Raw genomic sequence first — 72,089 nt, 5'->3', positions numbered from 1 at the left:
GTTGAATTTCTCAAATGTCAGAAGGTTATAAGAAGAATATTGCAGATCAGATGCAGCTTTTTATTTTGGTATGGAGACATAAATATATCTGAAATAAAAATAAATAGTTTCTAAGTTAGGAATAGGAAAAAAGCAGATAAGATAAATGTTCCATACTAGGTATATACATTTGAGACAGCGCTTTGGAATTATTAAATGCATGCAGAGAAGTAACAAAGCTATAGAAACTTAACATGGGTTGATTTATGAGGCCAATACATACAGCGTTTAACAACATCCAATGCGGTCATGCAGTAATCTGGGCTACAGTGATATACACATCTTTTGTCAGAATGTGTACAGTGCTCTTCACAACTTTAATCGAGAAGTGTAGGTAAAATAGTACAAAAGGAAACTTTTGAACTAGCACTGACTCAATAAATTGGCTGCTTTTTGAATCAAAGAAATCAAATTAAAGATCATATTTTGAATTTAAGCATGGTATGCATATTATGAGCATCTTTACAATAAGCATCTTTTTATGCACATTTAAAGTGATTTTTTTATTGTATCTGCTTTATTTTCTAAAAAAAAAAAAAAAAAATATATATATATATATATATATATATATATATATATATATATATATACTTGTTTCCCGCCTTTCTAGGCTAGTATAGTCCACTTTTCAGGTTAGTGCTGAATTCAGGGCTGTGTTACAGATCTCTGTGTTTGCCTATACCTTACTTGGATAGAAGAAAGTTTCTCTGTTCACCTGTCAGAGAGGGGAGCTTTGAGCAGCCTATCTGTCCCTGGAGGAGTGGTTTCAGGTCAGAAAGTAGTAGTTTATTGGTGATTTTGGGCTAATTTCTATCTCTTTCATTTCCCTGCTATAAAAACCACATTTGCCTGGTTTTGCGCGCCAGGCAGCGCCAGTTAGCTAGGGTATAACTATTTCCGGCTTCACAAAGTCTCCTCTTCAATTTTTCCCTTGGAACTAGACAATCTTTCAACTTAAGCACTCAAGCCATTCATTTCTCAGCCCGGCACTAGCTCAAAACTCATAGCAAGCACTTATAAACCCTAGCACTACAGAACGACAAGGCTCTCTATTCAACCTTACCAGCCATTCAGTAAAACAGTTTACCGTACCTATCCAGGCATGTCCAAAGGGCAGTTTCAGGTGTACTCTCCAGTCCAACTGGTAAATCTGGGCATTTGGAGGCAATGTAACAACTGCCTCATGTACACAGACAACCCTCTCCTCCTACCACCAAACACTAATACATGCGAGAGATGCAATTATACAGCCAAACTGGAGGCTAACCTCTCTCAACCCAAGACTGGATCAGACAGTCAAGAGGAGAAGGGGAAATACTGGCATCACACCACCAGTCTCACATAGACCCATTAAACCAGCACCAGTAAAAAAAAACAATGTAAATACACAAAAACATACTTGGAGGCTCTAAAGAAAAATCTGCAAAAGCAACAGAACCCTCCAAAGCAGACATCCAAGCAACCTCCACCCCCCCCCCAACACAAACCATGAAACACATACTTCACAAAACTAGTGTGCCACTCAATCACAGCCCTCAAGCCAAAATAACATATCCAACATACTAGTAATAGGTGACTCTATAGTCAAGCACACTGACATCCCACTCACTAGGCTGAATAAGGAGAAGGTTACTGTTAGCTGCCTGTCAGGTGCCAAGATCTGCCACATAACACAAGTACTCAGGTCACTCCAGAACAAGTACAAATATGACTCTGTCATTGTCCATGTTGGTGTGAATGACCTGAGCCGTACCTTCCTGGACTACATGAAAAGAGACATGGAAGAGCTCTCTGATCACATAGCCCAGACTGGTATGACCCTGACCCTGAGTAGCATCCTGCCATCACCAAGAATGATACCACGGTATAAAGAAAAAAATATCAATTTCAACAATTGGCTAAGTTTCTGGTGTCATTCAAAGAGGATCCAGTGCCTGTCTGCCTGGGATGACATGCTCGACAGGCCACGCTGCTTCGCTAGAGATGGCTTGCACTTGTCACCCTTGGGCTTTTGAATGCTAGCCAAGGCTCTTGCCACCCCCATATTGCCTTTTTTATGCAAGGCTCAAAAGACAAACCCACCACCATAAATAGCACAAGTAACAAAAATCTGAGGGTAATACTACTCAATGCCAGAAGTCTAAACCTCAAAAATGCACGCACTCGAGGCACTACACAGTATGGAGAAAATTAATATATGTGCAGTAACAGAAACCTGATTTAAGGCCCAGAGAGCACCCCAGCACCACAGGCCACATTTCAGCCACAGAACCCAGACTGAAATACAAAAGGGGGGAGTATCCATATTCATCAAGGATACCCACACCTCCAGGTTAGTGGCACAGCACAATGCTTCAGAGATTATTCACGGGCAACTAACAAAGGTCAAAACTGCAATTCAAATTGTAGCTTGCTACAGATCACCCACCATGTCCCAGGACCCCCATTCTGCATTTTTGGAAACACTGGGTAACATAAAGGTCCTACTAAACACCCCAATATTGGGTGATTTCAACTAGCCAAACATTAACTGGGAGAACTACTCAAGTACTAACTCCCTTGCCCAACATTTCCTAGAATTTATAAACTCAAATGCTCTGGAACAACTGGTCAACACTCCCAGCAGGGGTGACAACATATTGGACCTGGTCATCACCAACATGGGCGACCAGTGTTCCACACCGGAGGTCAACCCCTTGCTGGTTAGATCTGACCATAAACAAATCACTTTGGATATCCACATTCCGCCCCCACAAGGAAACCACTGTGAAAAACTTTTCAAAAGCAAACTTCATTTTACTCAAAACGGAGGTGGAAAGTTTCAAAGACCCCATGCTAAGGGATAACACTGTCCAAGCTGCAAAATCCTTTACTAATGCATTCTATGGGCACCTACAAGAATGCATGGATCATGCTATCCCAAGCAAAACCAAGACTCACTCCTCCAAGAAAACCAGTCTGGTGGATCCCTGCCATAAACAACCTATACAATAGAATGAGGAAACTAGTACAGAAATAAGTAAAATCCCAAGAAGGAAAGACATCCCTGATCAGTATCAGCAAGAAACTATGATCCCTCATAAAAATCACCCAAGGCGAGCTTTGAAAGGAAACTTGCCAAGGACTCCAAAGATAACCACAAGGCATTCTTTAGCTATGTCAAGAATCTAAGCATCAATGCTCAGATCTGCTCATTGTTAGTGCAGAATGGAACAAAATACACTGAACCAGCTGATATTGCCAACATCCTGGCAGACAGGTTCAGTGCAAACTTCACCCCACTCGCACCCCCAAAAGGGCCTATAACCATACCAGAAGAATGTAGAGCCCCTGAAATCGCAGACAGGTTAAAATAGCCCTCTCCAAAGCCAAAAACACAGCATCAATGGGACCGGACAGTGTCCCAGGCTGCGTCGTACACAAGCTCAAAGACGAATTAACCCCTCACCTAAACACACTGTTCAAACTCAGCCTCTCCAAAGGCTACATACCCATAGAGTGGTGCACAACAACAGTTATTCCACTCCGCAAAGGTGGAGCCACAACAGACCACGGGAACTATCGCCCTATTTGCCTGATTAGATTGGTCTGCAAGGCTATGGAGTGCATCATCATGGAACTCATTAACAGAGACATTGGGAACCTCCAAACACTGAACCCTACCAAGTTCAGCTTTGTTAAGGGCAGATCGTGCCTCCTAAACCTGATGGACTTCTTTGAGACAGTTACCAAGGCTATAGATGAGGGAAAGGTGGTACACACAGCCTACCTAGACCTTGCAAAGGCCTTCAACACCATTCCCCATTCTGGTATTATAGACAAGCTTACCAGCCTGAACATAAACCCCTATGTCACAAGATGGGTTGCCAATTGGCTCATGGACAGAGCCCAGATGGTGAGAGTTACGGGAGCTAGGTCTGACTCTAAACCGGTTACAAGTGGCGTTCCCCAGTGCTCAGTCCTAGGACCTCTCCTGTTCAACATATACTTCTCAGAGGTACAGACAAGCACAGGAGGACTATGGCTGACCAAGTTCACAGATGACTGCAAACTAGGGGCGATAATTGACTCACTGGCTGACACAGACATCCTCCAAAAAGTTCTCACTGAGACAGATACCTGGTGTCAAAACCATGGCCTCAAGCTAAATGCTAAAAAGTGCATAGTTATTCCCTTTGGAAATAACAAATTACCCACAAACTACCACATAGGTGGTAGTCCCCTAAATACAGAAAACGTAATAAGGGATCTGGGGACCCAAGTAGATAGTAATCTTTCCTTTGATAATCACATTGCCAAAGTGTTTAGAAAATCCTTCTATGTGGCCCACCTAATCACAAAAGGGTTTGCATCCAGATCAAAAGAGGTCACTGTGCCCCTCTACTCATCACACCCATCATAGAGTACAATGCCCCATTTGGGATGTACCTTACAAGACACCTGAAACAGCTGGAAAGACCACAGAAGTACCTCACTAAGAGGATCACTGGCCTCAAACAGATGTCCTATGCAGCTCGACTGAAGAAACCCCAGCTGTACTCGGTTGCATACCGCCTGCTAAGAGGTGATCTCTGCCTGACATACAAGGCCATGTCCAACCCAGAATTGATGGACATGCTCCACCTAAAGAAAACCTTACCCCCTCGAGCCACACACTCTAGGGATCTAAACCTCACCACAACAATAAATAGGGCATGCTGGAGGGATAGATTCCTGTCCGAGAAACTTCCCATGCTTTGGAACAAGATTCCAATCTACATTAGGCAGAGCTCCTCACTAGCACTCTTGAAGAGAAACCTTGACGAGTAGATGGGAAACAGAAAGTTTACCCCGGGGATCATTTCAGTGGCTTTGCTGGACAGAGGCACAGGGAACTAATCTAAGGGGGTGGTGAAAGCCAACACATTCTGGCTAGGCTTATAAATGCCTTCAGGCAGATAGCCTAGTACCTATCTATGAACCTATAAACCTATGATCTGTTCAGTAAGAGATGCAAATCTCAGTTGGTTTCCAAGAAAAAAGATTGGAATTATGAAAATCACATAGTTGAAAACTTGCTTCAAATCTTGCAATAGTTACACTTAAAATGTTTTGTTAGCATCTATATATTTAGTGGTTGATGCAACATTACATTTTCTGTTCTATAAAGGAAGGGATTCTGAAACCACTAACTAGTAGTATATCAGCTGAATTTTGCAATGGTTCTGTATACAAAAAAGCTAAAGAGCATATTCTTTCTCCACATACTTAAACATGGCTGATATATACACCACACAGAGTTGAAGAGAAAGACTGAAGTTTGCTTCTGTTATATTTCATCAATTTATTCAAATATAGTTCTAAGCACTTCTTACTGCCAGAAAGTGCTGGTAAAATACAACTAGAAATGTTTGAAAGAGTACCGACTCCTGAATAAAATGACTGCAGGTATGCATATTATGATATGCTGAGTAACATACAAATCTCAATTGGTTTACAAGTGAAAAATATGACTTATTAAAGTAAGACGGCTGAATGCTTGCTTCTAATCTTGTAATAGTTACACTTAAATGTTTTATTGGCATTTATATATTTAGTGGTTGATGCAGCATTAAATTTTATATTCTGTAAAGTAAGTGATTCTGAAAACTCTAACTGTACTATATTAGCTGAATTTTGCAATGGATCAGTATACAAAAAAAGCCAAACAACATATTTTGTTACCTCATATTTTTAAATACTGATAGAAATATCACACAAAGTTTAAGAGTAAATTGAATTTTGCTTCTGTTACATGTCATCAATCCATTCATATCAGGTTGGCTCTTCTTACTGTCAGATAGCATTCCCTTATTAACCACAGTTTTTTATATCTGTGTGTGTGTGTGTGTGTGTGTGTGTGTGTGTGTGTGTGTGTGTGTGTGTGTGTGTGTGTGTGTGTGTGTGTGTGTGTGTGTGTGTGTGTGTGTGTGTGTGTGTGTGTGTACACGTGGATCTACTTTAAAACAACAAATTATCATAACGTCGACTTGCAAAACGTCGAGACAAAAAACACAAAACTTTACATTAATGAACATTCACATCATCATATGTTTTCACACTTGGCCAACAGTATATAAAAAAACAAATCTAAGCAAATAAAACCCACTCAAGTGGGGGGTTTTGCCCCCCACATTCCCTAACTAAATATACCAACTCCGAGTTCACACTGTAGTGGAGAAAAGGGCAAAGTTCACTATGTTGGCCAACTGCCTCCTTTTGTGGTGAAAACTTACAATGATTTGAACGTTCGTTAATATAAAGTTTTGTGGTTTTTGTCTCGACATTCAGCAAGTCAACATTATGGTAATGCTGTATTTTAATGTAGACCCATATATATATATATATATATATATATATATATATATATATATATATATATATATATATATATATCAATGGGTCCCCTTCACACATGGTCGACTTTTCCTAAAGTCGACTTTCATATGGCCGAGACCATATGATTGACTTTTGAAAAGCCGACCATGGGGAACCGCTATCTCCGGACAGTGCGGAATGGGAAAATTCCCCACTTCCACACTGTAGTGCGATCTCGGAGTTGGTATATTTATGTTACAGGGGTGTGGGGGGCAGAGCCCCCAGGGGAGGGGGTGCAGGGGGGGCAGAGCCCCCTGCTAACAATTTAAGGTAAGTGTTTGTTGTGTGTTTATGTTTACTTTACATAGTCGGCATTCTGAAAGTCGATCATATGGTCTCAGCCATATGAAAGTCGACTTTCTGAAATGTTGACCATGTAAAGTAGACCCATATATATTTATATATATATATATATATATATATATATATATATATATATATATATATAAGACAACACACCGAGTGCACAAAACATCTAGGAGTGCATGGAACGAGAGTACAATCCGCTACAAGTGATCCAGAAGTGCTGGATCATTTGTAGTGGATTTTATATATATATATATATATATATATATATATATATATATATATATATATATATATATATATATATATATACATACATACATATATATATATATATATATATATATATATATATATATATATATATATATATATATATATATATATATATATACATAAATATATATATATATATATATAGAGAGAGAGAGAGAGATAGAAATATAGATATATATAAATATATACACATATATACATATATACTGTGCTTTGTGATTGCTTATACAACCTCATATAATTGACTCCCTGTTAGTAGCTTTACATAATATGGTCATTACATAATTTCCAGATGTTTTATATCACTTTTCTTGAGAAGTATTTATAGTCTCAAGGCACACTCACCATGATTGCATGCATATATCAAGTTATCAGCTGTCCATTTCCCATTATGATAGGTATGACTATCATTAAGATTAAAGGATCTTGCCAACAGATTATTTTATAGTGGCACACTACTTGTTCAATCTTCTGATCGTTTGCATGATTTTATTTTTATTTTTATTTTATTTATTTATATTTTTTGCTTGAGACTCTGAATATCTCTCTGCTTTGTTATAAAATGGATACCCAAGAAGGTGCTTGTGATCTACTGTAGCATTATTTATATTTTTTACACCTTCCTAGACAACATTTCCTTGCCTCTGTATCCCAAGCAGCATAGAGCAATATCTCATAGCTCATTCCAAAAAACTGTAATGAATAGAAACCTAGTAACCTTGAGAGCATATATACCATTTAATTCTTATTAAAGTGGTTATGAAAGTAGGGATATCTGTTAGTATAACACTTTTTTGGTATAATGGTGGAAGGTAATAGTCATGGTAACAGCACCAGTAAAGGGCCAGAGAATAGTAGAGACAATGAACAGAAAAGCAATGTGTTTTGAACACAGCATCTGGAATCAGGTCTGAACAGTTTCATTATCACAGAACTAGAAAAATAAGATATGATTACATCTTTGTTTACTTCAGAGAAGTGTGGAAGGTGTCAGAGGAAATGATCAGTAAAATATTTCTAAGAACATTCTATTATGGCTAAGAAGAAAAAGTAATCTCTAACTACCAAGTTCTGATGTTTTAAATGCACGCCTCGTAACTGAGTGTTTTGCATAGAATGCTAGCCTCAATGATACTGACTAATTAATAGTACTAGGAATACTCAGAAATATGGTTATTTCTAAATCTGTCGAGAGCAAAAGTTTGTAACCTTTTCCATATTTCTGTCAATGAAATATTAAACAGACACTCTAATTTTTATACAACCATATGAAAGATTTCCTATGGGAGGTGTATTTCTCTATGCTGGAATACATAGATAGACTGCATTCTCTATCAGAAATGTGTCAGAAAAAAATATGTTTATCATATAGTACAAAGCCAGGAATTTAAGTGCTACAACTATGAATACTTGCACACCATCTTTGATAGAAAATATTTCATATCTTTATCTTGCCTGGACATGAAACATGAATAAAAACAAGCAAAGAATAGAACTGGGGAACCTCTTCCTTTGGTGCAACAATACTACCTGCTGTGCCACTGCGCCACCTACATGTAAATATATATATATATATATATATATATATATATATATATATATATATATATATATATATATATATATATATATATATGTGTGTGTGTGTGTGTGTGTGTATATATATTAATTTTTTTTTTGTAATCATGCTAGTTTGAGGTCATTCCTTCTCTGACAGTTTCCTAGGTGTTCCATTTCTGGCTTGGGTAGTTTGGATTTCATTGTTTTAAGGTTTATAAGGTCATATGTGTATACTAGGCTAATGACCACTAGGGCTTTTATAAGCCTAGTCATGCAATCCAAATGTGTCCCACAAGTTATATAGTTTAGACATTTATATAAATGGTGATCATTGGTTATGACTTGATTTACTGACAGCACCTGTCCATCAGAGACATATGCACCTGACTAGGGTGAATTCATATTTCCCATCCAATAGTTACTTTTAAATAGGGTTAAGGAGGATTTTTGTTTTTCATGGATGGAAAGCTTATTCCAGAGAATGAGAATTCTCTGAGAAACATATATGTGTCTCCAACATGTCCTGTTTATGTCACAAGCAAAATTTAGGTTGTTAGCTCTAGTAGCTCTAATGCTGTTTGTTTTGTGGATGTGCTAAAGGTTCATCAGAGCAGGGTCCAGGGATGCCTTGTATTCTAGGCGTAGATCGCCTCTGAGTGGTCTTTTGGAGATCAAGTATAGAGATAAGACTTTGAGGCAATTTTCACAGGACATTGTGTTTATGCCCTATATTCTTTTTCTAAGGAACATTTGCAGATGTTTGAGTTGCTGCATGTGTCTGGTCAGGTACACACTGAAGGGGGTATTATACATAATGAGAGGTCTGATGAGGGCTTAGTATAGTGGTACAATGATTTCCTGGACCTCAATGCTATGCCCTTACTTAATTTATAAGCAATATAGAAGGATTTTCTCACTACCTTGGACACATATTTGTCAAAAACCAAGTTATTGTCTACATGTGTTTCCAGATCCCTGACTAGTGGTTCAGCTCTTAGGTGTGTTATATTGTTGATGTAGTTTCCTGTAGTAGTCAACTGCCCAAAAGGTGCTATAATGCATTTTCTGACATTGTGTTTTAAGCCATGGTTTTGGTACCAAGATGTTTGTGACTTGGGGGGATTCTTTGACTGCTCCCAGTTTGGAATCATCTGAAAACTTGGTCAGGTAAAAGTCCTTTGAGATTGGCCTTGACATCCAAGGAGTAGATGCCAAAGAGGTGTGGGACCAGCATGGAGCCGTGATGGACTCCATTGGTGATAGCCTCTTTGTGGAGCTGGGTCCTACCTCTGAGCCATTTTGCTATCCAGGATATTATATAGGGGTTTATGTCTAATTCTGTAAGTTTTTAACAATGCCTATGTGGGAAATTATATCAAATGCTTTAGCCAGGTCGAGGTAATGTAGTTTTTGGGCTCAGTTAATGGTCCACCTTATGAAGAGGTATGACAGTTGCAGCTCTCCATTTTCATGACATGAAGCCTGTTTAGAAACTATAGTTAATTAGTAACTCCAGTGCCCCTGATAGGTCATATTTTATAATATTCATTAGGAATTCCATCACATTATCAGGGGCACACTGAGACTGTGTTCTTGGCCTTGCAAGTGCAGCTAGGTCATACTGTCTTTTTATAGTTGGAGGAGTTATGTTTGACGGTATTTCTTGGGGGATGGCTAGGAGTGAGTGGGTAATAAAGCTAAAAATGAATATGTCAGCCACAGATTCACTATATCACCCAGCTCATTGAATGTGGCACCGTTAACCACCACTTCGGCACATTGTTGTGGGGTGCCTTTGAAGTTTCTGACATAGCTGAAGAACAACTTATGGTTATCTTTACCTGGAAGGCTATCTTGACCTCAAAATTGATTTTATTGGGCTTAATCTGACTTCTTAGTTGCCTGCTTAAATAGATGAGAGCATTCTTATCTTTAAGGACTTACATTTCCTAATTTTAGCCATGATTTTTTATCCTTTTATTGTATAATGTGTTTAATTTGGGATGCCACATTCATGCATCTATGTGATTTGCAGATTAGGCTTAGTTACAGCAAAAAAGTAGCATTAATCATCTAGGCCTCAATATCTTTCTTCCTAACAGTGTTATCTATTTTTTATTTCTGTTGTGTCCACTGTCCACTAGAATCTGGCACTTTTGATATTAAGATCCAGCTGCTGTGTGAGGTCATGTGATTGTCTTATGTTAGAATAATCAGGCACTTAATTTTTTTTCAGCTGTACAGTTAGGAGAGCCTTTTAGTTAGTGAGTTTCACTTGACTAAACATTTACTAGCAGTAATTTATGTTTTTGTGTATCTAACAAGCTATTAATTGGATAGGTACTAATTAAATTGTTTATGTAGTCAGAGCATGCAGAAAAGAGCTTCTTTCCCAACCATAACGTGCTCCATCCCACAACATATTCAATTTGTGTATCCCTTTATTTGAATCATGGCTATTGTTGAATTGCATAACATTTAATAAATCATCCTGATAAATTTCCTGTATAGATACAAAAGCAGTGTTCATCCACTGACATTGTAGCCCTACCTAACCACAGTCTCTTGTATATTATATTCAGTTTGTTGCCCTCTGCTGGCCTTCTGGTGGTGGTAGGTGACAGATATCACAATTATTACTCCTCTTTTCATTAGCTTGATCAGTTACATCACTGTATTCAGAATGTCATTGTGGCCTGTGTCTATAAACTCCTATTTTTGTTTTTAACAATGCTAACTTCTTGAACTGTATATATTTCTTTCCCTATTTAGAATGAAATCAGAAATTCTTGCTATTGAGCAGTCTGATCCTGTTTGCCATGGGAGAGTCTGGTAATTATTGTAACCCTGGATCAATAAACAGCAGTTATGTAGTAAGGAAAGTACATCCTGCTCATGTGAGTTTTTGTCATAAGTTCAAGGACAATGAGTTCCTTGAAGTTGAAAAAATGTAGATGCAATTACAGGATATACATACAAAGCCTAAGCTGCTGTATCATAGTCAATCCCTTTCACTGAGCTAGAGTGATCTGAAAGTCACTGCACACATAAACACACGCGCACACACACATACACACACACACACACACACACACACACACACACACACACACACACACACACACACACACACACACACGCGCGCACACACACACACACACACACACACACACACACACACACACACACACACACATATATGTATAGTTAGTATGCCTTTAATTCCCCATTCATAGTACCTAAATAGAAATGACATTTGTGGTGTTTCTACCACCCGGAACAATAGGAAGCATGTATGAAACCATGGTTTCACAAAAAGGCAGCAAAGTACTGATAATTGAAGGCTATGTGCACCATCTGGAAAGAAAAAGCACTGGAAAGAATTACTGGTGCAGTAAATGGAAATCGACATTGGAGTGTAAAGGTAGGTTAGTCAAAATATCTGTACCTATCGGAGAACAGCTGCAGAAAACATTACCCTACGATCATACTGGCTATTCTTCAGAGGTGGAGAAATATAGTATGTGTGCTGAATTAAAACATAGAGCTGCTGCATCCAGGGATGCATCCTGTTTGCTGGTAGAGGAAGCACTAGCTTCCACATCCATGAATATTGTACCAGACCTGACCACTAGATGTGCTTTATTGCAACAAGTGGGAAGTGTGCTTAGGAAACTTACAGCTACATCAACAAATCCATCTTTGGTAATATGCACACTAAATGTGCAGGACCCCATTAAAACTGGTGCATTTGTAGAAAAAAAAAGTAGTGGACATTACTGGTGAACATGTGGTGATAGTGTTTAGCACTATCAACAATTTATTTGATATAAGCTGTGCCACCATCTGGCTGATGGATGGCATGTTCTTTTACAAGGGAGTTATCTGCAGGCAGCTTTACAGTATACATGGCCTGGTGCGCTATGGGGGATGCAGTAAATCAGTGCCTTTACTGAACTAACTGATGAGCAAAAAGTCTCTACGGGCATATAACTACATGTGGGATTATGTATTTGTTTTTTTTGGCAGAGCAGGGATTTGAAACCACACTTAAATACATTCTGTGCAACTTTGAAATAGCCGCTATGAAAAGTATACAAAATAATATTAATGGAGTAAAGGCTAAGGGCTGTCTTTTCCACTTCTGGAGGAATGTGTGGCAAAAGGTGCAACAGCTAGGAGTGGAACATCTGCATAATACCAATATGCCTTTCCAAATAGCTGTGAAGTCTTTGATTGTTTTAGCCTTCTGTTGGAGGGTGAGGTATTGCAGGCATACCAGGAACTGAAGGAAACATTCCCTCCAGAAGGGAAAGAGTTGATTAAATATTTTGGTGACTGGTACGTGGTTGGATATGAAAGGAAGTTTTCCACAAGGGCCATATCGATCTACAGGTTTCTACCCTTATTCCCAATCTCCTTTTGGAACATTCATGATTTAAACACACTATTCTTGCCTCATACACAAAATTCAGCAGAGGTGTGCGCCGTCGGCTCAAATGTTTACTTGGTTCCAAGGCAACCCACCTTATAATCCTGATGAGAGCACTGGCTCAGGAGCAGGATAAGATGGAGGAATTAAGGCACCTCCTTGCAAGTGGGTGTCCACCTTCTCCTAAATGTAGGCTGGTGTGGAGACATACACAATTTGAAAGACTTCTGGCTATTAGAGAAACATACAGCACCATCAACTTCTTAAAGGCCATAGCTAGGGTCCTGCAAAAGTAAGTTCGCAATCCTTTCTAATGTTTTTATACAAATTGGAAAACTCACTGGGTTGTATGCACCTGTACATATTAAGGCACTAATTCACTTTTTGGGACTTCACAATGGTGTAGGATGGAAAAAATAAAAAACATCAATGCCGCATACATTATTTTTGATATTTTGAGTTTTGGACAAGTAGTATTCAACATTTTTCACATTCAGCTTTGTGGGTTTTCATGTTTGTATTTCAAAATACTGAAATTGGAAATTTCACTATTTCGAGATTACAAAGTGGACACACACACACACACACACACACACACACACATATATATATATATATATATATATATATATATATATATATATATATATATATATATTGTATTTTTTGAACTCGGATAAGTTGGCCTTCACATCCTGAGGATCAGAATGTATAATTTTACATTCCTCATCTACCCATCCATTCATCCATCCATCCCATCCAACCATCCATCCGCAACCTCTTTTCCTATTTTTGTGCATACTTTATGCAAATGCCATAGTGATTATTAGGCAGTATACAAAATAATTACAAGACACTTATCTTTAATCACCTATTGTTTTCGCTGGAAAAAAAAAAAACAGATAAAATTGGTAACACAGTCTTGAATGTAGCCATAACCTTTTTATGTCATCAGTCCTTCGCTCACTCTTATGGCACTTTTCTCTCTGATGCTGCAAATACAAACTTAATTAATAATTCCACAACCACCTTAAGTGTTCCTGCCTTGTTAGAGGCAAGATGAGACAGTGTCCTTTCTGATATCTCCAATAACTTTTTATGTAAGTGTCACTTTCTATGAGATATATTATTCTGATACGTTTTGCCAATATGCCATATAACATTCTTTTAAAAAACAGACAAATGAAGCTCCAACCAATTTTAATGTTAGTTTTTTAACCCAGTTCAATAATTTGGCACCACAGGTTAGGAAGATATTGATCAATAATTGGGCTTTATTTTGTAACAGTAGGAATTTGCAATTAGCTTTGGGTTCTAAGCCTGTTATTGTTTATAAAAAAGGACCGTCACTTAAAAATCTATTTGAATCAGGTACCACTAATTATAGGCCAAATAGGGGTATGTTTAAATGTGGATGGTGTAGGTATTGTAAGTACATAAGGACAGGCTCTATTTTTGAGATCAAGGGACAAAAATATTATTGTAAAGAGAAATATAACTGTGAAACTTCGGGAGTGGTATACTTGGCTTCCTGCAAATTTTGTTCTGTTTTCTATTTAGGGAAAACAGAACGTCAATTGAAACAGCGAATATATGAACACATATACGCTATCTCTAAGGGTACAACTACAAATGCGTTAGCTAAGCATATTATTGAATTCCCCGATCACAGCTTTTGGTTTAATGTTGTTCAAAAGGTACATTTAAACCCTAGGGGTGGTGCATGGCATCTTAGATTGGAAGAGCAGGAGCTCCTGTGGCAATTTAAAACCGAAGCATATGTTTATCCATGCATAAATGAAATGTGTTCTGTGAAGTGTTTGTTGAAATTGAGGGCTTTAGAGCGATAAATGAAGTAATATTATTAATTCAATATAATATTTTAACTAATAATATTTGATTTATTGTTTGTTTTAGATTATGGTATATTTGATTTTTAATTATGTGTGTATTTTTTATGTATTTTTTAAGGTTTATGGTCCTTTAAATATTTGATTGTTTAATTAATTAATTAACAATGTATCGTTGGGTATGAGTATAAATGCAACATTATTTTTTGTAATGACCGTCTGAAGAAGTGCATTGATTGTTTATGCATGAAAGCGCTAACAGATTAAAACACATTTTCCAGTGACTGGCGTGATTTGTTGGAGCTTCATTTGTCTGTTTTTTACAAGTCTGGCTTTTTTCTTCATATAACATTCTTTGTCTTTTCATCTCTAGAACTTTTAGTAGTATTATTAAACTGTTTTGAGCTTTTTTCTGATTATACTTATATTGCATCATCTAATGTCCAGTTATGTTGTTCTCTATATTTTAAATCTGAAGCTCTTCTTCTAACTTCTCTAGTTTAAAATTTAAAATAAATTGCATTATCTGTATGATTACCGGTACTTTATTAACAAGACAATGACTTCAGTTAGCGCTTTTGTCTCCCTTCACTCTCATCATATGATAAAATAGTGTTGACTCTAAAGCTATAAAAAGTATTATTAGTAGAAATTTGGGTATTTTCAAAGCTAATAATGAAATTATTAAAATGATATGTACAAGGCCCAGGTTTGTACAAAAGAGAGCTAAAAATTATAAAGATTTATTTCAGAGTAAACTAAATAGAAAAATACAAGTTGAATGTAAAAAAGGAATGAATAAGTGTTTCATCTGTAAGATGCAATTATTTGTATATTGACTCTAGTGAAACTGAAGTGGGAAACTATTTGGTCAGAATACCAGGAAGCTTTTCATGTAAGAGTAAAAAATATAGTTTATTTATTAATGTGCATGGATTCTCATGCTTTTTATGTGGGAAGAACTACCAGGGAGCTCAACAGAAGAATTTATAAGCATAAGTATGCTATTGCCAATGGAGATTTAAAGAATGCTATGTAAAAACACTATAAAGAAAGTAAATGCAAAGTTAACTTTAAATGTTTAGTATTAGAGGCATTGAGTAACACCAAAAATATGAACTGGGATGGCTAGAGTACTGTTGGCAAGTTAAACTAAATGCATGTTTTTCCCCTGGTCTCAATAATAAAGAGGAATTTTTTATGTACTTAAAAAGAAAAGGGTTAAAACACTGACTTTGTTAGAATTTTTGTAGAAGTTTTATTTTTCTTTAATTTAGCCTATTTTATCACGTGACTAGGCTTTTTCTTTAATTTAGCCTATTTTATCATGTGACTAGGCTTCTTAACTTAGATTGGATGTTGTTGGGTGATGTATCCCAAGAATGGGTGTTTAATGTATGTAATGAACAATTAATTTTTGTCTGAAGAAGTCTCTGAGAGTGAAGGGAGATGAAAGTGCTAACTGAAGTCATTGTCTTGTTAATAAAGTACCGGTAATCCTACAGGTACTGCAATTTAATTTTTATTCTGTTTTCTGACAGTTATTTGCTTTTACTGTGCTGCTTTTTGCTAACTTCTGTAGTTTCTAACATTGCCATTACATTGCTGTTGTCAGATGGCAGAAGCTGACAATAAGCCTATGTATTTTTTGTTTTTTGGGAAGGGTCCCACACTGTAGATGACCACCACCTTCTACAGTGATTTCCTATATATCTCCATCCACACTGTCCAGTGATGGCTGGATTTAGTTACCTCAGCAGGGTGTAAATAGACTGGGGTATTTATAGCTAAGGAGACAAACTTCCTTGCCCAATACTACAAGCTTGGCCAGTTGGTAAGTGGATCAGGAACATATAGAAGAGGAAGAAAGGTAAAATGAGAGCAATCACTCACTTGTATCACATTGCTTGCACTTGCAAGTCTTTCCAATATGTGTCTCTAAGAGCCTGTGCATAGCCAGAATGTGTTGTACAGGAAACTTTTAATGGGCATAGAACAGTTCTGTCACTGACTTTGGTCCATCACAGCCCCAGCTCCTGGTAAAAGTCCATTATGCATGCCTTCTCCCTTTCTACTTGGAATTCAGTGTACATTGTGTACGTGGGTATTTGTCCACACTCCTCACTCCTAACAGGGGTGAATATCCACAGTTTGTCTTCTACCCTACCCAGCTGTAACATGTGACTGGGGCATTAATTATACTTTAGTCTTATGGATGATAGTCAGGGCTTTATTCCTCTAGGACCATAGAGAGGGTTAGGTACCCTAGCATGCTAGGGAGAGAAAGGAGGTAGAATGCCACAGCTATGTACCCTAGCATTTTACCTCCTTCATATCCCTATCTTCTCAATTAGTCTCTTCCACCTCACCCATGCCACCATTAATGCTTCTGTGGATTCTGTTAGTGCAGTCTCCACCACCTCTTCTAGTAATCCATTCCACTGATCCAAAACCTTTATTGTAAAAAAAACTATCAATACTCATATGTCTTTCACATCCTCTGATTGTCTACAATTATATTCTTTCTTAGCTTCCCATCTGCAGTCTCTCATTCCTCAGCATATTTTTTTCACCCTAATACAACTCCTGTTCTTCCTTCTTCAAATCCGTTCTTCCACACTCAATTTATTTGTTTGCAGCATGTTCTGCTTTATTTCATTTTGTACCAGAACAGTCCAATGACAATGATGAAGTAGTATTGGTTGATTAAAGGAATTTGTTCCAGTCAATAAAAATGTAGCTTTACAGGGTACTTTGCAATTGAAGTTTTATCTGACTTCATCTGACTTGGGACTCCATTGTAAAGGGGAATAAATCATTCCAGTCAGATTCCCTGTTTTCCAAACGTAGGCTCTCATATTAAACACTCAATACTCTGTGGTAAAAAAAAAAAAAAAGCAACATAAATTAAGGTAAAACTAGATGCATTACTCCCATTATTTGTAAACTGGGTACTGAGTTTGAAAAAACAGCAAATTCAGTTTAGCGTGGGATATTTCATAAATGAGACACAACCTTTACCATATGGTTAAACAATGATGTGAAACAGAAGACTGGCCAAAGGTGAACTGTTTACAGGTCAATGACCATCCTTTTTGCTGACTATAATGTGATAATAAATTGCAATTATTCTACTAGGGAATAATCTAGTGATTTATCAAGTAACTGACTAAGGACACTTGTGGCTTACACAGATCAATTCACACTGCACTGGCCAGTTAATTGCTGTGGTGTTACTTGATATGATACATATGGACATGGGCAGATGCTACTGAGTTGTCATGTCCAGATGAGAAATTAAAATAACCCTTTGCAGATCATGCCCTGTCCCACCCTTTTCTCTATTACTCAGTCTGGATCTAATGGCTTTCAGGACATATGTATTATGCTTACTATGTTCCAGTCTTGTGATATGTCCAGCTACATTTAATGACTGGTTTTGCTTATAAACTATATTAACTTTCTTCACATTTCAGACTCATAAAAGTATGCTCATTTTACAACATGAAGCTGTGCACAACATAAAATAATTAATAAAGTTTGTTTGAAATGATAATGTTGCAGATCCAGTCAAGTTTGCTGTTGCCTTCAGTGAGATAGATGTCCCTCTGTGCTTTTCCTTTTAGGCATGGCCAATAGCCTGAGGTCAGAATTAAAACCTGCCTGCACATTTTGTCTATGACGTGAAGACATAAAACATTATGCCACCCCGCAGGCATGATGGCCAAAAGCTTGAACAATAGCTTTTGCTATATATGTGCATTCCCTAACATTTGTATTATGAAGGTTATTGCAGGAACATATCAGGAAAAGGTGACTCACATGTCTCAGGCCATTCTGCCTGTCATATAACTGTGTTTGTAACAGTAGCATGTCTCAGGCCATGCTGTCTGTCACACACCTGTGTTTGTAACAGTAACATGTCTCACGCCATGCTGCTGTCATACAACTGTGTTTGTAACAATAACATGTCTCAGGCAATGCTGCCTGTCATACACCTGTGTTTGTAACAATAACATGTCTCAGGCAATGCTGCCTGTTATACACCAGTGTTTGTAACAGGAACATGTCTCAGGCCATGCTGCCTGTTATGCACCTGTGTTTGTAAAAGTAACATGTCTCAGGCCTACTGCCTGTCTTACACCTGTGTTTGTAACAGTAACATGTCCCAGGCCATGCTGCCTGTCTTACACCAGTGTTTGTAACAGTAACATGTCTCAGGCCATGCTGCCTGTCATAGACCTGTGTTTGTAACAGTAACATGTCTCAGGCCATGCTGCTGTAATACACCTGTGTTTGTAACAGTAACATGTCTCGGGCCTACTGCCTCTCATACACCTCTATTTGTAACAGTAACATGTCTCAGGTCAAGCTGCCTGTCATACAGCAGTGCTTATAACAGTAACATGTCTCAAGCCGTGCTGCTTGTAATACAACTGCATTTATAACAGTAACATTTCTCAGGCCATGCTGCCTATCTCACACCTGTGTTTATAACAGTAACATGTCTCAGGCCATGCTGCCTGTCATGCACCTGTGTTTATACATCCCACAACTACTACATCTCTACCAGTTTCACATGCTGCACTCTATGCTCTTTAAACCCTCCTACTGTCCATCTATATCTCTCCTTGTCTCTATCTACTCCCCATCTCGATCCCTCCGCACCTCTAATCAACAATTGCTTGATATTTACCACCCAAATAAGTCAGTAGGTAAGCTACTCTACAAACACTCTGTGGCCCAAGCCTGGAACAAGCTTCCCCTGAACATACGCTCAATCTCTCACACCCCACTATTTAAAAAGAAACTTAAGACACATTTATTCAATTTCAGAACCTGCCCCTGCTATGACCCTACATAGATCTCTCCTCCCCCCACATTGGAATCACTCTCAGTTGATCCTACTCAAACTCTGCATTCTCCCTAACTAGTACAGTAACATGGAATTGTCCTGAAGAAAAAAAAAATGTCTTTCTTTCTTTTAAGATCTTCATGTTGTTTGTTTGTCTTTCGGCTTTTCCCGGTTAGGGGTCGTCACAGCATAACTCTGGTCTGCTAATGATTGGCAGTAGATTTTCACGAATGCTGAGGTGCCAGCTTGATGTTCAACCTTCAATGCAGGCACACCCATTTACGCACTGTGCTGTTGTTTATTTGTTGCTAGTGTTTGTTTCTATTGTTTGCTGTATCTGTTTGCTACTGTAATCATTTATTGTACTCTCTGGAGCTTTTCTCCTCGGGTCTCCACTGAAAATGGGACAAAATCCCAGTTGGACTAACCCAGTTAACAAACGTCAATAAATAAGTAAATAAAATACAATTATAACAGCAATATGTCTCTGGCCATGCTGCCTGTCATACACCCGTCTTTGTAACAGTAACATGTCTAAGGTCATGCTGCCTGTCATACACCTCTGTTTGTAACAGTAACATGTCTCAGGCCATGATGCCTGTGTTACACCTGTGTTTGTAACTGTAACATGTCTCTGGTCATGCTGCCTGTCATATACCTCTATTTGTAACAGTAACATGTCTCAGGCCATGCTGCCTGTCATACACCTGTGTTAGGACAGTAATATGTCTCAGGCCATGCTGACTGTCATACATCTGTGTTTGTAACAGTAATATGTCTCAGGTCATGCTGCCTGTCATACACCTGTGTTTGTAACAGTAAGATGCTTCAGGACATGTTGCCTGTCATGAACCTGTTTTTGTCATAGTAACATGTTTCAGGCCATGTTGCTTGTTTTATACCTCTATTTGTAACAGTAACATGTCTCAGGCCATGCTGCCTGTCATACACCTGTGTTTGTAACAGTAACTTGTTTCAGGCCATACTGCCTGTCATACACCTGTGTTTGTAACAGTGGCATGTCTCAGGCCATGCTACCTGTCATATACCTGTGTTTGTAACAATAAGATGCTTCAAGCCATGTTGCCTGTCATGAACCTGTTTTTGTCATAGTAACATGTTTCAGGCAATGTTGCTTGTTTTATACCTCTATTTGTAACAGTAACATGTCTCAGGCCATGCTGCCTGTCATACACCTGTGTTTGTAAGAGTAACTTGTTTCAGGCCATGCTGCCTGTCATACACCTGTGTTTGTAACAGTCACATGTCTCAGGCCATGCTACCTGTCATACACCTGTGTTTGTAACAGTAACGTCTCAGGCCATGCTACCTGTCATACACCTGTGTTTGTAACAGTAACTTGTTTCGGGCCATACTGCGTGTCATACACCTGTGTTTGTAACAGTGACATGTCTCAGGCCATGCTACCTGTCATACACCTGTGTTTGTAACAGTAACTTGTTTCGGGCCATACTGCGTGTCATACACCTGTGTTTGTAACAGTGACATGTCTCAGGCCATGCTACCTGTCATACACCTGTGTTTGTAACAGTAGCATTTCTCAGGCCATGCTACTTGCCTTACACCTGTGTTTGTAATAGTAACATGTTTCAGGCCATGCTGCCTGTCTTACACCTCTGTTTGTAACAGTAACATGTCTCAGGCCATGCTGCTTGTCATAGACTTGTCTTTGCAACAGTAACATGTCTCAGGCGATGCCTGTCAAAACATAAAAAACAAAAGCAGAGAGTGCTGTTATGTGTACTGAAACTTCCCTGTGCAGATGGTACTTCATCAATCTTCAAAGAATGGCCTTGGAAGTGCATGCCTGAATCATTGTGGGTAGCTGATTCCAAGGGACAAAGGCCTTATCAGATACTTAATGCTGGGTCATGGTACAGTCAACAGGTTCATATTAGATAACCTGAGATGTCAACACCACTATCGCCATTATTTAGGCAAGACATGTGTAATGAATACAGTAGCTGTGAAAGCATACCTATCAAAGACTGGAAATCAGTGCCAATTGAACGAGTGTTATTAAATGACCACTGCAAGGCATCCCTTTGCAGAATCTTTCTGCTGAAGTATGCACCCACTGCCATAGGATCAGCTCCTCTTCTACTAATGCTCATAGAGCAGAGTCTGCAGTCACTACATCTGTCCTTGATATTGCCGGAGCTGTGCTACAAAGCTCTAGACCTTCAAGTTTACTGAGAATTGTGCCAGTGTTTAATGTAAACATATTTATTGTGAAGACCCTTGCTGAGTATTACCTTTAATGTTTCAAATATATGCCTGTTCTGTGATTAAATGTCTCTGTGAAATTATCCCTGCACTCAAAAGACCTTTATCTAAGTTGGCCACTGTCTCCTTTTCCTTGACCAGTAGACTACACTGCATACATCAGTTATTTAGGCTCAGGAAATGACAGACAATTTGTTTTACTTGCATTTCTTTGCTAATTGCTTTGTTCTGGACTATAAACAGATTGATCTCAGTTGAAAATTGACTTGAGGGTGGAAAATTAGGTGCAATAACCCTCTCTAAAACAGTATGAATAATTCCCCAATATACTAAAATCCATCTGGGGAGATATGCACCCTAATCCTGACCCTGCTTGTCACAATGAACATAAAGATAAATCTCTCCCATACACTTCTGTAACCCAATAACAGCAAATCCCAAACTCTGGAGATCTAATTTTTGCTGTTATAAATGTTAGAAGTATAAGAAATAAAACTACCGAACTACATGCCTGGATTGCTCAACATAAACTTGATGTTCTCACTGTAAGTGAAATGTGGCTTAAACCTAGCATAATCAACTCTGGAGTTATACCTCTTGTCTATAATATCATGCATAATGACCATATAAAGAGGACAGGTAATGGTATTGCTTAAAAATTTACCATTACCTACCACACCTCACCTTACAGCAAATCAACACCAAAATTCAGTTCAGCAGAGCTTCGTATTACTTTCCTCAAAATAAACAATTATTTATTTATTTATTTGACATTTGTTAACCGGGTTAGTCTTACTGGACAAGATGCCCTTTCTAAGCAGAGACCCAAGGAGAAAAGCTCCATGACAAAATTTAGCAACACAGTGATTAATAATAAAAATTAAAGGAAAAGTGTGCTTAATCATTATACAAAGCAATTAAAAAAATACATAATAAAAAGAAAAGACATATAAGTAAATCATAGGAACATTTTACACTTACTATAGATTTAAAACAGTTTATGACATGAGAGAAGTCAGCAAGACAGTCCTTGCATTGTTATGCAATGAGAGGACTCAGAAACCAAAGGAGAAGCTGAGGAGGATATTGATTGGAGGGAAGTTAGTGGTGATGGAAGTAAGATCAGAAATTTGAGTTACATTGGTAGTAGAGGTAGAAAGAAGATGGGGCTTTAGCAGTTGAGAGAGAAGCAAGGGGAAGATGTTTAGGGTCACTGCAGGAGCAGATCCAAGAGGTATAAAGGAATTCTTTTAATGCTATTTTAAAACTGTGGGTACAGTCAAGTGTGTGTATATGTACAGGAAGTTTGATCTAGGCAGTGGTGACAGAGTGGCTGTAAAGTATCTTGCCAATGGATTTGTTAGGTTTGGAGATACACAATAGGAGTTGGCCAGAGCTACGTAGGTTGCACTTAAGGATAAAGGGGGAGATAAGATTAGTCAGAGATGGACAAGCAGGGGGATGGTGGAGGACAGAGTGGGTCAGATGGAGCTGTGGCAGAAGGACTTGGTGTTGGAGTTCAAGCCAATGAAGTTTTTTTAGGGAAAGGCATTGGTGCATTCGATAAGCGAAATTACTGTCGAATCAAGATATTTTATTATAGGTGTATTCAAGCTTGGTAGTCAGGTTCCTTTAGAGTTGAATGAATAATGGGGCAGCATAGAGAAAGGTGAATAGTAGGTATGCTTGAAATAAAGACAGTTTAGATTCTGGAGTTAGGAATTTATTGTTCCTGTACAGCAGTCCAGGTTTTTGGTGAGTTTTTTTAATATGGTTATTAATATGCATGCCAAATTTAAGTTCATTGTCTACATAAACTCTGAGGAGTTTGGTAAGGGATTCAACTTTGATGGCAGGGTTATTTAGGGAGGATATTGAGAAGAAGGTTTTGAGATTTTGGAGAGATTTAGGCAGAAAGAGTAGAAGTTTAGTTTTGTTAGGGTTAAGCAGTAATTGATTAGCAGAGAGCAATTTTCAACTGAATGCAGAGATTATTGAGTGAGGGTGAGTAGGTGAGGAAGACTGTCAGATGTGGAGATGATAGTTGAGTCATCAGCATATTGAATCAGAGTGGAGTGAGGACAGGAAAGGTAGAGGCTGTTAGTAAAGATGTTGAATAAAAGGGGCCCAAGGATGGAGCGTTGTGGCACTCCAGTTTGAACAGAGAGGAAAGTGGAGGCAGAAGAGAGCCATTTAAAAGATTGTAGCCGATCAGATAGATAACTAGAGAACCAACTGAGAGATGAGTTACAGAGATTAAGATAGGCTAGTTTGGAGAGAAGGAGCTTATGGGGTACAGTATCAAAGGCTTTAGAGAGGTCAAGGAACAGGCAGGAGACTAATTTGTTATTATCAATAGATGAGGAAATTGCTTGAGTAAAATATATAAGAGCAGTAGTCATGCTATGATAAAGTCTGAATCCATGTTGTGTGGGGTGAGGAGGTTCTCTTGGGGAGATAAGAAATGAGCTGTTTGTGTATACACTTTTCAAGAATTTTAGAAAGGGGGAAAGAATTGCAATGAGGCTAAATTTTGAAGGGTCAGTGGTGTTTCCTCCTTTGTGTAGGGGCAAAAGGTAGAATTTTTCCAGACAGCAGGGACAAGACTTTCCTTAACTGAATGATTGATGAGTATGGAAAGTGAGTAGGCAATGGAGGAGGCTGCTAACTTAAGATAGAAAGGTGGAAGGTTGTCAGCAGAGGTGGAACAGGGTTGAAGTTTATTGAGAAACAATTGGATAGTTGAAGTGGGGATGGGTTTAATGGAGAAAGGAGTGGAATGGGGAGGAGGGGAAGGGGTGTCAGAGATAGAGTTAGCATTTGTTTAAATATGTTCTGTATGGAGTTAATGAAGAAGGAGCTCAGAAGAGTGGTAGTTTTGATAGAGGAAGTGTTAGGAAAAGGATTGGGAGGAGAGGTTACCAGGCTATAGAATCTTGTTGATACTGGACCAGAATTGTTTGGTGTTGGTATGAGGGTTTTTTGATGGTTGAGGTAAAAAGTTTTTTTTTTGTCAAGGTAGATTTGTTTTTTTAGCAAGGTTTCAAAGTTCCCTGTAGAGCTGGAGATTTGTGGTAGTTTTATGCTTATGCCAGGATTTCCAAGCACTTTCCTTTTTCTGCATGAGGGAGAGATTATCTTTGGTAATCCAGGGAGCATATTTAGATTTAATCCTTATTTTTCTGATGGAGGCCATGGAGTTGAGAATGTTAAGAAATAAGCTGTTAAATTTTAGAACAACTTCTTCAAGGGAGAGGTCATGAAAGAATGACCAGTTGATGGAAGAGAGAGTTTGATTGAATATGTTTGGGTCAAAGTTAGGTTACGGCAGTCACTATATGTGTGAGATTTAATAGCTTGGGAGGAGTAACACTGAATAGAAGTTGGAAGGTTATTGCTAAGGGAGTCAGGTAGAGTAGTGGGATTATGATAGTGATTAGGGTGGGAGGTAAGAATCCAGTCCAGAATAGAGCTGGAGTTAGATGTAGAGTTTACGTGAGTAGGAGAGGTTATAAGTTATGAAAAGGTAAATAGGTTGATGCTAGAGGTTGGAGAGATAGAGCACAGAGTATTCCAGTCAATGATAACATTACCTAAAATGATGCTTTCACAGGAGATAGTTTGAGAGATCCAAGCAAGGAATAGTTCAAGGGTAGGGATGTTGTCAATAGGAGGTATATAAATGGAGGCGATTGCTATTTTCTTTTGTTTGTTTAAGTTACAGTTAACAATGCGGCATTTCTATCCCTTCTGGTGACAATACAGCTATACTGGAAGATATCCTACAATGGATACCCATAACATTTCCACAAGAAAAAATATTACTCGGTGATGTGAATGTCACTTAGTTGAACACAAACTCTAACTTCCCTGCAACTGGGCAGTACAGTGGTGCAGGGGTTACTGTTGTCACCTCACAACAAAAGGTTCTCCGGTTCAATTCTTGGCTAGGGTGCCTTCTGTGTGGAGTCTTCATGTCCTCCCTACATTCATGTGAGTTTCCTCTGGGTGTACTGGTTTCCTCCCACATTCCAACGACATGTGTGTGGAGTATTTCTCCCTGGGCCTCTGCTGAAAGTGGACTCTGTCCCATCTGGACTTTCCTGGTAAACAAATGTTAAATGAATAAAATCTAGCATAGTTGTATATGGTTTCATACAACTAATTAATAGTTCCACACATTATAGCCAGACATCAAATTCTCTATTAGCCTGGATCCTAGTATCAGAAATCAGCAAATACTCCACCACAGGTATAATTTCAGACTGTCTCAGTGTTCATCTCCCAGTCTATACAACTAGACATCTCACACATCCAGTTGAACAGCATATTTATAAAACAATACATAACCTTTCCAAGTTTAACCCAGAAATGTTACTCTGTGTGTGTAATTACTCCACTGTCACTTATTAACTGGAACCTACCCTTAGACAATGCTATAACTTAATTCAATATGACTTTTCTAAATATCCTAAATAGTGTTGCACCTCCTAGAAGGAAGACACTGAAAACAAATAATGCAATTTGGCTAATCAAAGAGTAGAATGCTAATGCATGACAGAAAAAAGCATTGAACAAATGGTAAAAATATAAAACATCTCAACATCTTGGAAGCTTTAGAATGCTTTGCAGTCATACTAAAAAGCAAATAAATGAAGACAAAAAATATGCTATAAGTTTCAGAATAATGCTAAATGTAACCCTAAAAAATTTTGCACATCCAATAATGAAATCTTACATCCTGGCCAAAAATTCAACCCAAACCCCTATTGCGATAACTTACTACTTGAAACTGTAATACAGTTTGTCTCTTATTTTATAGATAGTAAAGCATCTCTACCCAAAGGTTCCTCAACATCTAATCCCAACCCTGCTCAACAACCACATATGACATCCACTTTCGCCTTCAAAGCCCACATTCTATTTTTCTTCAGCTGATGACCTTCCAAGTAAATACCTAAAAATAGCAGCTAATAGCATTGCCTATCTTGTCTCAATCCTTATAAATATGTCAATCCAAAAATCTCACATTCCCTCTCTCTCAGTCACACATTATCCTGTTGCTCAAAGGAGGAAATTCGGCAGACATAAATGATCTCAGACCAATAGAAAACTTATCTCCCCTCGCCAAAATACTTGAAAAATGTATTCAAAACAATTGTTAGACTATCTCCTGCAGGAAGAACTTCTATCCCTTACACAGCATGGCTTCCGTCCTTCCCATAGTAGTAACACTGCCCTTCTAACCTATATAGATACTGTCAATAAAGCTAGATATAGTGGCAAACTAGTCTCTTCCTTATTTCTAGACTTGTCTAAAGCCTTCAAAACAGTTTGCCACAGTGAACTACTTTTTCAAATGCCCTCACTAGGTCTATCTCAGCCCACCCTTCTGTGGTACTAAACCTACTTGTCCAATAGGTATCAGTCAGTAAAATGGCACTCCACGCTCTCTCCTTACCACCCAGTAACCACCAGTGTACCACAAGGCTGTGTCCTTGGTCCTCTCCTCTTTAACATTTTTATCAATACCATCAATAGTTCCACACAACAGGCCACCTTAACTCATTCCCTCCAGTACAGCTCTTTTGAGTGTGCACCTGTAACTCCCAGTGGGTGTAGCTTGAGCCTTTAAAAAATTAACTTATCACCTTACAGTTCTAACAAATATTCATTGACAGAGGTCAAATATTAATACAATTGTGTTTGCCATCATGTATACTTCAAGAAAAAAATCTTCTGATACCTTGTATGTAGCATGGTTCTGGAATTATTAATGCACAAGCAATATTTGACACCTAGAGGCGAGGTAGGAGGTAACTGCAGAAGCACCTCTAGGCGTCATTCGGATGTAATGAGTTAATACAATACACAATTTCACTCTCATTTGCACATCTCACAACATGGTACACTTCCAAAAAGCAGCTTTAACAGCCACTGAAACATGGCTTCATAACTCTCAACTCATGCTCAACACAAAAAGGACAAAACTACTACTTTTTACACAAATCCCTCTGTCATGGAAAAACAAAATGTAAAGTCCTCTCTCTTGATAATACAATCATGAAGTCACTTCTCAGCAAATTATTACGGGGAGATAGTGGATGATACTCTAACGAGAAAGCATATAAACACAAATCAGGATAAAGTATCCCCTTCAAAGAAGCAGAAAATCCAATAGTCACATAAGGAGGATACACCAGGACAATCAAAGCTTTATTAAAACAAAATAAAGATGAGTGAGCGCTTTCACGTCTCCTGGACGTTTCATCAGACTTAATTAACCATCACTACAATATAACTTTATATAATAACAGAATAGCTCCTATTGGAGCACCAATATAACATTCAATCAAAGACAATTAATTATTAAAAGAGAAATGCAGTGTAGATGAATCACTTTGTTGCTAGTAAGTGCTGCTTAATTTCTTTAGTCAACATAAAAACATATACAAAGAATAACTTATATATATAATTACAAAAGTTCCTATGCATATCAAAATTTAATACAAAAACATATAAATATAAGCATGAAGAAAACCCATGCTAATAAAACCCTTTAAAAATAAAATTTTATGGGTTTAAAAACTTACTATTTATGTTTAAAAGGCCTGTCTGCCAAAAAAGGTCTCAGAGAAATTTTATCATTAAGGCCATGACCTCTAGCCGCTGCTAACTTGAGTATCCATTTAATCTCTCTCTTCTCCACATTATTACGTATGCAGCCTAACCTTTCAGTACTATAGACATGTTCCAATACTAGGAAACAAAAGGTATGTGTGCTATCTCTATGTAGCACATGATAAGCTAGTGCATTGGTCTCATCCTCTTTATTGATGGCATAAATATGTTCCCTAATGTTCTAGTGGTCATGCCTACATAGAATACATTGACATTTATTACACTGAGTTAAATAAACCACGTTCTTGGTTTTACAATCGGCATACTTAGTAAACTCATATCTTTTGCCTGTATCTGGATGTATAAATTCACACGAACTCTTAATATAACTGCACTGATTACAGGTACAACATGCTTGTGTGCCTTTCCTTTGTGATATCAAACCATCATGTCTATTATGATTATAACATAGTAACCTCTTAAGAGACTTGGTGTTCTTATAACTAAAAGAGGGTCTGTCTCCTACTATTCTCATAATATTTTCATCTAATTGTAGAATGTTCCAGTGTTTTTTAATGATGTCAACTATAAAAGGATTGTTGTTAGTATAAGATATTGCTAGTCTCCTCTTACTAGTGTTAGCATGATTATCATTAGTTCTGGCTGAGGGCATGTTCCTGTTTATATATGGTTTGTCCTTCCCATCACGTTTTGTGCTAAAAAGCCCACTAAGTTCCCTCTTGTGATAGCCTCTAACTGTGAATTCATCCTCCATATTTTTAATAGCTTCTGTAAACATTAAATCATCACTAGTAATTTTGAAAACGGAGGATGCATACTGTCTCTATGAAGTATATTATTCCTCCTACAAGGTTTACAAAATACCTCAGTTGTAAGTTTCCCTCCTTCCTTACTTATTGACACATCTAAAAATTCAATTCTAGTCAGGGATACAGTATCAGTCAGTTCTAAAAATGTGGTAGTACTATTAATATATGTAATAAACTCTCCTCTCCAAACCAAAAACATCATCTACAAATCTCATGTAATATCTAATATATTCAGAATAGTTTTCATGTCCTAAAACATAAGTAGATTCCCAATATGCTAAAACTAAGTTAGCATATGAATTTAACCTGAAGAAAGTAGTTACTATGAGAAGTAAAAACATTATTGAGAGGACTAAATCCAGTAACATAGTAATCATAATAATCTTACTATTGGACATCCCTTTCTGTAATAAAACAATCTCAAGTATTCTATACCCACATCATTAGGTATGTAACATCCAGAGTGACTAAATAGTCTGAGTCCTTTACTTCATCTAACCTATTATGACAAGCTAAAGTTTCTAAAAATGTTGTGTGTCTCAAGTATAAAACAGTTTAATCTACTGTTGGTCTAAGTTGTTTCTCCAAAAATATAGAAATACTTTCTGTGAGCCATCCTTTTCCCGAGACTATCGGTCTAAATGGAGGGTCATACAAATTCTTATGAATCTTAGGAAGAACTCTAAACACTGGAACCAAAGGTTTCTCAACTACAAAAAGATATAAATTTTCATCTATTATATAACGTATCAACATATCATAAAGGTTAGCATGCATTGTTTTAATAAGCTTATCTATACCAACAAAATCTAGTTTAACATACGTATTAGTATCAGATAATAATTCTATAACTTTATTGTCATAATGTATTCCGTCTAGAACTACTGTGGCTCCTCCCTTATCGGCAGGTCTAAGAATAATATCAGAATTATTATTTAGAGTATTAAGAGCTAATCTATCTTCCTTAAAAAATTCTGGTTTGATATTATTATTTTCAAAATTCAATAAAAAATCATTAACACAAGCTTTCTCAAAACTGTCTAACAGAGAATGCGAAGGTGGTATATATACAGAAGGTTTCCTGAAAGCAAAATTCATTGCATGAGTTTCATCATTCTTAAACTGTAATGCTAAAGCAATATTCAACTGCTTAATGTCAATAATAAGTTTACTTACATCCACACTCTGAGAGGGGATGAAAGAAAGACCTCTGTTTAAAACAGATAATTCATGTTTTGTTAAATTATATGTTGAAACATTAACTACTAAGTCCTCTGTACTGGTTTCAATGACTTGCGTTGAAACTCTAACTGACCTTCTGAAATTTTCCGTTTCCTTGTTTTGTACTGAGGACTCCAATTCTGTTTGTTCTCCACGGCAGTGGAAAATGGAGGTTTGTAACCTCTTTTTGTCCCATACTACTTGTTCATTATTTCCTAAGTCGCCTCTGGGACGACTGCTATAAGATAAGAAAAAGGTGAGCCTGATGACTGTTCAGTAGATGGAGGTAATCATTGAAAGACATTAAAATCTAAACAGTCAAATAACAGCTTATTGTCCAAAGCTGTCATAGTAACAGTGATGACAGAATGAAAACTATTAAGTTGAGTGTCAGTGAGCAAAGATAAAAGTTGTTTCTCAAGCTCTAAAGCTTCCTGCAACAGTGTCTGTTCGTTACACTGATACTGTTCAATGAGCAATTTCATGTAGCTGTAACTAGTTTCTAGATTTAACTGTTGCCAAAGTAGGCATTTTAAGAATCCTCTAGGGACTATCTGAAATCTCAAACAAGCTTCCATATGTCTCTCCTGCCATTGAACATTTTTAATCTTAGTTAAAACATCTATTGTTTGTAAAGCCTCTATGTGTACAACAGAGTCTTTCTGTTTGGAAGATGTCTGAGTAAGTTCTATATAAGAAAGTTTCAAAAGAGGATTCTCTTCTAAATTCAATAACTGCTTACAGTCAAACTTCTTCCATTACCTCAGTTGTTACATTGGTTCCTTCTGTCATGTTCCTGTTGTGTAAAAGTCCAACTAATGAGAAAGCATATAAACACAAATCAGGATAAAGTATAAATCAATAGTCACATAAGGAGGATACACCAGGACAATCGAAGCCAACCAATATCAAATAAAAGCTTTATTAAAACAAAATAAAGATGAGTGGACATTTCATCAGACTTAATTAACCATCACTACAATATAACTTTATATAATAACAGAATAGCTCCTATTGGAGAACCAATATAACATTCAATCAAAGACAATTAATTATTTAATTTCTTTAGTCAACATAAAAACATATACAAAGAATAACTTATATATATAATTGCAAAAGTTCCTATGCATATCAAAATTTAATACAAAAACATATAAATATAAGCATGAAGAAAACCCATGCTAATAAAACCCTTTAAAAATAAAATTTATTAAGAGGTTACTACTTTATAATCATAATAGACATGATGGTTTGATATCACAAAGGAAAGGCACACAAGCATGTCGTACCTGTAATCAGTGCAGTTATATTAAGAGTTTGTGTGAATTTATACATCCAGATACAGGCAAAAGATATGAGTTTACTAAAAACCAGGAACGAACTGGTTTATTTAACTCAGTGTAATAAATGTCAATGTTTCTATGTAGGCATGACCACTAGAACTCTAAGAACATATTTATGACATCAATAAAGAGGATGAGACCAATGCACTAGCTTATCATGTGCTACATAGAGATATGTTTCCTAGTATTGGAACATGTCTATAGTACTGAAAGGTTAGGCTGCATACGTAATAATGTGGAGAAGAGAGATTAAATGGATACTCAAGTTAGCAGCGGATAGAGGTCATAATTTCTCTGAGACCTTTTTGGCAGACAGGCCTTTTAAACATAAATAGTAAGTTTTAAACCCATAAAATTTTATTTTTAAAGGGTTTTATTATCATGCTTATATTTATATGTTTTTGTATTAAATATATATAAGTTATTCTTTGTATATGTTTTTATGTTGACTAAAGAAATTTAAGCAGCACTTACTAGCAACAGTGATTCATCTACTACTGCATTTTCTTTTAATAATAATTAATCTTTTTGATTTGTTTATTATATTGTTCTCCAATAAGCAATTAAATGAAACGTCCAGGAGGCGTGAAACTCACCATTATTTTTTTTTTTTTTTTTTTATTTTTATTATTATATATTGGTTTGTCCTGGTGTATCCTCCTTATGTGACTATTGGATGATACTCTAACACTCAACCTGCTTATACAAAATTGCATAAGAAAAACTCATAAAAAATCAGGGATAGTTTTCAGAGCCAAGACATTTACCACCAATGCAACTAAAACTACACTTGCTACTCCTTATCTCCTCCCCACTGATCTATATGGTGCTCCTATCCTAACTAACCTCCAGGCTTTACAAAAATTAAAACTTGAACAATACTACACAAAAGTTTCTAAATTTGCAGCACATACCCCTTTCAGAACCCACCACTGTATAACAATGAAAAGCCTTAACTGGTTAAAACTGCCACATCAGCTAACATATACACAACATTTTGCCACCTATAAAATTATCCAGCATCCATCTGCCTATCCAGCACTATAAAAAATTCTAGACAACTATGTTTCCAGTTGGTCATTGCGATCCAGTGACCAAAAACTCCTGTATGTTTACAAACCTAACAAATTTGCTGTGCACTGTCTGTTCTTGTACAAGGTTGCCGAGGCCTGGAACTCCTTGCCTGTATCCATCAGGTGTATACTTTCCCTCCTATCTTTCAAAAACACTCTGAATGACTTCCTAGCTAAAATCTGTCTCTGTTCTTGCTCAAAACCAGGATAAACTATATCCCTAAATGTGAACAAGTACCTTTTCATTCCTTATACTTCCTTACTCTCCCTTCATCACATACTTTCTTAATGCTCCCTAATTCTTCTTCCCGACTTTCTCTCTAAATCTACCATAAGCCGATTTATTCCTCACTTCATATTGCAATTCCTGTTCATATTAAAGTAAGTTAACTTTAATTTTAAACTGCATATGTTTTTATTTTATTTTTTGAAGATTGTAAAAGTATTGTTCTTAGAATATTTTGTAATAATTTGGAGCTTTTCTTCTCGAGCCTCCACTGAAAATTGGCTTATACCCAGTCGGACTTTCCTGGTAATGAAATGTGAATAAATAAATAAATAAATAATGCAAGGAAAATATCATCACATTTTGACTGGATACCAGTGCGTGAACCACCATCACCAAGTCCAATAATGGAATCAAGTTTCGAATCAAGACTATATTCTTAAGATGGAACTGAGATGCCTCGACTGCAACTGAGACACTGGTCTTCAGTTTTAATCTATAATCAACTAACTAACTCAGATCATAAACATGAGACATAAACTAAAGAAATGAGATGGCAGGACAGTAACATGCACTAAGATCACTTTGGTCATAAATTGGAATGAGCTTTAGATAACAATGAATTAATCACTAAATAATGGCGTCCAACAGTCCTCATTACAGACTCCTAAATAAAGGAGAGGTAAATATGAATAGCATCAGTTTAAGACTGAAAAATCCCACCTTTGTGGCTTCCCTAAGCAGTGGCATATATATATATATATATATATATATATATATATATATATATATATATATATATATATATATATATATATATATATATATATATGAAGAGACGAGGGGCCAAGATAAGGAGATGTGACACTTCTTAACACTTCTTAATCTAAAATAAAAGGACAAAAGAATTAACTCCAGATCATATCCTTTGCCTGCAACTGAAAAACTAAGAGAAAAAATAGTGTGGCTGTCAAACCACAGTAATACTACAGGTCACAGTCAGGATCTCTAGAGGCACCATGCCAAATATCCCTGAGAATTCACAGAATACAGGCAGGGAATAAATCAGATGATTAATCATCACTCAAAAGATGACAAATATCTATCTATATCTTAGGATCAAAGGATCATAGGAATTTACTAGGCCCTTAGGGTCCTTACAAGCCTAGCCAGGTTCTACCGTTATTTCCATAATCAGCACCTAATGTCCATGTCCAAGAGAGACACAGGTGGAATCCCTGGGGTGAATTTATGGTTACCCATCCAATCATCCAGATTGCTTTTGAAGAGGGCTGGTGAGGTGCTCTTTTTTACATGAAGTGGGAGTCTGTTCCAAAGGTGTGGTAACCTCTGGGAGACAAATCTGTCCCTCTAGCAGGTTCTATTAATGTCACATACCAGGTTAAGGTCTTTACAGAGAGTAACCCATGCACCATTTGACTTGCAGATATTCAGCATTTCCAATAAAGCAGGGTCAGAGGTTGCTTTATATGCAAGGCAGAGATCACCTCTGAGCAGTCTGCATGAAACAGAATAAAGTGACAGTGACTTCAGATGATCCACATAGAAGAGATGCTGAAGACCTTGAATTTCCCTTGTGAGGAACCTTTGTGGTTTCGCCAATTCCTGCAGGTGTTTGGAAAGGTGCATACCAAAAGGGGCACTTTACTCAATTATTGGCCTAATGAGGAAAGAGTACAGGGAGGCTATAACTTCTTTTCTTCTGGAGGCAATGCCCTTACTTATGAGATGAGCAATATAGAATGCCCTTCTTATCACTGTGGAGACATGGTGATCAAAGATAAGGTTGCTGTCAACCTGTGTGCGCAGGTCTCTCACCACTGTGTGCATATTAGGGTGTTGCTATTGATGTGGTAGTTAGCAGGAACATTGCTCTTACCTAAAGGGATGATAATACATTTTTTGATTGAGTTTAAGGCCATGACTTTGGCACCAATCATTTGTTTGTGTAAGACCCTCTTGTAGGATGTTGACATCATTTGGCAATTCTATGACCACTCCCAGCAAACCTTGTCAGCCGCAGACCTTTAATTTTTGCTTGTACTTCAGAGAAATAGATTCCAAACAGTAGAGGTCCCAGGACTGATCCCTGTGGAACACCACTGGTAACAGGTCTCTTTTGGAGGTGGATTCCCCTCTTTTGACTATATCTATTCTATCAGTGTGCCAGTTAGTGACCCATCTAACGATATAAGGGTTGATACTTAGCTGGGTGAGTTTATCAATGATGCCTGAGTGGGGGATAGTGTCAAAAGCCTTGGCTAAGTCTAGGTAGGCTGTATGCACATATTTCCTCTCATCCAGGGCCTTGGAGACTGTCTCAAAGAAGTCCACCAGGTGTAACAGGCATGATCTCCCTTTGACAAATCCAAACTGAGCAGGGTCAAGTGTTTGGAGATTGCTCATGATAATTCACTCCATGGTCTTGCAGATAAGGCTAGTCAGGCTAATAGGTCTAAAATTCCTGGGGTCAGTGGAAGCACCAGCTTTGTGCAAGGGAATAACGGTGGTCATTTTCCATTCATCTGGGATGAAGCTGGTGGTTAGACTATGATTGAAAAGCCTACCCAATGGTGTTGCTAATTCTTGTTGGAGCCCATGCAGGACACCACTTGGGATGTTATCAGGTCCCATAGATGCTGTGTTTTTGGCCTTAGAGAGGGCGTTTGTAACCTGCTCTTTAGTGATACAAAGTAGGGGACAGGTGATAGTGATATCATGGGGTACATGTGGTGGAGACAGGGAAGTGAAGTTTTCACAGAATCTGTCAGCCTACAGATTAGCTATCTTTTTAATAATATCACATGCTACATGCACATGACTGGCAAAGGTCAATGGCATCCTTAGTTTATTCCTAGAGGTATCAGTGGAAGCATCACTTGAGAAAGTATTGTCAATATTATCCCTGTTGTTAATACTAGTGGGGAAAAGTATGGCTGGCACTTATCTGATCTATGCCGCCATCTTTCTGCTATTTGAGAATCAATAAGTTTACTACTATAGCCTCTTTCTAAAAAAATCTTGTTTAAGTGTTTGTAATGCAACAATGAGACTATCATCATCATTAAAAAGTCTCATAGTTCGAAATATCTGTCCTTTCAACACATTGAATTTCATATGATTCAGATGCATACTGCCATAGTGTAGAGCATTATTCTTTCTAACAGTTTTCTTATACAAAGTAGTAGACACAGTGGATAAATTACTTTTAGTAACTTTAACATCCAAAAACTCTACTTCTTTATCAGAATATTCATAAGTAAATCTCAAAAAAGTATTCAAAAGAACTGGGATATTCTGTCTACTGTACATGAGTTGAATGGGGTCATTGGCACACAGCCAGATTTTGCTTTTAGAAATAATAGATCACTTAAGAGTCAGCTCTGTTATCGATCCTTTAATACTAAATCAACTATAATATCTGATAGACTTGGTACATATATGTGTAGGAATTGTATGGCCTGTACACATATACATATTGGTAATCATTTCACACATCCCACTTTGGGTTTTAAGATAGATACTGCTTTTTATGCAGATTGTCGAACAAAAAATGTTGTCTATTTTTGCTATTGTACTACCTGCTTCTCATTTTACATAGGGAAAACGAACAGGGTGTTTAAGGGTAGAATACTTGAACACCTTACAGATATTAGGAATGTTAAAGAAACCAGTGCAATATCACTACATGTAGCTAAAGAGGGTAAAGAACATGAATTTAGCTTTATGGTACTAGAGATTCTGCATAGTACCAAGAGAGGAGGTGACATAAATAATAGAACAGAATCTAGTGAACAGAAATGGGTTTTGTGCTTTCAAGCTGATAAACCTCGTGGTTTAAACAACAGAGTTTTCCAGAAACCCTTCCTTAAAGCACGACCATTAAAGCATTGAGCTCTCTTTTAATATTTTATCATGTATATTTCAATAGTCCATCTTTTATTATTTTTTACTATTGTATTTACCAGTTTTAAGTACATATTGTTCATTTAGTCTGTTTTATTCAATTTTTTAACGATCTATATATTCTACAGATGTATTTTATCACATGGCTTTTAGCTATGATGCACATTTTGTCTGACGTTTGATTGGATGTTTTAGTGTTTAAAAATGTAACTGCTATTCTATCTTTGTTGGTCTGATGAAGTGGATTTTATTCTGAGAAAGCACTTACCTACTACAATAAAGGACATATTGATTTTCACTGCTGTGTGGAACCAGATTATTTTTCTTTATCTTGTATTATGTGATATCATTAACTACCTGTTCAGCACAAATCTAGGTCTTTTCTTTTAGGTTACGAATGTGACTAAAGAATGCCTTATGGTTGTCCTTAGTAGAGGAAGTTAATTTGGATTTGTAATTTTCTTTGGAAGACTTCACAAGAAGTCTTATTTGCTTGTTTAAGCTGGGGAGGGAGTGTTTCCAGTTTAGGAGGGCTCAATCCCTCGTACTCGTAGACAGCAATTTCTTCCTCTTATTGTAAAGCCTGTTACCCGCGGTGGTGGTGCTGCAGTAGCGTTATCGCCTCACAGTAAGATGCAATCCAGTTTGATTCTCAGCTAGAGCGTCTTCTGCGTGGAGACATGCATGAATGGGCGTACCTTCGTTGAAGGTTGTGCATCAGGGCTGGTAACTTGGCATGTAAAAATCAACTACCAATCATTAGCGGACCGGAGTTCTGCTGCGGCGACCCCTAACCGGGAAAAGCCGAAAGACACAAACAAACATTGTAAAGCCTATTAATGGCAGTTGTCCACCAGGCAGGTTTGCTCTTCCTTGAGGAGCTTGTTTTGGTACTATCAGGTACGGCAGAGTCAATGCAGTTATACAGGTGTTTGTATAAAGCATTGGTGCAGAACTCAGCATAGTTGCCAGTTCCATCTGGGAGCTGCAGTGAACTTATTTATACCATCCTGTAGGAGGTTATAATCTGCTTTGGAGAAGTTTTTTAGTTTAGTTGCTGTTGGGGGCAGCAGGCATGATAGTTACTTTGAATGACACTTTGTGGTCAAATCTCACCAGGGAAGACTTCACAGTGGGGTTGCTACAGTGGTCCCCCATATTGGTAAGCACCAGATCCAGGATGTTGGCACCCCTTTTGAAGGTGTCAACTAGCTATTCCAGGGCATTGGAGTTAACAAAGTCAAAGAACCTTTGGGCAAGTGAGATGGAGCATGAATAATTTACCCATTCAATGGATGGGTAGTTAAAATTGCCAATACTATGGTGTTCTGATGTATATTGATAGACTGAAGTAGATCCAAATAGGCAGAGTCGGTGTCCTGATTCATGGAGGGGGTCCTGTAGCTGGCAATGACTTAAATAGGTGTTCTACCAACAGTTAATTGCACCTGAAGTATCGCCAGGAAATCATACTGTTTAAACAATCTGAAGGTGTATTTATCTTTCATGAATATTGATACACTACCTCCTTTAGTTTTCATGCCTTCATTTTGTGGTTTGAATGTGTGAAAGGAGGTGTAACCCGGTATGGCTGGGGTACTCTTCACAGCCTTGAATCTGGTCTCCATGACTGCACAAATGTCTGTCTCTTCCAAGGTGAGGACTGTTTCCGGTGAGTGCAGTTTCATGTTAAAACTCCTAATGTTTAGTAGCATAACCTTGAGGGTGTTTTTAGATGGAGTTTTTATGTTAGAAAATTTGTCCTTGAGACACTGCCTAAAAGGCACTATGGGGGTGGCAAGAGCCTTAGTCAGTAGCCGAAACTCCAGGGGTGACAGATGAAGACCACCTCTGGCAAAGCATCGAGGTCTGTCGATCAGGTCATCCAAGGCTGACAGATACTGGATCCCCTTAGAATGACACCAGAAACTAAGCCAATTATTGAAGTCAATCATTTTCTGTTTGTAGTGAGGCATCATCCTAGGTGAAGGTAAAATGCTGCTTGAGGCTAGGGTCTTACTTGCTTGAAACACATAATCCGGGTCTCCCTTCATATAGTTCAGAGAGGTACATTTCAAGTCATTCATACCAACATGGATGATGACTGAGTCATAATAGTACCTGTTGCTGAGAGACTTGAGTGCATGTGTGATATGGTGGACCCTAGCACCTGACCTTTTCCTTATCCAGCTTTGTGAGAGGGACATCTGTGTGGCTCATGATGGAATCACCTATAACTAATATTTTTGTTTTTCCTTAAAAGCTTAAGTGAGACACTGGTGCATGAACTAATATGTGTATTTTGTTCTGTAGAGGAAATATTACGTGTAGCATGCTTGTGTTTGCATTTGGGAGGTCTCTGGTGTTTCTGGTGAGGACCTCCGCATATGTAGGTATGTGTGATTTGTGTTTGGGTGGAGTAGGAGGTTAGGTGTATGCTAACAACCCTCTCATTGTCAAATGTACTTACTGGTGTGTGAGAGAACATGGATTCAAGGTTCTTAATATAGTTGCCTTTCTCACATGTTTAGTTGTATGGACTAAGAGTAGAGGGTTGTTGGTGAACATGAGCCAGTTGCTACACTACCTCAGGATGTCTATGTCAACCAAGCTGGCTGGAAAAACTGTGGGAAATTGTCTGTGTATAGTGTTAGATAAATTTATAAGGGCAGGAAAAGAAGTCACACTTAGGAATGGCTAGTGGGTGAGAGGTGTGTTGGTACCTCTGAGGCTAGGCTTAGTGCTCCACTGCGAGAGTAGAGCAGGGCAGCAAAAAACCTCTGGAGGACCACAAGCAAAGTGCTAAGGGAACATTTAACAAGCAAAATGTTTGCATCTATAACCACCAATGGTAACCACCGCTACATGGCAAGCACTGCACGCAAACAAGTGCAAACATGGGGCTTAGATAAAACAAGAAATAACCCTTTTAACTCAGACTTGCCAATAAGGATGTCCCCTCTGAGCTCCAGTCCAATCATCCCGATTAGATTGAACCTAGACAGCAATATCCTCCCACAAGGGTGCAGAAGGGTGTTCACCAACAAGGGTGGCTTGAATTTGATGCTCAGAAGTTACGAAAAAGCCCAGAAACAGCAAATCTGGAGCTGGGGCTATGCTGCAGCTGAACTAATACAGTAAACAGTAAAATATGGCAAAGAAAAGTTCAGACAATTCAAACAGACAGTAGAATGCAAATACAAATTTAAAGTACAATATAAGAGCAACAACAGGTGCTTATAGTTAGTTAAAGCAACAGATGTCTCAGATCCTTCATTATCTCAGTGAAGAGCTGGTTTTAATGCTCAAGTGATACCAAACAGTCTAGATTCAGCAAGTCTGAATATGGCCTATGCTTTAAAATGCAGAAGTACTAGAAATTCAAAGTGCATAATCATAGTCACAATAGCAAAAACAGTTTAATTAAATCATCAATTCACCAACAATTCCCAGCTTAGAATGGTGTAGGCTACACTCTCCCACAACAAGGGTCTAGACCACAAACCCTCCTAATGTAAAACAACTAGTTTTTGGAGCCCAAATGCTTAAGTCAGAACTAAGAAACTTCAGAATAACAGAAACAGTAGACCTTCAACTAGAAATGTTCAGCTTAGAAGGGTGTAGGCTATACTGTCCCATCAAAAGAGATTAGACTACACATTTCCCTAATGTAAGGTAACTTTTTTGGAACCCTAGCACTTATACCAGACTAAAGACACTTAGAATGACAGGTACAATAAGCCTTCACCAGCAATTCCGAGCTTAAAAGGGTGCAGGCCACACTCTCCCGCCACAAGAGTCTAGACCGCAACTCTCCCAATTTAAAATAACTGGTTTGGAGCCCAAGTGGTTAAACTAGAACTAAGACATTTTCAGAATAACAGACAATGAGCCTTCAAGCAGCAATTCACTGCTTAGAAGGGTGTAAGCTATCCTGTCCTGACACAAGAGTTTAGACCACAAATCTCCCTAATGTAAAATAACTGTTTTGGAACCCAAATGCTTAAACCGGAACAAATGCACAATAAGCCTTCACCCAGCAATTCCAAGCTCACAAGGGCAGAGGCTACCCTGTCCTCCCACAAGAGTATAGACCACAAACCTTCTTAATGTAAAATAATTGGCCTGAAGCCCAAATCCTTAAACCAAAACTAAAAAGCTTAGAATAACATCTGCCACATCTATCCCCACACTCCTAAAACTTACACAAGATGCCTTTTCTACCACAGAGCAATGGATGATAACAAACCATCTTGCACTCAATGCTTCCAAAACCAAATTAATGATATTCACCCCCTCTAAAGCCACTCCTTTTGATATAAACACATTCTCTATTACTAGTCAAAACAACTCACCTCTAGAACTAGTGTCAGAGACCAAGTTACTTGGAGTCCAAATTGACAGCCATCTCAAATTCAACTCCCACCTACAACTAAATATCAAAAAAACCCATCAAAAACTAGGTATGCTTTACCGACAAAATCACTACCTTACACCTGCCACTAAAATCACTCTCTCTACTTCCTTCCTTATCCCCTCCCTTCTCTATGGAGCCCCACTCCTAACTAATCTTCAGTCCTCTTTAAAAAAGCAACTTTCCTCTTGCTATAACAAAATCGCCAAATTAAGCTACCAGCCATAAGTCCTCCACCCACCACTGCTCCTCTCTTCAAAAACTAAACTGGCTAGAACTTCCCAATCATCTCACTTACACTCAACTAACTCTTGCCCATAAGCTCATTCTCAACCCCTCCCTCTGTCCCTCCCTTTCTTCTGCCTTTAAAATGCACCTACCTGATAGAGTATTAAGGTCAAATAATCAAAATCTATTAGAAGTTTACAAAACTACTCATCCCCCAGGCAAAAACCTTCTATCCTATGGCCTAGCTCGCCTCTGGAACTCCCTACCACCGTCCATTCGCACCACCTCTAACCATTTTACTTTCAAAGATCTCTTTACTCATATCTAGCATCACGGTGGGAATGCTCTTGCTCCCACCCTACATAACTAACACTGGCTATTTTCATTTTCCTTCTCTTTACTCCAGCAAATTTCCTTATTATTTTCCCCCACACACACATTATTATTTCTATGATATTTGCAAAGAATGTACTAGACTGGCCCTCTAATGTCTATGCTTCCTAATATGCAATTACTTTCAGTATTGCTTTGTATTATTCCTTCTGAAAGTCTGTATCTTCAGTATGTTTCATCACAAGTCTGTATTATTTCTAATGTTCGCTGTACTATTTTTGAAATTATTTGCTTTAATCTTTTGCATTCTGTATAATTATCATTAATAACCTGCTGTACTTAGATTGTTGATGGATATAACCTAGATAGATTGATTCTGTACCTACATTTTTGGAGCTTTTCTCCCCAGGACTCCATTGAAAACGGGTTCATTTTGGCCCAATGGACTATCCTGGTAAACCAACTGCAATAAATAAATAAATAACAATTACAATTTAATTAGGGTACTAACAAGTTGTAATAAATACAGAAGAATAAATGCAATCAAGCACTTTTAAGAATAAGGAGCAAATGCAAAATAAAGTAATAAAGTAGGAAGAGACACAAATATATTAAAGCAGCTGAATAAAGTGTAACTTTTTAGTAGTAAAGGAGGAAATAGAAAAAATGTCATGGTTAAGAAACTAATGGAGTGGGCCTTCCCAAATGATCTCACTGTATGCAGTAGAATAAGCTGATGCAATAGGACTGGGAGGGGTGTCCAATATCAAATTGATAGTAGAAGTGGGCAACTCAAAAGCCACCAAGTTTTAAGATTAATAAAATAGAGACAGACAATTGTGTGGGTGGTAAAAATAAAATGGAGAGAGATATCAGAACAGGATCAAGGCAATCAATAACCTAAGAGCAGTACAGTAACAAGCAGATGGAGTTTGACAAAACATATTTGTAAAATATTTTAGTGCTGGTAGAGTTTAAGAGAGGATGGATAACAGAGTCAAGTTACTGAGGTGAAAGTAGTGTTCACTGTCCTGTATGGGTGAAAGCTGCATTCTGAGAAATATATGCTTGAGAAAACAGAGAAAGGGACATATGAAGAAAACCTTGGAAAGTCTATAAATATTGGCTATCAAATAAAAATCTGGGGAGTAGGAGAGAAATTTTGAAAGTAAATAAAAGAAGGTATGGATCCAGTGTAGTCTTCAAAAGAGAAGGTAAGTGGCTGGGAAGAAATATTAAGGGTTTTCACAAAATGGAGGTCTAGGAAAAATGAAAGCAACAACACTAAATATCAAATTAGGATATAATAGGGAGTGAGAGAAGGTTAATTTGTGAGAGAAAGATGTTAAGAGGAAATTAATTTATGATGATGCTAAAGGTCTAATAGTAGAAATAAAGACAAAAAAACACATAATCTAATAGTCCAGAGAACAGAAAAACTCTTTGTACTGCTTTTCACACTGCTGATTGTACTAAAACTTTGTTTGTGTGTGTGTGTGTGTGTGTGTGTGTGTGTGTGTGTGTGTGTGTGTGTGTGTGTGTGCGCGCTCTTTTATTTCATTTTAAAAAACAGATTTATATTCTTTTTGTACTGCTGATACTTGCACTAGCTCTTACAAGGGCATGTTTGTATAAAACAAATGCTATGGCTAGTGAGTACTTTTGGCACTGTGATGGTATAGAAGAAATGGAGAAATATTGTGCAAATAATCTTTTAGAAAGGGGTTACTTGACTCTTTATAGGATCTGTATGAATTCTGAAGAAAAACACTGATGGGTAGGATGCAGAAAATTTGCATTTTTTAAAATATAAAGACTCTGGGGAATTCATAAAGATTACCACAAGGTGACCGTGAGTAATGTTTCTAAATGCAAGGACAGCAAAAAGCAATGGTAAGGCTGTCTGTGCGTTCACAGAGGTTACCTTGATGTGTTCAACTCAGGATATCATTCATGAATTCCCCCTCTGTAAATAATGTTAGTTATTAAAAGACAGTTACTCAGCTGGACGGTGAAGCTGACAGTTAACATCTTTCCCTGTAGTTAAAATGATACATTCCTACTGGTCAAATAACAAAGATGGGAATACAAACAGATGGGCCTATTATTTTTGGTTTTGGCCAGGACAGACTTGAACATCAGATAAAGAAAGTACAAGAAAGAAATCAAACAGAGGGAACAAATACAGAATTTATCATCATCGTCAACCCCATTTTCCCCATTTTCAACATGGGACCAAGATGACATCTCAGCTGTTGTCACCTCTCTCTGTCCAGTATCACTCTCCTACCTTCTTCAACACTCATGACTGACTCTTGCAGATTTCCTCTACGCAATCTATCCACCGTTTTGCTGGATACCCTCATTTCCTCTTGTTTTCTTCTCTTCTGTCCCAAATCTTCTTCACTAGATTGTCTTCTGATTTCCTGCACATGTCCCTGGTCTATAGTAATTTGTTCTTTTTTTACCTTTTCTGCGATTGGAGCTACTTTTGCTTCTGCTCTTATGTTGTCATTTCTTCATTTGCCCCATATTGTGCATCCTACCACTCAACTTGGGCACCTCATCTCCATCACCTCTAGCTTCCTCAACTGCTCTGCCTTTACTGTGCAGGTTTCTGTAACATACAGTAGTACTGGTCACACCATTTTTTGTACACCTTACTGTTCAGCTTACTTGGCATTCTTCTCTCATACACTACTCCTGATTCTCTGTGCCAGTTATTAGCAGTTCCTCTGATTCTACCTTTCAACCTCCTCATTCAGAATTTCCATCTCCTGAACCATCCCTCCCAGTTAATTGAAGATGACAATCTATTCTACAATTTTTCCTTCTATCTCAGTTTTCAGCTTCTTCTGATTTCCTCCATTTGCTGCCATTACAGCCTTCTCATCTGTACTCAGTTTCATCCCATGTGCCATTAATTTTGCATTCCATTCACCTATCCTTTGCTGAAGTTCTTGCCAGAGTCTGCTTTTCATGACACATCAGCTCATACAGACCTATTTGCTAATGTAATCCATCACTAGTATGAACAGCAGTGGGCTCAGAGCTGATCCATGATGTACACCCACTCCCATTGGATACACCTGTGTGAAACAGAACACTATTTTAACCGGAGCCATTGGGTCCTTGTATATAACCTGCACTAATTCTACGAATGTTTCTGGGACTTAAAATCATAGCTTTCCTAGGACCTTGTCAGATGATTTGTCAAAGTCTAGCAATGCCCAGTTAGATTTTTCCTCATCTGTAGCTTCTGTCTTATTGCAAATATCAGGTTAGTTGTGCTTCATCCTGATCTGAATCTGAACTGCTCATCTCTGATCTTACTTTCTACTACTCTGCATATTTGTTTATTAATCACCCTCTCCAGAACTTTCATGCAGTGTGACAGGGGTTTGATAACTCTTTATTGCCCACAGCTGTGAATGTCCCCTTTGTTCTTGAACACCAATACTAGTATGTCTATTCTCCACTTATCTGGGATAAGTTTTTCTCTCCATACTGCTATAAGTACACTCAGGAGCCATTTCTCCTTTATATTACCCAACATCTTTATCATATCTGCTGTGACCTCTTCTGTGTCTGCTGCTTTCCCTGACTTTAGTTTCCTTAGTCTTTTTCTTACTTCTTCTATAGTGGGCTCCTCTTTTTATATCATCATGGGCTCCATCTAATGTAGTATACAGCCTCTGAGGCGTTTCTTCATTCAGAAGCTGCTGGAAGAACTTCTTCCACCTGCCTTTGATGTCTTGTGGACTGCTGAGGAGGTAGTTTTTGGCATCCGTTATGAAGGGTGTCTGACTATCTTCTTTATCTTTTTGTATTTACCTTGAAACCTGACCCTGTGCCATCTACAGTCACATTCCAGAAGCTAGTAGAGTTCCTCTGATGCCTTGTTCTTTGCTGTTGCAACCAGTATTCCTTCCTAACCTCATCTATTGTTTCTTTCTCCCTCTTTGTCCTGTTATTCTTCTTTCTTTTGATAACTTTCTGGACCGGTGCATTCCACCACCAGCTTTCCTTATGTACCTTATTTCCATACCTGACTCAGCTCTATATCTGTTCTGTAGTCCTCCAACATGCCATTGTGAGGTACTGCCGTTTTTCTTCATCTTTACCTATTTTCTCTTCCTCCACTTCCAGATGTGCTAGAGTCCTGAGTAATTCCCTGAACTGTTGTGTTTTCTCTCGAGTCAACTTTCAAGTCTTCAGCCTGATCTCTGTTGATCTTAGAGCCTTCTCTAACCATGTCTTGTAGCTGATTTTGGCAGCCAGTGGTTTATGTTGAGGGCTGACTGTTTCACTGAGGATGACTTTGCAATCTCTGATTTTATGCCTGTGCCCTTTCCTTACAAGGAAGAAGTCTACCCAAGTTGCATGTTGGCCATTCATGTCTGTGATCCTGTAATTGTATGTCTTGATGAACTATGTGTTGGTCACCATCAAGCTATTTGCAGACAGAAGTCTAGAATGGCATCTCCTTTGTTATTCCTGTTGCCTTACCCATGTGGACCCAGGCTGTCCTCATATCCTGTTCAGTCATTACAATATGTGCATTCAGGTCACCTTATGTAGTAGGTTCTCCAACTGTTGTCTGAATGCACTCTTTTCTCCACTATCATAACCCTGCTGTAAAGCAAAGGCTCAAATTATGAATACTGCGCTATCATTACACTGAAGTTTGATTGCCATGAATCTGTCACTAATTCTGATGATATCTGTCACTGTCTTCTGGAGCATCTCCTTCACCACAATTCCCACACCATTTCTAACCTGTTCTCCTCCTGAGTAGTAGACATTGGATCCCAAGCCAAATGGCTTTGCTGCACTGTTCCTCCATCTTGTCTCCTGGAATCATAGGATGTCCAGCCTCCTCCTTACCGTCATGTCATCCATGTCCAAACTCCATCCTGTCAATGAACCTACTCTAAATGTAGCAATTCTTAGCTCATATTTGGTAGGTTGATTGGTTCTATGTCCAGCTTTGACTCAACAGAGCTATCCCAGATAACTCTAACTGGGCAACTGGACACCAGACAGTCAGTAGCTTATTGACCCAGTGCTGCTGGGCTTTTTATGGCAGGCAAACTCTGTTCAGTAGGGACACATACAGCCCTCATAATGTTAGCATGCGTCCCTGGTATAGGTAAGAATAGGCAGAGTCCTCAGCCCACTTAAAACTGGTAAATATTTATGCCCATTTGAAGACACTAGTCAACAAGACTGAATCACCTACAGACAATTATTACACCGTCGAGTAGCTAGTCCTGATGTGACATGTGATCTGTGATCTTATTTCTCCTTTGTTGAGGATACTGCGCTCTACAGTAGATGCCCAAAGATGTTCTGTTCAACTCCTTCCCTTATAAAGCACCATGTAGAGACTGTGCTGCTTCCGAAAACTCCATTCTTGGGTGAATTTAAGATGGAGATAGTCAGTGAGATTTTGGGAAGTGGGAGGAACTCCATAGAGACACAAGAAGAACCTACAAACTGCATATAGGTATTGGCCAGAGGTCAGGATTGAATATTGTACAAGATAGCATTATGGGGTGCATCAAGCAGAAATAGATTTGGAAGAAGGACAGTTAGGGAAAGCACTAGATGATGACAACAGCAATGTTGCCTCTGCAGTACTTATTATAGGATACTCAATGCTGAGAGGAATCAAACATGTGATTACTAGAATCAATGGAAAGAGTGAGAAAGTTACAGTAACAAGTGTAAGTGAGAATAGTGTGCGACATCAGGAAAGCAATGCAAATACTGTTTGTGACGAACAAAATATTTTGGTCTAGTAATAGTAATAAGGTGTAAATGATATGGAGAAATATGATTTGGTTAATTACAAGAATGATGTAAAACATATTATTAATAGGAAATGTTATTGAATGAAATATGCTTCTGAGAATAAATATTCCATTGAACAAAAGAACAATAGTACAAAAAGTAATGGTAACAATGGAATAAAAAACGGTCAAAGGAACCATAAAATACAAAGTTTAATGAAATAGATAAAAATCGGTAAGCGCTTCAGCTTCATCAGGCCATAAAATTCATTAAAATATTATTAATATGAGTAAAAACGTATTATTTAAACTTATTTTTTGTGATGCATTCCCAGTTCCTATGTACAATAATGTGTTACTGAGGTTAGCAAGACAGTTTGCAAACTGCATAAGAAAACAAAAGAAAAGAAAGTTCAGGATGTTCTGTAGAGGAGTAAGAGACAAAACAGTTTACATCTTGCACTTCCTGGCTATGACAACATTTATTTGAGGCATTAGATGAATAAGTTTGTTTACAGGAAGCTGTCTGAAAAGTAAAATCCTTTTTAATAATAAAGTAAGGGAGGACACAAATAAGGCTGAAGAGAGAAAAATCATTCAAAGGTTTCACATGAAATGATTGGAGTTTGAATAACAAAGTTGTGAACCTGTAAGGCAGGTTAGCAAGAAAGTAATATGATGTTATATTAGTAACAGAAATAAGGTTTTCAAAGTTAATGGATGGTTGCCATTATTAGGATTTAATGCTTATTGCAACCATATAAAGAAAATGGAGGGAGCAGGTGTTTCAATTAATGTAAATGCATTATGACACTCATAAGTAATATTTAAAGTTGTGATTTTGATATAAATGTGGTTTAAGATTTGTAGGAATAAGACAAAATGGAATATTGTTTTATCTGACAGATCACCAGATCACTTAAAGGAAGAAATTGATTGCTTAAGTAACATTTTTAACAACTATTTTCTGAATGGCCATGATGCAATATTTGGAAATTTCAATGAAATTTCACAACCCAAATGTTGACTAGGGGAAGTTATCCGGGGCATTTTGTAGATTGGTAGCATTTTGTGGGAAAAATAGCTACATGCAAGCAAAAAAAAAACAAAACTAGAATTGGTAACATCGTGGATATTGTTTAGGTAAAGAAGGGATATTGCAGAAGATAAGTTTTAAATTCAGAGTCACAGGGATCAGGCCTTTCCAGTATATTTTATGAACTTGTTCAATCCAATGTTAATGGTTTTATGGTAGAAAACAGTTTGAAAAAGACCTTTTATAGAGTCAGATTTAAAACATTTAATAACTATTTAAGGGAGGGGAAAAGGAAGTAGTGATGATAAAGCAAATTGCTAACTCATGGTACATTTTCTCCAGATTTGTTAACTTTTTGAAAGAGAACATTTTTTTTCTATTGTTTCTAAGACAGTGCAGCTCTAACGGCCTATGGTTAGCTATGAAGTTAGAGAAAGGAAAAAGAAGAAAAACAGTCTTTGGCAGATCTGTAAAAGGAGTGGTACAATAGCAAATAAAATAAGATATCAAAAGATAAGGGCTAGTTTTTCAGAACTTGATATATTCAGCCAGAACTTAACATGACCATATGCTGCTGAAAGTAATGCATTCAGTAAAATATCTTTATTTAAACATTTGCGGGGCTATAAGGAGATACGCAGTCAAATATTACTGTGACATTAACTGATATCCTTATAATTAAGTCTGATCTTTTAAATAATATATTTGTCAAAAAATTCACATGTAATAAACTATTAGGTGATCCAGCATACTGTTTAGATACATTTAGTCAAAATAACAGGATGAGAAATGGTGAAGGTGATTAAAACTATTACATCTCATACAGTCACAGGACCAGATGGCTCAAATGTTTCTTTTCTAACTAACATTACAGATTGTATTGTTCCACATCTGCAGCTTTTATTTCAGAAATCCCTTATAACAGGATTTGTTCCTAGTATTTGGAAAAAATCCTTACTGGTACTAATATGTAAAGTGGTCTCTTCCACCTCATTTGACAACTACTGTCCTATAAACCTGACTTGTATATTGGGAACATATTTTGACCATATATTATTTGACATTGTGTTCAAAAATTAACATCTAGTTTTGATAATCATCAGCAATGTTTTACAGAAGGAGCCCAAATGGACAGATGATAAGTCAGCAAGCAGAGGAAAGTAATATTGCTGGAACTGAATTCATCCTCAAGTCTTGGTGAGTACCTTCACAAAGTAGACCCTGTTTTTCACAAAATCTCATGAAGATGACACTGATATATAGCAACATTTTTTTACAGCATATATCATGGACAGAAGTAAGTCAAAAATTAAAAAAAAGATAGCTGGGTACAAAAGACCCAGAATAAAAAAAGTGCCCAATCCTAGTAGGCACACTGGTGCCAGGACTGGAAAAAATGACAGTGTAGAATCCTCAAAATATGGAAATACTCCTCCAATGGGGCCACGCCAGGTCCAGGGGAAGGATGGCTCCCTTGTTGTAGAAGGAAGTAGCAGTCCACAAAAATCACAAAAACTGATAGGCCAAAGAAGAGCCATAAAGATGATGGAGTAGACTATTGAGGATAAGAAAGAAATGTATTGGTCCTATTAAGTAAAAATCACAGAATTTCCAGACACAAGATATACAAAAGGATTAAGGAGAAATTAGAAGAAAGAAAAATACTTCCACAAGAAAAACTGTCAGAAGCTTCAAATAAAAAATTGTGCTCACTAATACAACAGATTTGTGAAAAAAATATTATATAGACCAAGAAACTCTGAACTGTTTGGAAAAAGAAGCATCTGAGGAAGTGCAAAAATATAAACAATGAAACCTAGAGATTTTTGAAAAGTATAAAAAGAAATATGGACATGGGAAAGAAAGAGAGATTTAATATGGTGTAATATTAATGCACATTCAAAAGCTAAATTAATCAATACAAAAAAGGCAGCCCCAAAAATATTTGAATAGAAATGCAGGCAAAGGCATCCAGATTTAGAAAATTTCACAATAAAAAATAATATCACAAGGAGGGAATGTAGAAAAGAAGATTAGTAAAGTAGACGTTAAAAAGAAGAAGTTGAAGTTATAGAATACTTGCAAAGTGAAGGATTTGGTGTAGAAGGTCTAACACAGGTTATATCACAGCATGATGGAACGAGTCCCCAAAGTAAGGAGAAACAGGAATATCAGGAGACATTTGAAGAAGAAATATGGACATGGGAAAGAAAAAGAAATTTAATATGGTGTAGGATTTATGCAAAGGAGAAAGCAAAACTAAAATACAAAAAGAGCAGCACCAAAGATATTTGAAAAGAAATATAGTTAAAGGAATCCAGACATGGCAAACTTTGCAATACAAAAAATAAGACAAAGAGGAAAAGTAGAAAAGGAGATTAGTAATGGAGAAGTTAAAGAAATAGAAACTGTGGTTATGGAGTGCCTGTGAAGTGAAGGATTCAGTGTAGAAAATCTAACTCAGAAAGCACCACAGCAGGAAAGCGCAATGGACATCCAAATTAAGCAAAAACCAGTGGAACAGGAAGTAAATGGTAAATTTCCATATGAAAATATTTTGGAGCCTTCCACAGGAAACTAGTATACACATTTACTTGAAGTTGGACAGCAAGGGGAGGAGGAAGAAACTGTGGAAACTCTGATGCAGTTGATGTTGAGGACTGACAGGCCAGTGAGTTCTCATAAGACAGAGCAATGGATGACACAGGATGAAACTAAAGAGAGTGCGCCACAGGAAGATGCTATAGAGCTTTCGATAGAATGCCTGCAGTAAATGGAGAACAAAAAAATGTGCCCTCAGTTTAGAAGAAAGTGAGCGAAGTGAAGAGTTGCTTGATTTAATAGAGATAGACATATTAAGATCAATGAAAGAGATAGACTGCAAAAGGTCAATAAAACCCAAAAAGTCAGAAGATTGATAAAACAAATGAACACAGTAATTAGGACTGTGCGTAGAGATCAATGTGATATAACAGAAGTAAGCAGGATATATTACTGTACAGCTAAATTAATAACAAATACATTTCTACCACAAGAACACACGATAGTTAGAGAAAGGAAAGGGTGAAATCAAGTGCCATCATGGAAGTATCAAATAGAGAAAACTATAAAGCAATTAAGACAAGACATGTCACTGTTAGAAGAATATAGAAGAGGTAACAGATCAACAAAATTACTCAGAAAGACAGACGTGATAAAAGCAATGTGCAGTATTATAACAAATCAGGATCTATCATGCACTATCCCAAATAGTAAACTAAAAATATCAGTGCAGTCAGAAAACATAGAAGATACACAAATAAACATAAAGTCAAAGTACAAAATAAGCAATTTATTGATGACACAAAAAAGTTTTATAGAGAATTGGGAAACAAGGTAAAAGAAATTGAAAGATCACCAAAAGAAAGAAGAAATAGATACATTTTGGAGAAGTATTTATGAAGATCCTGTGGAAAATAACAAATATGCTAAATGGACAGAAGAAGTAAAAGGAAGAATAAAAAGTTCAAAGGTACAGGATATGAAATGGAATGAAGTTACAGCCAGAGAGATTGAAACAAAGTTAAGAAAAGCCTCTAATTGGAAAACCCCAGGCCAAGATGCAGTATCTAACTTCTGGTTAAAAGTATTAACATCTTTGCACAAAGATTAACCATGAGTTATTTATTTATTTATTTCACATTTGTTAACCGGGTTGGTCCAGCTGAGCAGCTATAGCCCATTTTCAGTGGAGACCCAAGGAGAAAATCTCAGAATAAAACAATATTATTAGTAATGCAAAAATGAAATAAAGCATCATATTAATACAAGAATGAGCAAGACAAAGCATAAACATTGTACATAGAACAAAACAAACTATGTTATTGAACAGTAATAGACATTGTAGCATTTGGATAAGTTATTTTGGTGATACATGTTTGGTGTATACAGATAGTGCCTGACAAGATTATGCAAATTGCTAGGCAAGTAGTTCAGAGGATTGTTAAGGTTAGCCTAAGATTGGGTAGACTATAGAGCAGTGGTAGGGAAGTCAGGTGGGGTCCTGACAAGGACAAATCCAGTTATTTTGGTAGAATAGTTTCAATTCTTTTTTGAAGCTAGCTGTTTGAATGATGTTTCATATGTTAGAGGGTAAGCTGTTCCAGATTTTTGTAGTAGAAGATGTATATAGGAGATTGCCTATGTTTACTTCAGATGTTTAAGTTTGTAGGAGAAGTTTCTCAGGGCTACATAGGGGGCATGGGGGGAGTAGTGTGAGACCAGATTTGTGAGGGAGGGACAGGAGGTGGGTTTGTTAAGTATGTGGCATACTTTTCAACCTAGAAACATCAAAAATTTGGACAAAGCCCATGAAAAATAGGTATGAATCGGTATGCTGATTAACATAAAATTAGCATACATAATTAGGTAACCCCACCCACTCCGATGGGATTAAGGGATACCAACTTTCAAATGCAAACTGAAGAACAGACAACCAAAATATGGCACTAGAGTCCCCCTGCAGTCATTCCAATGTCCCATTACCTGGCTATTTCACCCCATTAACCATAGACACTAATGTGCATACTGCTTTACTTCTACATTGATAATCTGGATTTTATTTTTACATTTTATAGCATAATGCACAAACACTAATATTCATCTGCTAAACAAAGCAATACTGTCTCACAATGAAAATAAACATAACATTAAAACTTATTGAAACCACTCATGATAATTGTTGAAAAAGCACCACAAAAGACCTGGAACCAGTTCAGACTTCTTTATTGTAGCAACAAGTAAATCCTTTAGCAGCAAAATAATCCTCTTAGTGCCTCGGCTAGAAAACAGCCTTTACAGAGTAAATATACCTTCAAAATGAATTACTTTTATATAAAAAAATATAGCAGCAATCACTTAATTAACAAACCAGTCATTCAATAATACATTCAATTAACATCTAAAAATCTTGTTTTTTTAAAGAAACATACATTTAAATAAAACTTTTCCAGTTACACTTCTTATTCATACCATTTGGTTGGAGTACATTATATTTTAATATAAAAATTGATTCCTTTTTTCTCAACAAATATTTAACTGTGTCTTTACTTAAAAAATCAGACTTAATTTGTTCTAACACTGACACTTGTTAACTACTAACATCACCTTTATGTATATTATTAAACTGTTCTGCTATGGGACTAATAACATTAAAACTTACCTGCCCTTGAAACTCACATTCATTGAAACAGCATTGAAACCCACACCACATCCAAAGAAAATTCATCTGTCCAGTGGTGGATAAAGATTACGTTTAGACTGTTTTCAAATCATAGGCCTCTTGCACACAAAACAAGAAGCATGCATGTGTTCTTTGATACACCTTCCTGACTTTATTAAATTATATTCCTTGTATAATACAGCACACTTGTTAGACTTACCCCAGGATTCATGAAGCTTGCGCGAGGTGGTATAACACCAAATATGGCCATCGAGCGATTCAGGTACGATCCAATTCCACATGCACTACCGGCGTACACCAGAACTGCGCAGCCCTCAGCTTAGGTATGCTACAGTGTCACACCATGCAAATGAAGGCATATAGGGATTCATGAAGTGGTGCAGGTGTAGCGCAAGCCCACGGAAATGTAAACCAAAAAACACGGTTTACATTTTCCCAAACAGAACATCGGAGTTATGGATGCAGACCAGACTCATGTATTACAAAGTTAACATATGCCAATGGCTAAATACACAGCCAATTGGATAAGAAAAGAAGCACAACACCTAAAAAACAACATTTAATGTCATGTCCACAATAACGCACAGTACAACTGCAGGGCATGTGTGCATAAACTGGAACACAAAGAAAATATATACAAATGTCATAAAATCGCAATGTAATACAAATCAGGATTTCACCATAATACGCAATGGTATGCATGGTACACCACAACCAAGGTGCAAGAGTTGCTAAGGGTCTGCGATAGTGTTCGGCGTGGTAACTATGAATTAGTAGTCAATGCCATGCAAATGAGGCAGGTAATACTGAATCGCAAACGTCCCGCCGGATGAAGGATGTACCACATGGTGCAGCGCTATAACACCGAGGAGTGGCTCAGAGGTGATACATGACATCAGCAGAGGGGTGTGCCACCGTAGCTGTAAGCACATTGGAGCAATGCAAATCTGGCCTGGCCATTGCTAAGCAAAGCTGCAGGACAGGGGTGGGGAGGTAGGTATAGAATCGTTTAGCTGAGAGCACATATGGTGCCTGTAAGCGCATGTGTATGGGGATGAAAACATGCCTGAAACCCGGTAAGTGGATGCACGCGCCATGAACAATAGCACGAACAGGAAGGTCAGGGAAAGAAAAGAAAGAAATGCCGTAATAGGGTAATTGGAGTACAACTGAGCAATTAACACCTATCAACTCACGGCGGCCAATCGATGGCAGCTGACAAGTCCACTTGCAGAAACCTGCAAAACAGGATAGGGGAGGCATTGGATTGCAAAGAAAGGAGGGGAGGCATTGGATTGCAAAGATAGGAGAACTGTCATAGCAGAGCAAAGCAAACCTACAGTAGACCGGCAATAGAACACATTACGCAAGATAAGCCAGGTCTAGGAAAGTACAAATGAAAGCAGGCTGCTGGATGTATGCCAGAAAATGGTAGGTGAAATGTGCAGAAATGTAAAGGGAAGGCCAAGAGGTAATCCACGGCAGCCAAATGTAATTCAACACCAAAGGCACCACAATAGTAGTTCCTGTAGTAAAACACATAAGATACTCTGTAGCTACGATCGTACATACGCACTCTATGACATCATCGGTGTTCACAGCACAATAGTATAAAGTGTGAAAGCACCCTACACACACCTGTGTATTCCCAAACACTGCACCATAGGAGTAAACACACGGGGAACTTTTAAAATGTACATGTTGGGAGCTGCTATAGTTGTGAGTCATCACCATGTGTTAGAGACTGATGGTGTTGTGGAGGATGATGCCGACAGCCACCGCAGGCCCCGGAGGAGGAGAAGAGTGTTCTGACCAAGGGTAACCTACCAGGGGCTACATGATCTGAAGATAGTAGAGCATTACAGGGTGGATAGGGACATCTTACAGCAAATAGTTGAGCTGTGCCGGCCACCCCTGAGAACCAGAAACAACAGAGGGGAACCCATCCCAGTGGACATGAAGGTATGTGTAAGCTTGTGAATTACTGGCCTCCACCTGTTGTTGTACATTATGTCCATGGAACTGGACCCCCAGAGTGGCGTCCGTTATCTGGTGGGTACCATTATGGCTCTGTGTGGAATAGCATGATCCATGCAGTCATGTATGTGCTTTCAAAGGCCAACTGGAGATATAATGGGGATCTCACAGGCATCAGCATCCAGGGTACTACACCAGTTCCTGGATGCCATGTTACTACATGACAATGAGCATATATACATCCCCCAAACTCAGGAGGAGTTGGCCAGCAACATGCGTCACTTTCACGGTGTGGCACACTACCCGGAGGTACTGGGTGCGATAGACTGCATGCACATACATATCAAGTCACCATCCGGTGAGCATGGTAGGCGCTACATAAACCGCAAGTGATTCCACTCCAACTGTCAGGTCATGTGCAATGCCCAGGACATTATCATGGATGTGTGTGCTGGCAGCCCTGGAAGCTACCATGACTCCCATGTCTGGCATGCCTCACAGCTGTATCAGGTATTTGTCAGGGGGGGGACATCCCATATTGCCACCTTGTGAGGAATGCTGGCTATGCACTGGAGCCGTGGATGATGACTCCCATCAGAAATTCACACATAGCCATGCAAGAACGCCATAATGAGGCACACGCACAAACCAGAATCATCATAGAGTGCGTGTTCAGGATGCTGAAATCACAGTTCCGTTGCTTGGACACATCTGGTGGAGCCTTTCAGTACTCTCCAGGCACGTGTGCCCACATCTTCATAGTATGTGCCATGCTACATAATATGATCCTGCGGAAACAGCTGCAGCAGGGACAAAATGGTTAATGCCCTCATAGCCCACCGCAGTTGCCAAGGCCATCACAGGCACAGAGGGATTCAGACCACGGACACACTGTGCCAGCCCCAGTAGGCAGATGGAGGCATGCCCAATATGCCTACGCCTTAGCAAAGAGGGAACGTATAGCACATACTCTGACAGTGTAGGCCCCTATGGACTGACACACCTCTCCACCTGCACACACAGTAAAATGGATGGCACACACACACGACCACCTATAAATTGTAATGTATAGGTTGCCCGCTGTGTGAATCCTGCATAGGCAGCCCTCAAACATTGTACACACAACAGCTATTGGAACAAGGAATTTCAACACCTGAACTGTACATGCGCCTATCAGCATATGTTGGTGTTGTGTGTATAGGTTCCCAGGTACATCGGTAGGTACACGCCCGATTGTCAGAGGCCATACACCAAACGAGGCAAACAGTGTTTGCTGTCGCCACAACATCGAGTAGCCAACCATCGCTTAGTGGAGCAGAGACAATCATGGGATCACATGTGTGTAAGCACTGTTCTGCACACACTCTGCACAGATTCCCTGCTACGTTAATGAGGGCCTCCACATAATGTAATCATGGATGTTGTGTCAAGGCATGGGGTGTACCCATGACAGGTATTCGTCACCCCAGCATGCTCCACCTACGGTCGTTTGAAGGTGTATCACATTATCATGTGTGGCTCACTGTGATATACATACTCAATGCTGGAGCACATCCAGTAAACATCACATGGACATACCATTAACTGGACTCATCCATATGTAAACTAACTGAGTTATCCATGTGAGTGCAATATGGAGTAACAGCCGTAGTATATTCCACATACAAAATGCCATAACACGTGTACAAATCCCAGATGGCCAAGAGGTAAATGCAGTGACCGTCGTGCATGTTCCTGGTCCCACGTCCTGCAAGGGATGTAACGTAATCCCGAAGGCACGAATAATGCATGTTGGATGCAGGTCATCAGACCATGTTTAGCACACATTAGCGGGAATATGAGTTGCCCACTGCTGGTAAGCGTCGTTTAAAAATGACTATACAGATATGCGCGAAACAGGGCTAAGCTTCTCCGAATATTGCGCAGATCACTGTCAATGATGTCCAGAACAGGTGAAACCAGCATTATTCACCCCTGTACTAATAGCGCCTGCTCTGAAGGGTAAAACGACCACTGCCAGGAGTAGAACACGCAATCATGTATACAATCACTTAACACCATGGTAGCCAAGATGTACTAACGGCAGGTGTGTAATGTGACAGGTACAGACACAAACGTGCGGAGTCCAGGAAACAGTATACACCAAGTACACAATGAAAGGTGTAGCTTGCCTGTCACTTTCCCTGTCAGATATATGTATATATATATATATATATATATATATATATATATATATATATATATATATATATAATACAGATAGAAAGGGCGATAGAGAGATATATGTTGATATATATGGATTCATCGATATCTGCAAATATATAGATAGGTCAACGACATTCATGAAACCTTGGAGGTACAAATAAATAGGATACCGGCAACTATGGAATGTATCACCACATACCGACACGCGTAACCACGAGGCTGAAAGACCGAAAGAACACAGTACCGGAACAGTAGAACTGCAAGTAATATTATCATGATATGAAGGGACATTTAGTTACCGCTGCTGGTGTTGCGGTCCACGTAGGTACTGTGTTCGACTGAGTTTGTGATTGCCGTAGTCTGTGTATGTGTATGTTGAGGGTGCCATGTGCGTTTCCTTGTGACTGTAATGTGTGTGTGTGTGTGTGTGTGCATGTGTGTGTGTCCTCATCGTGTGTCTGTTAGTGCCAACTCAGAGGTAGATCATTACGGTAGGTGTGGGTATAGCTAGCCGTATGCATACAGTTACCACCTGTCCCACATTAGGAGGGACAGCCCCTCCCTGGGCAGTTGTGTCATGACATAAAACATTACAAAGGGCAACTGTCCGAGATTGTAGGACATTATTATGTCTCATATAATATGTAATAGTTGCATTAAATAGTTATGCCTGCATGTAGGAAACATAAATGTTATATGCAATATGATAAGTAGCCAAAGTCCCACAACAATAAGTATGTATTGAGGATAAAAGTATGTGCTATCCTGTGTACTGACCATGGGTATGTGTCGGCCTGTAAACACCCATGTGTGTCCCACAAGTGTCCCACAATGGCCATTTGAAAAGGTGGCAACCCATGCCAAAGAGGTTCTGTTACCAACACAACTGCAATGACTGCAAATATCTGGGACAGAAATACACGGGATAGCTGTCATTTAAAAATATCCCTTTACATATCACTGTAATTCCGGAGGTATGGAAGTATCAACCTCACCTGCATACTATATAGAAACCAATTAACAACGGCCCAGTGTATAATCCCGTAACATAAGTCTACTAACTGATAGCTCTTTAATTAGGGAAGGAGCCCACACACATATATATGGAATATGTAGAAATGCAAGCCCCACAAACCTGTATATGCTACGTACACCCACCTACATCCCCCACACTAGAAACTATAGCAATACAGACTGTAATTACAGCACAAACATCCAGTCAGTCAATTACATCTGTAGAAGTGTTAACATACCTTGTGAGAGACACATTTAAAGGCGCCATGCAAAATCATAGCCATTGTATAATGGAACAAACGGCGATGTTACAGGTTTTGTTTGCAATAGTCCCTTATCAGATGGTTGGGATGACAGGTACATTCACATGTAGAACCACATACTCTAGCCATCACACACAATCCATGGGGGATGTGAATCCAAACTATACGTGTCTCTACACATAGCAGTTGCAATTACACACAACAAAACACAATACAGGCCGTCTCCCCGAAGGTAGGGCAAATGGGCAATGGCCAAGTGGAGAATTCAATTATACCCCACTGTTGCCACATAATTGGTGAATGGAGTAGCTGCACAGCTGATGTGCAAGTAATAAGTCACTCAGGAACACCAGTTGGTGGCAGGAAACCACATGTTACAGGTATCGACGTATATAAGGATGACTTGCCAGACATTCAAACCATATGCTCATACCGTAGAACTGTTTAAACAGTGTAAGAGAGATAGATACGAAAGTCCAGAATGATAACAAGGTATGTAGAACACTCGGTATGTAAGTGTATTTATAGCATGTTTTGTATTAATTATGTTAGTGTATGTATAGCCTGTTTTGTATTAATTAAAAGTGTCCGCAATGCATAAAGTGGGAAAAGGTATTCATGTAGTGATGTCTTGCTGAGCATACTAACGCTTGTAGAAATTGTACGTCCTGCAGTGGGCCACAAGGTAAACATCACAGACACCACAAGGGATGCTACATGAGGGCTTTAAACACAACAATTCCTTACCACCCACCATCAGTGGTAGGGTATGTCCAACAAGTACGTGCCATAGCAGGGGATAATATATGTTGATATACTGTCACAGTAGGCATGTGTAGGGGCATATAACGACAATGACATGTCTAAGGTGGTCCAGCTGTGCAAGTATGCTTTACATTATGGGATACCATGTAAAATATGAGTAATGTATAGTATTGTAGGTAGATAGGTCAGATATGCTACACAGCATAACAGGCATATCATGCATACCAAAGGTATCGTCTATTGCCATGTACAATGTACAATAACAGGAAACATATGGCTTGTAGTCACGGGACAATGTAATAGCATGATAGCTAATCTAAATGGAAGGGCTACTCAATTAATCATGCACAAAGGACATGTAATAGCTTCACAGGTTCATAGTGGGGTACTATGCAGTCTGGCAAGTCTATGTGTAAGCACAACTACAGTGTTCACACCAGTGGCACCACTCTAGGGTAGTGTCCTGTGAACAGCAGAGCCATGTGTTACCTGCACCTCTGCACAGTACAGCCACTGCAGTGATCCCTGGCGTACATGTGTCTCCCATCCACCAAGTGAGGTATCACATGAACCATGCTACTGAGTGTCCCTGCGTGATGTACATAGGAATCATGTTCCAAAGCATGGTGAGTGTCCAGTTTGGGAATGTAACCCTCAAGCACATCCCACTCATCATTGCGTATGTGCACATATCCATGAGCAGGTTGCTCACAGTGGCTTTTGCTTATGTCGCGTATGTGGAGTATATCCATTAATATTGTTGTGGACATGGGCCCTGTCTGTTCAGCAGAGGTCACCCCTGAGTATGTAGTATGCAAATGTGTACAGATGTGGTGTCCGTAGTTCAGCCACATACTTAAACCATCGGAGCTCAATAAACGTCATGGCATGTTAATGTTGTGTAAGGTACGCCCTAAATGGGGTGTTGTACCCTGAATGTGTGTATACATCTGGAGTTCAGATGTACAATGGGTGCCTATGTACCAGCTACACACCCAGTACAGATAAGTGTGGCCATGTAGAAGGATATCCACGCCACAGTGGCAATATGGTTATCACAGGAGTGGGTGCAACATACGTGTGTACTACGAACACATACAATGTGACATGTAGGTAGGGTACTACCACCTATGTGGTAATCAGTGGGTGAATGGTGTAATGCAAAGGGAATGTTCATGCACCTCGTGTCATGCAGCTTGAGGCCATGATATTGATATCAGGTATCCGTCACAGTGACACACTTATGGATGGAGTCAGTATCAGCTGGTGGATCAATCATGGCCCTTTGTATGCAGTGGTCTGTAAAGCTAGACAGGGAAAGTCCCTCTGTGCTAGCCTCTACCTCAGGGAAGCATATGCCGAACATGAGGGCCCCTATGACTGAGAACTGTGATATGCCAAGTGTAACTGAAATACAGTAGGTACTATGGTATGCTACCCTCATTGTGTGTGTCCTGTCCATGAGCCACTTTGCATAACCTCCTGAGGCATAGGGTTCGATGTGCAGGTGGATGTGTATGTTGTCAATACCAGAATGGAGAACAGTGTTGAATGGCAATGAGAGGACAATGTAGGCTGTGTGGACCCCCGTACTGTCATCAACTACCCTGGTAACTGTATGAAAGGAGTCCACCAGGTGTAGGAGCCATGCTCTAGCCCTAACAAGTCCAACCTGGGTGGCATCAAAGGATCGGAGCCCAACAATGTTTCTGTGAATGACGTCCATGATGATGTGCCCCATAGCCTTGCAGAACAGTCCAATCAGGTGTGTAGGGCAATAGTCCCACTCGTGCATTGTGGCGCCACCTGTGTGGAGTGTGATAACTGTTGCTGTGTGCCATTCAGGGGCCACAATGTCTGATACAAGGCTATTACTGAATATGGTAGCCTAGTGAGGAGACATGTCGTTCAGAGGTTTGTGGACATCACAGCCTGGGATTTTGGATGGTCACATGGGGTCAGTGTCCCAGGACATATAGAGTGCAGGTTAGTACTGTGTAGGTGTGACCGCAGGGACACCACAATGTTCCTGCATGGATTGTGGCCCTGTAGGGAGTGAGAGAGTGTAATGTTAGCATTGAATCCATCCGCCAGCATGTTGCCAACATCACCTGGTTCTGTAATGTTCCTGAGTAACTGTTGTATGTGAGAGCAGATGTGGGTATTGCCATTGACTACTGACATACCACCATAATGCCTTGTGGTACACCCCAGAATGTGTCACAGTAATGTTTACGTAGCTGGTTTTGGAGTATGTGAAGAGGGATCCTGTAACCCTACCGAGGCTGACCAGTGAGCTACCCCACCCATGGGATTGTACACCACTTTGCAACAGCCTCCACCTGTTGTTGTAAATTATGTCCATGGAACTGGACCCCCAGAGTGGCGTCCGTTATCTGGTGGGTACCATTATGGCTCTGTGTGGAATAGCATGATCCATGCAGTCGTGTACGTGCTAATGAAGTGCACTGGGGTATATTTCAGCATTTGTATGTGCATTGTCCATCTGCACGGGTGTCATGACGTTAACTACCGCTGTCATAAGATGTCTGTAGTAGGTGTTGTAGTACTTATGTACTGTGAATGCCATGAAGGGTGTGGTGCCAGGATGTGGCTAACAAGGGTGATTAGCATATGTTCGGAATCCACCAATGAGGGGATAACCCCAAGTGTGGAACACCAGTCACATGTTGGTAGTGTCCATTTCAAGGATATTGTTGGTCTTGGAGGTGGTGTGTATGGGTTGATCCAGCCGAGTGGAGGTTATGAATCACAGACAGCATTGGCCTAATGTGTCGGTACATGAGTGGCTATCCTAGTTAAGTGTGGGGTAGTATCAGTCTCACATCAGTAGTACCTGTCTGAGCCCTACTGTCCAGTACACCAAGAAATAAGGTCTGGTAACCGTGGGGTATGTTGTTGAATCCGTAGCTTGTTGCAATGTGTATAGCAGTTCTGGACACAGTTAGTTGCACATGGAGCACCTCTGATGCATTGTGCTAAGTAACTAGCCAGGATGTGTTTACAACATAGTGGAATATGGGAACACCTCAGCTATGGGTGCGCCGATCCAGGTTACATGACTGAAAGTTATGGTCTGTGTATAACCTGTCATTGCAGGTGTGCTCTAGAGACCCTAGAGGCAGGTCCCAGTCACTGCAGAGCTATTGAAGTGGTGCATTATAAGGAGTGCCTTGCCTGCGTGCATCAGAGATGAAGATGTCAAGCATTGTGTCACATGACCCCATGTTTTGCTTGCCAGTTCCTGTTCTGGTGGTGAATGTTATTGGAAACTGTGCAAGACAGGCAGTATAGAAGCAGCAAGAACCTTACATGTGATCTGTACTCCCAGGGCTGACAGGTGCAGGTCATCTGTGCCAAAGCATCATGTTGTTTGACTATGTCAGTCTAAGCGGACAGATACCAGATGCCTGTGGAATGACAGCAGAAGCATAGGCAACTGTTGAAGTGACACAGTCAGTCATTGTACAGTGGTATCAGGTCCGGATGAATGCATAATGCTCCCCAGGGCTTGGCCCATACCTGCAGAGCTACAAGACTGGTGAGCTATTGCATGTCCTTGCACACATAGTCTGTGAAGTTGCATCTCAGGGCAGTCACACTAACATGGAAAATGACAGTCACATTGTACTTGGTGAGGTGTGGCATGGATGCATAGGTTATGTTGCAAAACCAGTTACCCGACAGCAAGATGTAAGCGACTATCACCTTGTGTAGCCTGCTGAGTGGAACATCAGTGTGACCGCCTACAGAGTCACCTATGACAGGTGTGTTGTGTATGTTATAACACCCTATTGGCTGTATGTGATGGGCACACATGAGTCTGTGGGCTATAAGTTGTTGTTGTTGTTGTGTTTGGTGATGGGGGCTGCCTTTGGTGCCTACACAGAGTATGGAGAGGTACTGCACAAGTTGTCCTCGTATATGCGGACTGTGGTGGAGATCTTGTGAGACTATGTAATGAGTGGAGTGTTTTGCGAATGTTACACATCCCCACATGACTGTCAGGTGCAGTCAGGGTTGGTGACAGCATTACCCCCAGCAGGGCTGCATATGTGCATCCCCCACAGGCTGTAGTGTCATATGTTGGGAGGTGAGCATTGACTGTGTACATGAGACAATTGCTCTATTGCCACATGTATGACATATTCAGCATATAGACAGGCAATAGCACTGGTACGTGACAGTTGGACATGCCTGTATATACAACCATGTCTCACAAGATATGTGAGTTACGTGTGTACAACAGCTGTTGTACTGTAAGCAAGCTGGAAATGTAAGGACAGACAGTGTACCTGTAAGAAATGGTGTGGAATGTGTGCTATATTAATCAGTAGCTCATGACCTGCTCACAACTTCTGAACAAGTGTTGAGCATGAACATACAATACAGATAGGGTGTTGGATAATATCAACCCATAAGTGGTGACGACAGTCATAAATGGTGGCACCACACTATAACCCTGCTGAGTATGGTCTGCAAGTCCATGACCCATTATCAATGTAGATGTTAGCAGTACAGATGTACACGACAGTACGGATGTTTGACTACATATACGTTTGTATGTCACAGGAGTGTTCTACCAGTGGCCTGTTGACAGTATCAACACTACAAAAGGTGCCAGAGTGACATGTGCATATCACATGAGTGCCAGCTACAGTAAAACAGGGTTAATGTGTTGTACTCCACCCTCATTGTAGCCCATACCACACAGACAAATGTCAGGCATCTGTGTATGTAAGGATGTGAATGGCCATGACCTATGAGCAATAGCTGTCTCAGTGTTGTGAGCAACATACAGAATGGGCTGTGTGGGTGAGGTGTGTGACATATGTGCACATTCTGATGGATGATATCAGCATTGTCACTGCTAGGTGAATATCCCTGTTCCCATTAACTACCACCTAGGCTGTGGTCAACATTATGGACACTGTGTAAGGGATGGTGCTGTGCAGTACACCTCCCTGAGTTGGTGATGTCTCCAGGCCCCGTAGATAGTCATACAAGGTACCCATGTCATGACAGGGTGCCATTCATGAGCATGGAGATCATTGGACAGGCATACACAGCACTCAGGTGACCAATATTGGATCACATATCACCTTTAAGGGGTATTGGCCATGCGTGGATGGGCGAAACCAGCATTCACAATCCTCACCTCCACTATGCAGCATGCTGTCTACCTTGCATAAAGACATTTGCTACACTATGATGTTGGACATGCTACATGTCCATATCCTGATCTGAATGACATACGTCATGGGCAGTCACCATCCTACTACTAAGATCGCCACATGCTGGACAGATTCCCTGTGCCATACATGTGACATACTCCCACCATACCATGCAGCCCTGTCCATCAAAGCTGCACATGTCATCCCTGTCTTACATGGTGTGATGGCTGCATGGTAGATGTAGTATCCACTGTCTGGATCAGTAATGTTGCACTGATGCACCTCACGGTGGCATAATGGCTGTTGGATACAGCTAGGAAACCTTGCCCATACATGCTATAGTTGATAACCATCCCTGCAAATCACGTCCGACTAGCCATTGTCCCATGTCTATCACATGTGCAACACAGGCGATCCGTGGCAGGATGTTGAACAGCTGTACAGTGCTGTGTAGATGTATATGGCAAAACGCATGCATGTAAAGGTTTCCATGCGTATGTGTGCATTGTCACTGCTCAAGTCCATTAAGGCTGTGTATGTGTTGATATGTGACATATACTCAGCATCAAGGTCAACAGCATTACCGTGGACACATCCAGGCATGTGCTGATAGGTAGGAACACCAGTGCAGGCAAACAGACATGCCCACATCAAGACAGCATTCACATGGAGTATGAATAATGTAATGATGAGACACACATATATGGTGATGATATCCAATGCATGACGGGTGTTATATGTGTGTGACACAAACATGTCAGTCGTATAAGTGTCATGATGATTTGCAAAGATAACTTTGCAGATGTATAGATTTACTAGAAATGTATGTGCAGCAGTATCTCTGTACATCTCTGAAACTGTGACCTGTCACCATCATTATGTCTTACAGATAATGCCTCGTACATGCCTGCCAGAGTACAGCCGCCAGGAGGATGATGTCCTCATCCCGTACCTCCATGAGAACTACGAGGTGTTGTCCAGCCATGTGCCACAGCATGCCCAGCAGCAGGACGACCTATGGCAGGATCTTCGCAGGAGGGTGAATGATGTGGGTGGCCATAACCGCACCTACCAGCAGGTGCACAGACACTGCATGGACTTGATACAACATGCAAAACAGCGTGCCACTGCAATCGCCAGGGAACAAGGTGGAACAGGTGGTGGGCCACCAACCCAGCCCCCATTCACACACACCAAGGAGCTACTGGCCAGTCTGGGGACACCCTCAGAACAGCATCCATAAACACTAGCTGCCATCATGGAGGTGGGTGTCTCCCAACCAATGAGCCTGGAGTTGCCTGGTAAGTCAGTACTGCACATATGGCTATTATATCCCATTTAGTTGCATGTGTCACTGTATATTATGTAATGTAACAACATATAGAAGGTATGTGGACACACATGCTGCATACTACAGTATGCTACCCTGTGTATGCACACATGTGCATACTATATGCTATTGTACAGGCGAATGTGTTAACATGCACAGTGCACCCTGTGGTTGTCATACAGTCATGGATAATGTTCATACTGCTATGTCACCTCTATACAGGTACCTCTGGCATGCAGCATAGACATGAGTCCATTGCAGGTGAGACTGTCATCAGTATCAGGCATGTTAAATCATAGATCTATTTGCCATGTGGCCAGTTAACACTTGTACACTTGATGTTCATTCCAGTCATGATATACAGGTCGCATCACCCATCATTCACACAGGCCACCCATGTGCAATATATACAAACAAAATGATACACCGACATGAAACCACAGTATTTGTCATTGCTACATATGTGAACAACTGTGCATACAATGGTGGAGGTGTTCTACAATGAAGGCATATGTACTATACATTGAAACAACACGTGTGGTACGCAAACAGTACCACACAGTGAACTGTGATATGGGCAGCCCACAGGAGTCACCATTGTGTTATATGCCCCTGCAATGGGTGCACACATTGTGATGTGCAATCTGACATGTCCCAGACACGTAGTGATTTGGCTGCAATATTGTCACACTATCCCATAACCCATACCCCACATACCAAACATACAACCCATTGTTTGCATAGCCCTGTGGATGGTGACATATCTGACATCTATGGGTGTATGTCATATGGGACAACACAGACATTTGTGATAGATGGCCATCACACACATTTGGCCAACATATGTGCACACATGGCCATGGGGATGGCCAGAGACACGTAGCCACACAGTAGATGTGATGTGTATACATCCTGTTTCACATTGTCCACACATGGTCCAATTATAGCCTTAGTTGACCGATTATACAGTTGATGTGGTACACTGGACATCCTAAAAGCCTGTGCACAGCTAGTGGAGGTGTCACCGATGTCCACCATATAAAATGTGTTGAACATCACGACTGTGTCATAGCATGACAGTAGTCACCTGTACAGCGATCACAGACATTGACACCACATCAGGCCACATATACTGTACATTTCCCTTGCTGCTGTAGGACATCACCGTTAGCTGTGCACCTCATGTGTGTGGTACATCAATGTCATGTGGGACATGGTGAATTGACAAATCTGCTATGTGTGAACATGGTTGCCAGGCAGCTAAGACTCTGTAGTAGTTGTGCAGGGGTGTCAACTGTAGGTCCTTCAGTGACCTGTCACATGACACAGCATGGTTTGGTGTGTATACACCTCAGCATCGTGGGTCACAATCCACAGTTATGTCATGGGTATGCATGCAGTTATGGCTATGCAATGTGTACATATTATGCACTGTATAGCAATATAGATGCCTCATGATGCCATGCAATGGCACAGTGTCTGTACTTCACACTGTATAGCAATGTAGACAGCTCACACTACCCTTCCATGCTCATGCACATTTGCTAAACATGCATTCTATCTGTAGGGCATACAGACAACATCGCAATGCGATGCCCATTACGATTCTGTACATGTGTCAGGACACCATTGTGTCAGACATGTATGCATGTTAATGCACACGTCAGCGGATTACATGTCAAGGTCACGTCAGCCATGTGTACTGTTATCCTGTTTTGGTCCACATGGTGTATCACGGGGATGCATGCATACTACCATGATTGTGTGAACTGCATGGCTACTGATATGACACCTGCCTGCTGCAGTGTGCACCCCAGGGAGGTATGGTAACTAACCCTATTAATGTCTGATCTGCATGCCGTCTGCTGTATCACAGGCATGCTGCATGCCATCTGTCTACTCACATGCATGGTGTGTGTGTGTGTGTGTGTGTGTGTGTGTGTGTGTGTGTGTGTGTGTGTGTGTGTGTGTGTGTCTGTGTGTCTATTGTAATTTAGTCTTTCTTTGCATTCACAGGTGATGTAGGTGCGTTACCCTCCTGTGGTCCATCTGATGTTAGTGTCCCCACAGATACTAGCAGTGATGAACATATGCCTGAGGTACAGGCAGGGTTGTCAGGGGCTGAATCTGTGCTAATGGTTGCCATCCCAGCTATGTCCCCCTCTTCCCCGCACACAGTTCTGCTGCCAACACATACCGCATCACAGTGGCCATAGAGGAAGGACAGTCAGCGTCTGTTAGTGTGGAACAGGAATGTGTGGTGGCTACAGAAGGTGTGTCTCCACACCATGGTGTCAGTGTAATGACAGCAGATGTGCCACACAGGCATGCGGCCGGTGCTGCTCGTAGGAGGACCTCTGGCAGACATGCACCTGCAGGCCAGAGCGCAGCAGCTGGTATCACCAGACTCATGTTCCAGACTGTAATGGTGGCACAGGCACGTGCTGAATGGCAGAACAGAGAAGGGCAGAGGCTGCAGAGGGCTGCTATCCATACCCTAAATGACAACATCCAGGCATTGGCAAATGCTCAACAGCAGATTGCTGATGTTCTGGACAGGCGATTGGGTGACATGGTCGGAATCCTTGACCGTGGCATGGCAATCTGCGAGTGTGAGCTGTTTGTGCTGGAACATCTGGTAGGAGTGAGGCATAGGCCACGAGGACGTAGACCAGCTACACCACCTAGTGCAGGTCAACGTGAGCGTGCCACCTCACATGCCCACTCCCATAGTGCCGGTAGCAGTAGCAGTGCAGCTGGTGCTGCGTTGTCCACACCAGGACACAGCAGGCCACGTGGATGTGGCCCTGGACATTCCCAGTGGGGACACGGTTCCAGTGGACATGTGTCGTCGGACAGTAGCCAATCTGTACCTCCACCTGGTAGTGCCAGTGCAACCCCTGGCAGGCACAGGTCACATGGTCATGGCTGGACACAGTGAGCTGTACAACCTGGTCTGTACAATCTGGAGCTGTCAATAATACCCCTGTGTAGGCCTCAGGAAAGGCAGAACTGTGTGCACACATACACGCACACAGCAAACACATCTGTAGGGCACCACAACACCCACATGCATACTGAACAGACATGTCCAATCATGTCACCGGCCCTTACCCACACACATGATGTCATTCATTGGTGCAGCCTATGCCCCTGGCAAACATTATCACCCTGTGCATATGATGAAGCCTGTGCCATATCCCTGTAATCCACACCATCGGTGCAGGGACATGCTCAAATGGTCTGATGCACAGGGTGAACAGAATAGTGAGAGAAGTGTGTATAACATTAGTTGTGTAAGAATAGTGAAAGAAGTGTATATTACATTAGTTGTGTACTGTTAACACGCACCAGACATACCATGTAGTACAGGTTTAGCATGCATTGTTATATGTTCACAGTATGTGTCTTGGTAACAACAGTAACAGCATGTTGGTAATGATGCCCTGGTTCCCTCCTTATGGTCTACTTGCATGTGCCTACAGGTAGCAGTGTTTGCAGTCTCCCATGTGTAACTGTGGAGTACTCACAGGCACATATGGCAATATCAGCATGCTATACGTAGCCTCAACCTGACTGTTGGAAAGGCTAACATACCACAGATGTCCACACATATACTGATCCAGACGCACGTGGGCAGTTTAATAGGCTACAGTGGCTAGAGACATGACAACCATACCAGGTCAAATCACAGGTATGTTGACATGGTGCAGGGGTTGTACACAGTGGTCCGGCCGATGATAATGTTAGAGGCCACCTGATAGCATGAGGCATCACTGTGTAGCAGTCATACCCTGTCACATTACAGGAACATGCCCACACTCACGGGGTCAACAACACTATAGTGCACACCCCATTGTGTTGAGATGAGGACCCCTGCCTATGTGGTCATCACCCTCACAGTACTGTGCACCCACACGACTTGACACAGAGAAAGAACATGTACAGGTAGCCAGTACAGCTGAGACCTATGGCATCAACAGGGTAGTAGACTGCATCACCATGAGGGGTTAGGGATCTTGTGTGTTCTGTATGGTAGCATACATCCTCACTCCATGCACCAGACAGCCATACATACATACACACACACACTGTGGAGACCACAAATGTCATACACATATGGATAGCTGATGTGTGTGATACACACACCACCCTTGCCTACATCATGCTTTCCACACTGCAGTATGTACATGTCTCTACAACAGTGTACAGGGGTGTGTAACAATTGGGATGTAATCCCCATCATATGTGGGATATATGGTCACACAAGCAAACACACATGGCAGTAGTGTGAATGATACACCTGCGATATGATGATATGTCTGACAGACATGCAGCAGTACTGGCCGCATTATGTGTACCAACACTATGTCCGGCAATTGTGGTGCTATATGCACATGGGAGGATGTAAGTGTTACAGGTGTCAGGTGACATACAGTCAGTAACACCTGACCGCTGTGTAGGTTTTATGTCTTCACCGTCAAGTAACAGTAACATAGCATACTGTTTGCACATGTAATGGTAGGATGGCATGTGACATACCTGTGAGAAGTCCCCGGCAAACATCCATCTGCACAGGTGGATCACCACTTTATGTACACACATCCATTCATACCTGATGAACATCCTACCATACTGTCAGTATGTCACCATATACAGATGTCAACGATGGGGCTGCATTGCAACTGCATGTTGTAGTTAGGCACAGATGGTTCACATACATCAGCTACTGCACATGCATGGTAGCTGCATGCACACTACAAATTGTACATGTGTGTTGGTCCTACATGCCTGTCATGTAGCCATGTTTGTATGCAATGCAATTGGTGGACATGTGTGATGACATGTATAACACATGGACTGTTGTAAGATATGATGGGTGTCATGGGTAACTAGTACAGAGGGAATGCGTCCTCAGTCAACATTGCTACCTCATGTACTGTTAGCATTCAACAGCCATGGACCCATCTTCCATTTGCGTGCGTGTGATTGCTGTAGCCACTTGTCTGCATGGAGGACAGCAAAAGCTATGCTATGTACATATGTGTTGTGTGTGTGGTCCATGCACATATCCACTGCGATTACATGTATGTCATATCCAAACATGTGTG

This window comes from Protopterus annectens, chromosome 3.part1 (assembly GCF_019279795.1).
Source record: "Protopterus annectens isolate FY-2018-M chromosome 3.part1, PAN1.0, whole genome shotgun sequence".
NCBI lineage: Eukaryota > Metazoa > Chordata > Ceratodontiformes > Protopteridae > Protopterus > Protopterus annectens.
Note: the sequence above shows the minus strand (reverse complement) of the source record.